This window comes from Chenopodium album, chromosome 1, assembly GCF_948465745.1.
Source record: "Chenopodium album chromosome 1, dcCheAlbu1.1, whole genome shotgun sequence".
NCBI lineage: Eukaryota > Viridiplantae > Streptophyta > Magnoliopsida > Caryophyllales > Amaranthaceae > Chenopodium > Chenopodium album.
Genome location: NC_137834.1, coordinates 2,167,042 through 2,228,043, shown reverse-complemented (window position 1 = coordinate 2,228,043; position 61,002 = coordinate 2,167,042). Strand labels below are relative to the sequence as shown.

Genomic DNA, 61,002 nt, shown 5'->3' with positions numbered 1-61,002 from the left:
GAATTTAGAAAACACAAATTTTACTCATATGCAATGGCAATTAGCCAATAACATACGAGTACATTAATTAATAAACACTCAAAAGGTCAATAGTACTGTATTAATCCAATGACAAAGCTCTATGCAACCCAAGACTACATATAAAGAAGCTGAAAAAAAAAACAGACATTAAACGTAGGAATCATTTATCATATCACACTGATTTATGCGTGAATTGTCAATAAAGTCACAACTTAATCTTTTGAGGTTATGGCTTGGGACAGTCATCCCAAAAAGCGCAATAGCAACCACCATCTTCAGTGCAATATCCCCAGTATACAAAGTTTCCAGGAAATGCTATTCCTTGGCAAACAAAAGTACATAGTTGAGTATCAGGGCAAATTTTACCGTAATCATCAGGCAGCCTTATCGAAGCGCAATCTTGCATCCAAAAAATAAAAATTGTCAATATTATCAGCTTTTGGTTGTCGCATCATCCTTCTCAAACTACATTAATTTAAGTTACAAGCTACCACCTATTTTAATTTAGTAGATTCCACATGTCATATAACTATCATAATAATTTTTTTTAATAAAATAAGAAAATAAATGTAAAAAAATAATCACAAATAATTTAATTATAGAGGATGCCCCAATTTGTCATGGTGAGAAACAAATTTTGATTAAACAAATTTAATTATACATGGTATTTTCGTAAATAAACCAACAACTTTATTCAACTTTATTCAATTGTGGAGCCCACAATAATGAAAAAGTTGTTGATTTATTCACGAAAATGCCATTATGAGAAACAAATTTGTTTCTCACCTTGAGAAACAGGGAATTTCCCTTAATTATATTATCCATAATAGATAACACATAATTTAGGTGCTGTAAAATTAGGTTAATTTTTAAATTACCACCCAAAAATATAATCATTTTTGAACTAACCACCCGTTTAATTTTTTATTTTAAATTACCACCCCTTAAATTAAATAAATGCTTAGATTACCACCCATTTCAAAAATCCAATTGAGTTTCCGTCTGTAGGCCCCACCTAACACTTTTTTTGACCCTATTGACTGATTTTTTTCCCCGATTTTTCTAGTTTAAAAATGCTCTCTAAACTTTAATTCACATTTCCTTCACCAAATTCTATCAAATTTTAAAGAGAAAAATGTGAATTGAAGTTAGAAGAACGTTTTTAAAGAAAAAAATCGGGGAAAAAATCAGTCAAAAGGGTCAAAATAAGCGTTAGGTCGGGCCCACAGACCGAAAATCCACCGGATTTTTAAAACGGGTGGTAATATGAGCATTTATTTAATTTAAGGGGTGGTAATTTAAAATAAAAAATTAAACGGGTGGTTAGTTCGAAAGTGGTTACATTTTTGGGTGGTAATTTAAAAATTTTGCGTAAATTATGTATGGAATAGTTTTCTGCAAATCTACCATACTAAGCTACCACCGTTGTAACTCCATAGGGTGAGCTATTAATTTTAACTATTTAAAAATTACAAGCTAGACCTCTCCACAATCATTGTGGATGCTTATAGGGCCGTAGCTGGGGCGGGGCAGGTGGGGCAACCGCCCAGGGCCCAAGATTGTAAAGCCCAAATTTCGTTTAAAACAGGGCCTCAAATTATCCAAGAAAAAAAATCTATAATTACTTGAGCATTTACCTCTGATGTAGTTGAGTAGTTCGACAATTTCCTAAGCAAAGTAAGCATTTAACTCCCTTGATTTTCGCATTGTATATACAGTTTTTGCCTAGATGAATCCCTTTATTTCTAAAATTAAATTATCTCTTTCAACCTTTTCAAATTTCACCGAGATCCCATTTTCCAATATAATCAATTGAAGATGAAAATAATTTTTAACACTGAAATAACTCTTTTATTTTGTTTTTGATGAAAATTCTCTGTAACTTGTATCTTCTTTTTTTTTTTTTATCTTACATAATCTACATAATTACTTGATTATTGAGTGGTTAGTAATCTGAACATGGACAAAACTTTTTCAATATTCACTCTGTCTCCAAATCGCTCTTGCTACGACGTTGTATAATATTTTTGCAAGGTTTGTGTTCAACCTTCTACAATTTCTTTCATTTGAATGTTTTTATCTTTATTTATTTTATTTTATTGTGAAAAAATTGATAAATTGTGTTCAGCAATCTAAGTTTTAATTTGATAGATTAATGTGATGCAATGGGCACTTGTGTATAAATTAATTGGATAAAGTAAGATTTTTTTTATAAAAAAATAAATAAATAAATTAAATAATAATAATTATGTGGCTTGTCATTTTTCCTCAAAAAAAATTAAAAATTATTTGGCTTGTAATTTCATACTTACGGAGGAGCAGGAGTACATTACTGTGTAGTTTTGTTTTGTTTTGTTTTGTACTTTTGTTTTTTTTTTTTTTTTTTCCAACCTGTTGGGAAAATGAATGGAAACAAATGCAATGGCTTAAACTAATTAGACAAGCGATTTGACTATTTTTACCAAATAGGCAAATATTACTCAGTAGTGAATAAAATCATTTTTGTTTCGAGATTTTGTTACTCCGTAGTTCCGTACTAATTAACATATAACAACATTTAGCTAGTAAGCTTTCATTGTCTTTTAGAGTAGTTTTGATATGAATTTGGAATTGAAATCGAGGAGGTTAATCTTTCATTTTGCATACCCTTCCAAGTTAAAAAATAAAAATAAAAATCATATGTATATACCTTGTACTTCGTACATAATATATTGGGTGTTAATTAATTAGGGCCCCAATTTATATGTTCGCCCTAGGCCACCAAAGTCTCAGAAACGGGCCTAGATGCTTATTATACTATTAACAAGACAATAAATTTTGGAAAAGTAGGGGTATTATATATAGCGAAAAATGGTTATTAATACCAGGCCACATTTTCAAGTATAACCAAAAGTCCAAAAACATCTAGTTACTTTTGAGAATTAAAACTAAATTTGACTACCATTGAGAAAAATACAAAATACAAAATATAGGATTACCACATAAAAAAGATCCCAACCATTTCCTCTCTATTTTTTTATCTCTATGGTTTAATTCTTCAAACGTTTAAAGTAAGTGTTTTACAGGCCGTACATAGCTAAATTTCTCTAGATAATTGGCTATTTCCGACCCTTTCACCTTAGTTTTATGTTTTTGATAATAAATTCAATAAAATTATACTCTTTGATGGCAGTAAGTAGCCCTATAGTGGGTTTTGAGTGTAGTAACTGGCCCTATGGTGGGTTTTGATTGTTACAGTTTTGTATTTTGAGTATGGTATGAGTTGTTTCATGGGTAAAGTTTTGTGCTGTATTGAAAAAATGGTTAATCCTTAAAGTTTTCTTCATAACTACAACATATGGATAGATCCCTTGTCGTAGAAGGCTGTAAATCATAGCGTTATAAAAAAGAGTATGAAAAATGTAAGATTTGCAACAACGATCGTAACTCTGAAGGTTGTTTTTATTTGATTCAATTGTCATGTTTTTTATTAGATTTAAATCACTTTATATATGTCGTATGACTTTTTATTTATGAATTAATTTTTATTCAAAACAATAAAAAATAATAATAATAATAATAAAAATCATGCAGGTAAGCTGTTCATATTATTACCTTGAGCAAGAACGTTGGATACCATAACTGCTATCATCATAATAGATAAAATCCTTCCGGATAAAGTTGCAGGAAAGAACATGGCCGTTTTCATCTTTTCGGGGGAGCAAACTCAACGAATGTGAAGCTATTTATGTATAATACTGAATTCTTGGAGTAACATGGTGACTTCCATATTTATAGCCATCCTTAGCTGCAAGTACGTAACGTGCATGCAAGGTTACTTCATTCCATATTTATAGCCATCCTGAGCTGCAAGTAACATGGTTAGCACGATCATATTGATTTAAGGATGATTAAGTAACATGGTTAGCACATTTTTTTTTTTTTTTTTATTATTATTATTATGAATCGGCGATTCAGTTTGTGTTGTTAAACCGACCCTAATGCTTTGTTTTCCCGTCCCATTTACTTAATATTATAGGCACTTGGTGTCCTTTTCAGCTCGTTTATATGTTTGCCGGAATTTGTTTGTTCGTCGTCCTCTAGTACATTCTCCAAGTTCAAAGGAAAAGGCAAATTATTCAAGCCAACAAGATCAAGTAGGGAAGAATTTTAGGGGTCGTTTGGTTGGGGTTAATCATCAAAGGGAATGGGAATCAACTGCCCCCATTCCCTTTGTTGTTGATTGTTAGCCCATTTTTCCCATTCCCTTTACCCCCTTCATTCCCCCAAATCCCTCTAACTTCATTCCCCACCCCCCAGGTATTTCCATTCCATTCCCTACCCACCTTCACATCACCACATCACCACCTTCACACCACCACCGGAAAAGTAGCTCAGACCACCGTCGCCCCTACCCTTACCACCGCCGCCCCTCCTCCGACCACCGTCGACCCTCCCCCGCTAGGGCTTCGAGGGTGGTGGGAGGGCTGGGCGGCGGATTTCGGGGTCAAGGGAGATCGGGGTTAGGGTTTTTCGGGGCTTGGGGAGGTTTTTTCGGGGGAGGAGAGGTCAAGGCAGTGCGGCAAGGGGTGGTAGTGGCGCGGCGAAGGGGGGGAGTTGTGGAGGAGGTGCGGCGAGTGGGTGGAGTGCCTAGGTGGTGGCCAAAAATGGTTGAAAGTGAAGGAGAGTGGTGGTGGTGTGGTGGTTGGACTGGTGGCCTTCCATTCATTTCATTCCTTTGTTATTCAAAACAAACAACACTCCAAAATTGGGGGATTTTCGTTCCATTCCATGTCTTTCCCTTTGTTCATTCCATTCCGATTCCCTTGTGCGAACCAAACGACCCCTTAGTTTTATGTATTCTCCTTGTATTAGGAGAGCTAGTAAGGTTTGTAGTTTGTAATACTTTTATATTTATTTAAACCGTTGTAAAAAAAAAAAAAAAAAAAAAGAGTTAACCGAATTAAAAGAAATTAGTGGGGATCGAGATACAATCTGAGCCCTACCCCTCTAGGTATAGCGAATCCGATCCCGCTGAAAATGTGATCAGTTACACGAGCACCAATATCCCGAGTTTAGCAAACGCTTGAGCCCGTTTCAGCAAAGCAAGAGCCTCCTTCTCTGATTCCCCAATGAAAAAAAGGAGAAAGGAAGAAAACTATAGCCAATATAATAGTCCCGCAACACGCACCATACTTGTCCCGCTTCCACTAAGCCGCAAACGACAGAACACGACCAGGTACAAAGTCAGACATCTCACAGTGTGTTAAAGAATAAGACATCGTCAAGACAACACACACATGAAGGCCTCTGTCTCGGGAATAAAGTATCACATTTGCACGTCGAAGAGTCCCGTCGTGCTCTCTAGTCAACCCAACGTCAACCTCCTTTCTTGCAGAATCCGGAGCGAAAATATAAAATCAACCAGATATGAAGACATACACCCAACACCAAATTGAAGACCATCAAAATAGCATCTCGGTCCAACAAAAACAACACCAACGCCTTTGAAACCAAATGCCACCAAACAGTACCCCACAGCTGTAGGCGTCGTTTGAAGCGCGCCTACGTAAGCATGTGTGAATATGCTTGGAACTCATATGAAGTGGGAATTGACATATATGATTAGGGACAAGGAAAGCAGGAGCCGCCAACAAGTTTTTAAGGAGCTTGTAAACCGTTCACATATCATTTAAGGCAACCACGAATAAGGGACAATGATAGGCAACAACGATTGACCCGTGAAGGTTACAACTCATTCATAATCCATGAGATTACTAACTCCATATGGTTCAAAACCACAAAAGGAGGATCGGGGATGATGGTACGAAGTGAGTCATGAAGTCACATTCGCCCGTATTGGCCTCTACTCGATTCTTATAGAATTATAGCGAAAAGTATTCTTGCGATCTCAAAGGCATGCAAACAAAGATTCAATTCGCTCCATACTATATGCTAAATTGGTTGAATATTAATGCACACATATTGTTATGGGTAAAAATCTGTAAGTATAAAGTCAACAATAGTCATCAAGTAAAGTCAACGTCGAAGACTCCTCTTGACGAAGGCAGAAATGTGACGAAGCATCTTCAGCAGCAACGGAAGACGAAGTCAAGTAACGGCCTCCTATTTTCTAGGAAAAGATAGACATAAACAACCGAGTCCAAGCTCAACCTATCCTTCGTGGAGAATCAAAACAGAAAAGATATTTTATGCAACTGCAGACCGAAAATCATGGGAACTACCCTATCTCCTTGTAACGGCTAGAATCTAACCTAGAAATGATCTATATAAATGGGAAAGCATCGACGAACAAAGGATACATCAAGCTTAGCAATATTCTTACAAAAAACCACCTTGTAAACTGTCATTCTTGATATTTTCTTCATAGTGAAAGTTTGGTAGATCTTCATTCTACCCGCGGTTTTTACCTTCATTGGGTTTTCCGCGTCACCAATCCCTCGTCTCATTTAATTGCTTTCATTCTATTTTGTCCTTGATTTTATTTAGTTGATTCGTAGCCTAGATTTTGATATTCAATCCCACTTAACAAAAATTAGCATAAACACATATAATTCTAAAATATTTGTGATCACTTAATTAAATAACAAGATTAAAAAGGAACCTAAATCGGTTGTCCAAATTATCTTATTAGTTGTGATTTTCAATTACATATTCCCTTTAAACATGCAATATGGCAATCAATAAATTTACTCCCTCCGTGTTTTTTTAAGTGTTACACTTCCCATTTCCTGCTGTGTTTTTTTAAGTGTTACACTTCCTATTTTGGCAAAAAGCTACATTACAATATTATATCTCTCTCCTCTCATGGTCCCCACCCAATCTCACAACTACTTTTTAAATTTATTATATATTTCCTCTCACATTCATTACTTTTCAATAAACTATTAACCTCACTATCTTTCTTTTACAATTTTTTAATACTCTAACTACCCCACTTACCTCTTATTTTGTTTAAGTCAATTAAATTGCCTAAAATTATGTGTCGGTCAAACTGTAACACTTAAAAAAAACACGGAGGGAGTAATAAAATCAACATTAATATTGGAACCAATTCAACAATAATCAAACAATTAATATATGACAAATTAAACATAATAAAAATTGATAGAAAAATAATAGAAATAAAAGGAACATGATTCCTTACTTTGATTTTGTTTGTTTGCAACTACAAAATATTAAACGCGTTAGTAACTTTAAGGAAATTAATAAAACAATAATTTAAATTAAATTAAATAAAGTTGATTTGAGGTCAAACCCTCAAACAATTCTACCTTTCAGGCCTTAGTTTAAGGATGAAATCTCGGGTAAAGTATGGACTCCTTGAAGTGCTTGGGGGAAGTATTGTGAGAGATTAAGGTAGGCTAGTGTTTATGCTAGAGCATAGAAGAGAGAATAGAGAATTATTTGATGCCCCGAACTGCAGAAAGGAAGGGGGTATTTATAGAGGAAATGAATATGGGGATGCACGGAACCCTAGAGCTGCAGATAAACCTTAATTAAGGCGCCGTGACATGGTGTGTCTGTCATGACACGGTCACAAGGCACTGTGTCACGGTATTATCTACCGTGGCGCGGCACAAAGTTTTGCCCTAAATACAGCTAAATTGATAAAACGTGTACGTGGAGCTGTACACGGAGAGTACGCAGAAAAATCCAATGTCACGGTATGTGTACCGTGACACAGCAAAGGACATTGTGACACGACACTGTCCACCGTGGCATGGTATAACACACCGTGTCACGGTGTACAATTTTCTAGAAATGCGTGCAGGTTCATAAGCACGTGAGAAAAAAACGCGGAAAAGGCACGGAAAATCATCGTGACACGGTGAAAATTACTGTGTCATAGCACCAGGCACCATGCCACGTCATATTTTATGGCCACAAAATCAGATTAGCTCGGTTTCGTGATGTGGACACAAAAAGAGGAAAACAAGTTATGGTGTGGGGAAATATGCTAATATGGATTAAGCACTCCAAATATTAGATACTCAACCCGACCAATAATCCATAAGGTGTTGAGCTCGTAAATCAACCCTACGACATGATGTGCCATACGGAATACTCATAATCCCAAAAACTAAGCAATGAGATGATGAAGATCAATAAGTATATCAGGCAAAGATAGAGTTTACGAAAAAGCGTGTTTTGACTGTAAATATACGTAAGAGTGACATCATTATAAGGAGCAATGCCAGAATAAGAGAGAATCCAAACGCAAAAGTATAATGACCATCACAAATATTTCTCTTACACTGCTTGATTATACATTCATCCAAATCAACGTCCTCACCATCAACCTCCAACAAAGAAGGAAAACTCTCCGCCAAAGTTTCCCCTCACAAGCTACAAACTACCACCCAACGCACCCCAAGAACAAATAGCATGAGAAATACTATACCCATTTCTTGATGATGACGCTTTATTGTAGACTTATACTCAAGGCTACTCCGCGGGGGAAAGGTTTTAAAGGTGCAAAGAGGTAACACAGACAAAGAAACCCATCCAAAAATGTATTAGGCTTAAAAAATCACCTTATTATTAAGAACACCTTTCAAGGCCTCATAAAACCCCAAACAACTAACACTTGATAGGGATAGATTTCACAGTGTGAAACCCCTTAGAGAACAAAAGACCGAGGAGAGCCACATTAAAATTAAACCATCCACACGTCCTAGCTGAGCAAGAGAAGAAGAAGCTTGCGACTTGGAAAAATCATGAAGCACAAAGCGAACAACACCCACCATCTCCTTCATCGGGGGTGACACAACCTCAACCCTACTACCATGACGACACTTAGAACGAAGTGTCTGTGTTTAGTAGCAAACCCCACATAACCAAATTCCCATACACGTAAAAGTAACTTCTTCCTCATTTTAAACAGCCAAATTATAAGAATGAAAGATAATGTTGTGTGATATCTCGCGCACCAATGTAGTAATGAAAATCACAAAGATGAGTGATAAAAGAGCTTTTAGTAAGCCCTTTACCACCACTATCTTCTAAGACCCACAAGAGGACAATAAAATCTCACAACGGCAGTCGACATGGTTACACCCCACCACCACAAAAATACTATCACTGAAACCAGCCTCACCTGCACAACTAACTGATAAGTCGTGTATAATACATGTTTTTAGAGTTTATTTAGGCAGTTTTCGAGTCTATATTAGTTGTTCATAGCTTATTTTGTCTTGATTTGGTTTAGTTGTGATCATACGATGCTTTTATGGGTAGATTCGTTGTTTTTTATGTATTTCAGGATTTAACGAAGATTTTTGGAAGTTTTACGGAGTTGCGGTTCGTGATCATAGCTTACAATTCACCTAGAAAGCCCCAAAGTTCAAAGTTGAATTCACTTAAGGGTATTTCCAGCCAGACACACCCATGTCACTCAGAGACATGGGCATGTCAGTGTGTTTTGAGAAGGCAGCAAGTTGGAAGTTGAAGTTTCATATGAGGCACGCCCATGTTCATTTGAGGCACGCCCACGTCGAGTCGAGTGTTTTGAGCTAGCAGCTACGTGCTAAGGGAAGCATGACCATGCTGAATGCGGGCATGCCCATGCCTCGTCGAGTGAAGTTGGCCCAGCGAGACACGCCCATGTCAGAATTTGACATGCCCATGTCTCGCTAGAGATTGAATAAAAATTGAATCTGACTTTTGACATGGGCATGTCCTGTGTGACACGCCCATGCCTGAACGAATTTGGTCCGTTTTAATCCGATTTCTTTCCTTATTCTATCCTATCTTTTTATCCTTATTATAAATACTCTTTAGCATTGTAATTTCATTATCTATCATCTTAGAACCCTAGTTTTCTCTCTAGACTTTATTTTCATTGTAATTCAAGATTATGTACTCAAGTTTCTTCATTTATCTCTCATAATTCAAGATTTGGTATTTTCTTATTCTCTTTAATTTCTTTTTATTATTAATTATGTTTTCTTTAATTCTTGTTATTGTTTTTATTAATATGAGTGAGTAGTTTCCTTATTCCAAGATCTAGCGGAACCCGAATATGATTGATGCATGATTTAATTCTTTAAATTCTCTAATGATAATTGCAATTAATATGCTTAATTGATTGTGCTCATGCCAATACTAGATTAGGGATAATTAGTATTGTTATTAATCCATTGTTTTAATCGCAACGGGAGTTGGGTTCTAACGGGTTTGAATAAATCAATTAAGGATTTGAAGTTCATCACGGGAGTAGTTGAATGGATGATTAGGAAGTTAGAGTAATGTGCTCAAAGTCTTTAATTTACATGATTCCACGGAAGTAGGCTTGATTGTGATTAGGGAAGCCATTGATAACTCGGGAGAGACCATTGATACTATATAGGGATTACGTACTTTTTCTCATTAATCAATTGAATTATATGTTAGGGGTAGAACGACTATTGCATTAATTGTATTCGTGGTGATGCTTGATCTTGGATGTTTTTAGCATTGATTTGTCATATTACTTAGATTTAATCGTTTTAATTAGTTCCTTAGGGTTTGTTTTGCATCATTGTGGTTTTCTGTTTTTTGGTTTTTTGTTTTTTTAAATCATATGATATATATCATGTAATGAATAAAAAATTAGTCAAATTTATTAAAATTATGATAATTTTGAAAACTGACAACCAAAAAGTGGAAACACCTTTTTCTTGTTTTCTGTTTTTGGTTTTTAGTTTTCAAACAAACAGAAAACTGAAAACAAAAAACAATGCCAAACAAGCCCTTAGTTATTAATTCTCACTTATTTGATTTGGTTACTTGCTTAGTAGTTACTTGAGTCTAGTTAATTAGTTGAACCATAGTCTCTTGGGATCCGACCCTTACTTGCCCGTCTACATAGTAGTGGTCTTGTTAGGTTATTTTTGTTAGGTACGCGACAAGCCTATCACTAACACCCACAAAACTGATACGTGTACGCAACAAAGACAAATTTAAAAGGCGTGAACTGAATATTTTATAAGAGAAAGAAATTAGAAGCTGAACTGAACAGAACTTATTATAGCTAAACTGAACATAACTTATTAGAGCTAAATTGAAAATAATCGTATGAGAACAGGCCCTAATTAGAAGCGACATGTAACATACTTAACTTATTAAATCAATTATCAAGAATCGATTTAGGAAGATAGATGCAAAAGGTTGAATTATTAAAAAAAAAAGTTATATATACCCGAGTTTTTTTTTAATTATTTTTTGCTCATTTAAAATCTTAGAATATCATAAACAAATTGTACAAAAAAAAAAAAACCTTCCGTGTGTCGGAAAGTCGACCCCCGAATGGTCCTGATGGAAGGTCCCCCTCTAACAGGTCACTATTACTCGTAGTATGTATGAATGCGGTAGTGCCAAAACCACGCAATAAGCTCACAAAGGAAAAATGCCGTTCTAGCTTTCGTTGTTATCTGTTGTCTCTATCCCATTCTATTTGATATTCTCCCATTTCTTTTCTGTGTACTCCGTACTTTCTTCTTTTTCTGTTATTATCTCACTGCATATTATCCGCTTTTCGTTTTTCCTAGGTTTTCTCTCTCTCTCAATTCCATCATCAAGGTACTCAGCTTCGATTCCCTCTTTCTATCTCTTTTTCATTGCAATCTAATTTATCTTTCATTTTCTTCAATTTTTTTTTGTTTAATTACTTCAATTTAGGGTTTTATATTGTCTGAATTTGTGATTTTTTTTTTAGAAATTTTCGAATCACTCAAATTTCGCTTTACACTAAGAATTTCTATTGAATTTCGAAATATAGCAAGTAATTATGAATTGTTGATCATTTGAATCTGTAAGTGCTCGAGAATAATGCGCACTTTGAATAATCCAGGAAATCCAGCAATTATGATGTATACTTCTTGTGTATTTTAATTGGAAGACGTGTTCCAATAAATGTTATCATAATTGATATTTTGACTATTATTAGTTAAAAATTTGGATATTTGTTGATTTCTTGTAATGTGTTTGAATTTTCGTATGAGTTGTAAGTGGTCCTTATCGTGCTTTCCTAGGAATGTGTATGCAAGTTGGCATCGTTTTTTAACAAGATAAAATATTTGTTTATGTACTGTGGATTGTTATATAGGGTGGTGTGTTTATACTTGTTGAGTCGTGTGTTCGATTCGTTGTGCAGAAGGAACCATCTATCTGTCTGAGTGTTGTATTCTTGTTTCGTTGGTGGGTTTGTATCGTTGTACGGGAGGAACCATCTATCTGTTTGAGTATCGTGAGTCGTTTCGTTGTGCAATTGTTGCTTCATTGGTATTTGCTATTGTTGATCCTGGTATTAACATTTCTAATGATTATTTTGTAGTTAGTAAATTTTGCTGAATTTTGTTAATATGAGTGACATCATGTTGTGTTTGTAGCTGATTTTTGTGTAATAAAACAAATTTCGTTTACTAGAGTGACCATCATGTTATGTTTGTACTTTGTAGCTGATTTTTGGGCAATGAAACTATTTGCAAGTCAAATATAGCACGATACAAATGTGATCATTAGACATAATATTTGTCCATATCAGTTCAGTTTGCAAGTCTTGTGGATTGGGGCGGGAATTTAGATTGTCTGGTTCAACCTAGGGATGGGATAGCTAAAGGCTAAAGAAAGAGGGACATGTTTGACTATTGCTCTTCGCTGTGTTACCATATATACAGGGACTGTATCTAGATACAACTGATCTAGGATCAACAATAAACCAAGTATAGAAAGAATTGGCTAAGATGCCTTTACTATCCTATTAATGAGATCATAAGCAATGTCTATCTAGTATGTATAATATATCAATGGAATTAAATGGCTTCCTTAAAGTTCTGTATGCTCCTAGCCAAGCTTTTTGAAGATTGGAACAGATTAGACATTCTTCTTAATTATTCTTTTCATTGTTATATGTGTTAGCTCTGGGAAATATGATATGCTTCTAGTAATAGCTTCTCAATATTTTTGTGTGCTTCATGATTTCCTTTTCTTTTCTGTATTATATTATTTGGTGTGGGAAGATAAGAGGAATTTGTGCACTTCTTTGTACCTAGGACCCTAATAGCTTTCTAAGCCTTGTGGAAGACTTTTGGCAATTCTTGATGCTTACATGTTGTCGTGCTGTGTGCAGAACTAAACTATGGGACAAGTTTTGGGATGCGTTCAAGTGGCTCAGTCGACTGTAGCTATTAGTGAAAGATTTGGAAAATTTGAAGATGTGCTTGATCCTGGATGTCACTGTGTTCCATGGTGCTTTGGTAGCCAGATAGCTGGTCAACTCACCTTGCGAGTTCAGCAACTTGATGTTCGCTGTGAAACTAAAACTAAGGTTTGAAATCATTTTTATAAATCTAATCAGCATCATTTGCTACTTTATTACTTTGTATTCTGATAGTCTTTGAACTAAGATTAAGAACTCAATGTCTCTTTTGAAAATGAATTGTTGATTCAGAGTGGCATGCCAATAACTTGTTCTTCAATGTGTTTCACAAAAAAATACAATCTTTTCAAAAAGTAATCAATGTGCTTTGATGCATGGATGCATTTCAAATTAGTATATAAAAGATACATGAGAATTGAGAAGTGAATAAACCTTGAGTTTATAATCTGAGGGAACAAACAAAAGAACGAACATTACATGTCAATAACAAATTGATATTCAGTATTTACATTTGCATTTGATAATTTACTTTCTTTCAATGAAGACGAGAACACATTAAGCTTTGCACATTTATGATATTGTATAAATTGTGCTTATTTCCAAGTTTAATTTTCATCTTATTTTGTTTGCTCATTTCTCCTGCAATTTGTAATTACTTACTCTTGGATCTCTACCATCTCTTTCTCTTTTTTTTTCCCCTTATTGGTATCTGCTTAATATATAACCTCTCCTCTTTGATATCTTCAGGATAACGTGTTTGTCACCGTGGTTGCATCTGTGCAATACCGAGCTGTGTCAGAAAAGGCTGAAGATGCTTTCTATAAGCTCACTAATACCAGGGAACAGATCCAAGCATATGTTTTTGATGGTATGTGTATAATATTGATTGAAGGGATATGGTTATTGCTTGGGCTTCAGGTGGCTGAAAACAGACTAGCATTGCTTGTTCATTGTAGATTAATACTTTAAATAAATAACATGTTATTTTGCTTTTGTAATAAAAAGGGGATTTTTATTATTTTTGGCATTTTGATTGGGCTTGTCTAGTGATCTAGAGCTGTTAAATTACTCCCAAGTGACATGTTTTGATGCTTTTGTTAAAGTTTAAATTGGTGCTGACTGCTGAGGCTTGGAATATCTGTGGACTTGCTACCAATATGCTTAGAGCCTGGGCTTCGGGTGGTATTTTAACTCTCTATCTTATAACTGTGCTAATCTGCACCATTCAATTTGACAGTTATTCGTGCTAGTGTGCCCAAATTGTACCTTGATGCTGTTTTTGAGCAGAAGAATGATATTGCAAAATCTGTTGAACAAGAGCTAGAGAAGGTAATCCTGTTTTATATAGGCTGTTTGTGAAGGCAAAATTGTTCAACAATGTAATATGTTTTTTTCCTTATGTTCATGGATTCATGCAGGCAATGTCAGCCTATGGGTACGAGATAGTTCAAACTCTTATTGTGGACATTGAACCTGATGTGAATGTCAAGAGAGCAATGAACGAGATCAATGCAGGTAATGTACCTTGGTTTTTACCTCACTTCCTTATTCCCATCATTGTCTTTTGTGGTATTGCTATTTTCAAGAGCGTTGTTTCTCTCTTCCAACTGAATGAAAAAATGAGGTCAACTTAATTGTGGCTTTCCATTCATAATAGCTGCTCGAATGAGACTGGCGGCAAATGAGAAGGCTGAAGCAGAAAAAATACTGCAAATAAAGAAAGCTGAAGGAGAGGCAGAATCCAAATACTTGGCAGGGCTGGGTGTAGCTCGGCAGCGTCAAGCTATTGTTGATGGGCTGAGAGACAGTGTGCTCAACTTCTCTGAGAATGTACCTGGCACATCTGCCAAGGATATCATGGACATGGTATTGATAACTCAGTACTTTGACACAATGAAAGACATTGGTGCCTCATCAAAGTCATCCTCTGTGTTCATCCCTCATGGCCCAGGTGCTGTTAGGGACATTGCGACTCAAATCAGAGATGGCCTCCTCCAGGCACAAACAATGGAGAAGTAGGATCAGTAGGATTGTTGCTTTTATCAAGTTTGTGTATATACTATATAGGTCCAGTATGAACTTCAATGGAGTAAATAATGTTCAGTATTGCTTGGTGTAGTATAGAAATCATAGATGGTTTAATTTGGCATTATAATGTTTATAGCTTTGATTAAGTAACCAACATAACTTACTAGTTTGCCAACATAACTTACTAGTTTGCCACACATTCTGGTAAGTGGTGTTGGTAATGTTTGTGGTAATGAAATTTATATATTTTGCGGCTTTTTCAAAGTTCATTTTCTCATTGTTGCTTGTATTACGCGGCTTTTTTAAAGTTCATTTCTCATTGCTGCTCCATACGAAGTATTAAGTCGTCATCTATGAAACTCTTGAGATTCCTTCTGTTGCACCCACTTCACAACTTTTGAGCTTAGTATGAGCCTTTAAAACGGGATGATAGTTTAATCCCACACACACAATTGGCTAAAATCCTTAATCAATGGCAATTCTGTGTATACCTTTAGAGAAAAGTGAATAAATGGCAATTTGCAATTTTGAAGGGTGAATTTGACACTGCTGAGGGGTTTAAGTGTGAGTTTGACACAATTAATCACATTCGAAATCAACATTATTTCTCTGGCGTAGATGACTTTCGGGTAATTTCAGGTTGTACGCCGTTTGATCTACTTACACGCAATGCATCAAAACTGTCTTCTTTACCAACATTTTAAGCTTAAACACTCCGCTAATAATAATATACCTTCCAAGTTTAAAAGTAGCCACCAATGACATCAGTTTGGTCAAGCTATCAAACAATTAGATACAATGTAGGCCATTTTTCAAAGTTATTTGTAGCACAGCTGGACTCTTATTCTCAAATGCTCAGAAAATAATTGATACAGAACAAGCAGATGAAGAGAAGATATGGGATGGAAATTAAAATAGGTAAAGAAATAATACAGGGGGGAAAAAGTCATATACTTGCAAAAAAAAATCTCATCAGTGAAACTTGGCTCATAAAATCTCATCGAGTCGAGATTAAAGAATCCATAGACCAAGGGCTGGAAACAAAAGGCAACTGGTACGCCACCAGCTAGAATTATTTTTTACAATTGACCACCAAAATGACGCAAGTCAACAAACCCATGAATACATTCCAAACAAAAAGTTCACTACAAGTCTTCGCCTAATTATTTTCCCAAACAGAAACCATCAAGATCATCTCAACTGAAACTATCAAGATCATCAGGCACTTTTCAAGGCTTCAAAACCAAGCCCAATCCAAGTTTAGCACTCTTTTCAATGGCACTTGTGTCGACCTCACCAGAGAGAGTGACAATTGATCTGGGGCGCCATTCGTGCTGGATAAGGGCACTTGCCTTTCCATAGTTGTTAACACGAGCCTTGACTGAAGTCAATGGGTCCAATGCATGTTGAGTACCAATGGTGAGTGTATTTTCATTACTTGAGAAACTGTGGTTCAGCTCTGCACCAACAGCTGTGTTGGTCAATGGACTAACAGTATGATAGTATGAAGCATTCAAGATGTCCAGTTTGTCATTCCTGCAGAAACCCAAAAGTAACAAGGTTCAAAAGCAAATCCCCAGCTATCATATGAATCCAAGATTATTCCCAAGATCAAGGCATACTGTAATAATGACAATGGGCAAACAATATGACATTATTAATGCATATGAGCTAACAATGTGACATTAATGAATGAGTATGAGCTAACAATGTGACATTAGTAACAATATGGCAATTATTAGATCAAGACAGCTGTTGCACTTCTTTTATTTCTTTCATCTCTAAACAGCTAATAGTGCACGTGGATAAAGCAAATTATAATTGTATTACAGAAGCTACTTACAAGTTCACGGATGCAATGAGATCTTCATTGGTAAAGCTCACTCCAGCATTGCACTTGGTGAAATTTCCAGAAGCAGTGTCAAATGAAAGGTCAGTACCCAAAGAAAGAGTACTGTTTCCAATAACACCCGAAAAGTTAACAATGGGGTTTGCTGTCAAACCAAGGCTCGTGCTGATACCAGCATACTCATGCAAATACTGGAGTTCAACCTGTTACCATAATGTATAATCTAAGCATTAGAATAGCCATCCGGTATCTTGAACTTTACTACTAGCTTTGTTGGGGGGGGGGGGGGGGGTGTTAAAAACAAAAGGTATTTTTACCTTGCCAGATCTCTGATCAGGAACACGAAAGCTGAAAATAGCCTTCAAGCCAGGGGCAGGCTCATCAACAGTAACTGTGGTGAAAAGCTAAAATCAAAAGCGAAAGACAAAGACAAAAGAAGTTAGAAGTCCAGTTTACCAGAGAATCCAAACTTTTACAAGTAAATAATCTAAAACCAACAAGGCTATCTCCACCAAAATTTGATAATTAGCAGCCATAATACCTATGTAATCATGATTCCAGAATCAATTGGTAACACAAATATACATATAGCACTCACATTGGAGTTGGTATCAACTTTCACGTCTGTGGTAATATTTTTGTTTACCAGCTTGGTGCTCACATCAGCCAAAAACAACTCACCCTTCTTTGTCCCAGTAGAAGTAATAGCCTGAAAGAAACAAACTAAAACATTAAAATTGAAACAAGCCATGCATTCTGATTAACCATTTCTCTACAATATAAAACAATAATTCAGCAATAACCTGCACTGCAAACATACATTTTAATTTGATTTCTCTCATCCTAACTCACAACCCTAAGAAATACAATGCTCTTCTAAGAAATGCAATGCAATTTCTGATCATATTACATTCTTTTTGCAATCCAACAAAAAGGGCAAGCAGAGTTTACTCAGTAATGTCAATTATTCAGACCAAAATTCATGAAACCTTCCATTTCATAACAAGTGCAGAATAAGAGACGATATAATAATCCGAAAAGGGATAACAAAGTAAAAAGAGTCTAAATCCCATAACATTAGTAGAGAATACAGAAGTCAACGACTACATTCGAACACGCATAAAACACACTCAAACAAATTTTCACCATCTTTATAATCATACATAACCCTCAATTGACTACTTAGAACTTATCCGTCATTACTCATTTGACAAGCATTAAACAGCTGAAACCCGAAAGCCATAACTAATCTCAAATTGAACCCTAATTAGAAATTACTGCGTACCCATCAAATTTCCCCACCTCAAGATTTTGCCCAATTACATAAACAGTCCCATCAATCCAAGATATGAATAATTTAAAACCTAGAAGCATCATTTAAACAAACCCTAAAACCCATTATCATCCAGCTCAAATTTATTTAATTATTCATCATAAACCTAATCATTTCCCCCAAATAATATAAATAAGCACAAACTAATACACAATCAAAAGCATCAAATTCAAGAACCCAGAAAAATTGAAGGGAGAAAGAAATAAAAATGGCGAAACTTACAACTCCATTGGCGGTGTAAGTGGTGAGTGTGAACTTATGGTCACTCTGATAATCCCTGTACAGAAGATCTACAACAGCAAACAAAAATTCAAAAAAATAAAAACCCCATCAAAAATTAACAAGAAATTAAACCCAAAAAAAAAAAACAAAATCAGAAAAAGGAAAAAGGAAAAATGAAGAAAAAGAAATGAAACCTCTAGCTTTTTTGCCGATGTCAGAGTAAAGTCCAGGACCCTTCACCATATTTGAAGATTGTCAAAGCTTAGAAGAGAGAGAAAATGAGGGTTTTGGGGTGGAAGAGAGAGAAATGGAAAATGAGGAAGAAATGAAAAATGAGAGAATCAAAGAATATTATGAATGCGTTACCTCTATGTGGTGATGATGTGTAGTTGTGGCTGAATTTTGAATTACAAAAATAAATTAAATTGGAAATTGAAAACCCTAATGCAATCTTGACCGTCTGATAAAGTGGGTGTACCATTGTTGTGATACATCTAGCTGTCTATTCTCTGTGATCATATTCATGGCTGTATTGTGGGTCTTATGCCCTTATTGCCCTTATTTATGCCAAAAAAAAAAAAATTATAAAAAAGAAAAGGTGTATGCAAGTATGCAACTCTACAAGCCTACAACCACACACATTACACATTTTTGTAATGCATAACTAAGGGTATGTTCTCATACGTTGAAATTCAGTTCAGATCAGCTCCTAATTTTCTTCTCTTATAAAATATTTAGTTCAGTTCAGCTCAGTTCAGTCAATGAGAACAAGCCCTTTAAATGAATATTTTATAAGAGAAGGAAATTAGGAGCTGAACTGAACTAAACTGAGCTGAACTGAACTGAACTGAATTTCAACGTATGAGAACAGGACCTAAGAGTCTGTCCTGATTGACTGGACTGAACTAATTGGAACTGAACTAATTGGAGCTGAACTGAACTGGATATTTTATGAGAGAAGGAAATTAAGAACTGAACTAAACTTATTGGAACTGAACTGAACTTGTTAGAACTGAACTGAAAATAATCTGAAAAGAACAAGCCCTACCTCCATATTTTATTACAGACTACTTTCACCTAAAACTCCGCGTATAGAGAAATGGAGCAAGTATTTAAAAGCGGAGGGTGTATTGAGTTGCTTCTAACTTTTTAAGTACTAAAAGGTAGGAGTAAAATGGTAATATACTAAGAAGTGCTTTTTTAATTAGCTTTAATTCAAATATTTTAAGGTTATGTTTGGAAACATGATATTCATTTCAAATGTTGGAATTGAATTTCAGAATTTAAAATCTCGATATTCAATTTCAGTATTGGGTGTTTGGGAAATATCATAATTAGTTGAGCAAATTAAATTTTAGCCATTTTTAATAGGGTACACTCTAATGGTCGAGTAAGAAATTCGAATCTCACTCCAATGGGCGAGAGAATTTGTGTATGATTCAATGGTGAAGAACCCCTAGGAGAGAGAAAAAATTGAGGAAAGGATGAAACTCTTGTACGACATATGAGAGAAAGAGAGTTGGGCTTTTTTGATGAATATTTTTAGAAATTAAAATTGACAGATTTAGGATTGAAATTTCAATATATCAAAATGGCAAATTTTAAGATGCACTATGGTGCACCTATTTCTAGGTGCACCACGCCTATACTTTTGAACAATTAGTAAAAAAATCTGAACAATTGCAAAATTTGAACATGTAGTAAAAACATCTGAACATCGCAAATTTTGAACATTTAGTTAAAAAAATCTGAACAATTGCAATGCATCATGCCTATACTTTTGAACATTTAGTAAAAGAAATCTGAACAATCAAGAATTTTGAACATTTAGTTAAAAAATCTGAACATCACAATTTTGAACATTTAGTAAAAAAATCTGAACAATCGCAATGCACCACGCCTAAAATTTTGAACTTTTAGTAAAAAAATATGAACAATAAATTTTTTTGAACATTTAGTAAAAAAATCTGAACAATCGCAAATTTTGAATTATTACGAGTCAGACAAATTTTGAACTGACTCGTAATAATTCAATAGTTTTGTAATATAAACTGAACATTTAATGTATACAAAATGAACATTTCTTGATAAAATATGAACATAAAAATTACATGTTTATGTTCAATTTTTATGACGTGTTCATATTCTTTTTGTAAAATGTTCATTTTTTTGTAAAATGTTCAATTTTTTTTTACTAAATGTTCAAAAGTATAGTTGTGGTGCACCTAATACTAATTGTATCAAAATACACTCATGTCTTTTTAATCTTGGATTTGGGCCAATTCCAATTCCCAAATTCTAAGCATATACAAACAACATAATTGGGCCAAATTCAGAATTTCAAATGAAATCACTATTTATCAAACATTTATAGACTCATAGTCTTATATACAATAGCTAGTACAATCAACAAGTCAAAATTAGCTAATATGATCAATTTCAACTTTTAGAATTTAGTTTTTTTTCACCAAACATGACCTATAAATAAAGTACTTTATTTTCTTTTAAATTTTTTTTACATAATAATAGAGCACTTTATTCATTCCATTCTTTACGATAAAACAAATACAGTTTAATTATTGGACATTTACATAGGAACAATGGACATGCCATATTTAGGTCTTTGCATAAATCTAATAAACTTGAAAAAAAAAAAAAAAAAAAAAAAAAAAAATCTACTAATGAATTGAACAAAAAAAATAGAATCTAGATTAAGTTTCCTAGATCTTGTAAAGTAAAATTTGATGATAACCCTTTTATTTATTTTTTTTTTGTTAACTGAGCCTGAAAGATAATAACCTTAGTAGCTATGTAAAAAGTTTTATTTTTTATATGGCTATATCTCTTTCACTCTCATTGTTATATATTCACCTTGGATTTAGGAATTATTCTATAACTAATGCTAGACTAACTTTTACTTCAACTTGTATGCGTCCATGAAACTTTTGTACCACTGTGTTACATGTACATGAGAGTACCTTAATTGTTTAACAAATCTCAAAACTAGTTTAAACCCTGAATAATGAACAAGTTCTCTATAATTTAATATAAGATGAAAATTCAATTTTTAAATTTAGTTTTCTTATTTTAAGTGTATAAGGCAGTACTTTGGTGCTATTACTGTTATATATTATTCAATATTTTTTTAATTAGGTTTGTTGAGGTGGGGTTGGGCGGGTGGCATGGATTAGGGGTGTCTATAAATTATGATAGTATGATGAGGTAGACAAATTTGGGGTGTAGAATGATGGTAGTATATCAATGAGAAATAACAAGTTGATCTTATTTATCAACAAAAGAAACATATCAAGGAATATTTCGGACAATCTATTTACTAAAAGGGTAAGGATAAGTTTATTGGGAACTAAAGTAGAGTCTTAGAGTCAGAAGATGAGTCTCACTCCAGACTCAGACTCATGTGTTAATGTCATAAAAGAAACATGTGAGACTTGGAGTGAGTTTGGAAGATCAAAACTTATTTCTAAACTTTGCATGGGGAACAAAATGCAAAAACTTTTAATCCCGAGTCAATCAATACTTGTCACCTCACCTAACAATTCTTTTTTTTTTTACAAAAAAAAATCATTAAAGATATTTTTTATAAAAATATAAATATATTTTTGAGAGGATAAGTGAGTCTTGGAATAATGTGTAAATTTGAAAAACTCTTGTATGAATCTGAATAATAAAAAACATTTAAAAGTAAGTGAAAAGGTGATGTGGAAGAGTCTGGAGTATGGGAATAAACTTGCCCTAAGAATGTACTTTTGACATGGTTGATATTTTCTCAAGGTTAACACCGTTTCCTCCATTGAAATACTCCTACCTCCACCTCCTTCCTCATTCGCTTGATCTCCACCATTTCCAATACAATCTTCAATAATAATAAGCTCAATGGCAGCTTCAATGGAGGGCTGGTCAACTCCTGGAGTTGACCATGCCCTTAATTTTACCCTTCATTCATAGGGTTTTTGTTTATTTTGATGGCAAAGTTGCCGATCATTGGTGGAAGTTAAAGATGAGGAAGATGGTGTCGGTGGAAAGTGGACACGATGAAGATGATGGCGTCGGTAATATGGTGGGTGGAGACCGGGTAAGCTTAAATGGAGGAGGCTTCACGATACACCGTCAAGCCAACAAACAGAGTTAACTAGCTGTGCAATTTAGTTAATTAAGCTTCTATCCTCATCACTTTTTATGGTAAGAGTTCGAATACAAACAACACATATCTAATCTGTCTCATACACTATTGCGTTTATTCACATACATAGTTATATGCCACAAGATATAAATCAAAAACATTAATAGGGGCTCCCTATATATTACGAGTAATTCGATTTACTTCGATTCAATTCAAAAGAAATGGGCCCATATTTACCCCAAGTCCTCCCTAACATCATAAATGGCTCTACAAGATCTTCTCTCTTCCAATAAAATAAGTTTCACCTCAAAAAAATTCATGTACTTTTTATGTCGACCAGATAAAAAAAATCTAAAATTAGTGTACCATGAGAGAGAAAGCGTGTGATTGCGAAAAAGTTAAAGAGATGAAGGTCCCATTGAAAAAGATCTATGAACCAAATTGGAAATTATGGGCAACATTATTAAAAGGCATAATTCAACTGAAAAATCCAGGAGATAGCCAATCCAATCCATTCTTCTCTCTTTCTCTCTCTTTTTTAACCTCCTGATCACCTGGAAAACCTGTATTTAATATGCCTACTGTTGCAATTGAACCGCTTCTTCATCATTCTATCAGACAACCATGTCCCAGAATTAATCCAATTAATCCTCGGAAATTGCTACCCTTTTCACTCAATTTCAGTTCGAGGGCAGCTAGAATTTGTGGGAGTTATTCTAGCTATGGACGTTCAAAACCCCTTTTTGTTACTGCTTGTTCTGCGACCAGTACTCTTCCTGTTTCCTCACAACCTACTGAAATTGTTTACAGTGAGACATTTGAGCTGCCATTGGTACAAAAGGTCTGAAATTTGATTACCCAATTCTTATTTTTATGTTTGATGAAATGGGTTTTTGTTGTTTGATGGAAATGTCTATTATTTTTGCCTAAATTGGTGTGATCATAATTTTGCTTATGGGTATCTTATATTTTGGTTTTTGTGAAATGAGTTATTCTTGTTCGATGATTTTTTCTTTTAAATTTTTTCATGCATTTTGTTGAGTTGAGGTTGATGATATTGTTGAATTATATATATGTTTTAAAAAGTTGGGTTGTTTAGTTTTTGGTAAAATGTTTATTAGTAAAGATTTTGATTGATTTGGAATTGTAAAGGTGGAGGGCAAGATATGCATTAGCCTGGATCAAGGGAAGGATGGAGATAGTTGGATATTGAAAGTTGGGTGCACTCTTCCAGGGAAATGGGTTCTGCACTGGGGTGTGAATTATGTGGGTGACGTCGGAAGGTAATTTCTTTCCATCTATTGTTTGTGTTTGACATGTTTGAATGTTAAGGGTTTCTTAGTACGAGTTTGGTTATTATGATCTTTGTTTATACTTGTATTTGGTTAATTTGGATTTTCTTTGAGAATTGCAATGTGTGCTATTTAGACTCTTTATTTGAACCCGTAATAATTTGTCTGACCCTCTGATTCATGAATTGAGCTGGTCTTGTAGTTGATGTCTTGATTCACACCCATACTCTTTTTCTTGTTTCCTATTTATTTGGTAGGTTGATTTATTCATTTGTTTTATTATTTAAATGGATGTTCAGGGAGTGGGATCAACCTCCAAATGAAATGAGGCCTCCAGGTTCTGTTGCTGTTAAGGTATTCATGATTTTAGTTTTAGAGCTCGTAATATCTTGGAGCTACTGTTTTGTGTGTATATAGTTTAAGGCTATTTGTAAAATTTCAGGACTATGCTATAGAGACACCATTGACACAATCATCCTCCTCTGAGGGCTGTCTTCATGAAGTGACCATTGATTTCAATTGCCACAGTAAAATTGCGGCTATCAATTTTGTGTTGAAGGTCATTCTTTCAACTTTTAGAGCTTGTGTATTTATACCCTTATGCTTTGGCTGTATCTTAGTTTGCCTTCATGTTCACCATTTAAACAGGATGAAGAAACTGGATCATGGTATCAGCATAAAGGGATGGATTTTGTGGTCCCTCTTGTTGATTATCTCTGTGATGATGAGAATGTTGTTGGAATGAAGAAGGAATTTGATTCATGGCCAGGTGGAATATATCATGATGCCAATTTTTTCACTGAGGTTTATTGTTTGGCTTTGAACAGTCTGTTGTCTGTTGACTCTATTCATTCCATGACTAATACATGAACGATATCAATATTACCTTTAACTCTTTAAGAAATACAATATTTATTACACTTCTCTATGATGTTGTTGCTTACTGGTTCTCACTTACAGCATATAATTGTCAGATACTCCCACTATCCCACTAAGATGCCCCAATTTCCTTTTATGGTTTTCCTATTGTGTCCCATACTCTTTTTGGAGTAGAGAGATAGACGTAAAAGCTTGGAAAAGGACAAAGTAAGAATCCCACATGCCAAACTTCAACGAAATTTTAAAAAAGTGAATTCCCCCCTATGGGGCACTCAGTTAGATTTATATTCTATCAGTGGGATCACATTGCTTTTCTTGGTTTAGAATTTTTTGAGTTACTAAAAATCTAAAATAACTTCTTCCATTGGGTATTTGGGTATTATATGAAGCATGCTCTTCACAGTTATCTTTGTACTTACTGAAGTTATTGTATTGTGCACTTTATGATTTGTATGTCGACAATTCTATATTATATAGTTAAAAAGATGGTCAATTTAGTTTGTAAATTTTTAATACTGCAGAACCTTCTTCTATACCAGATTAAGCAACTGATAGCATAAAATAGCCAGTACATAATCTGGGTTTGGAAAGTTCTAATGAGTGAAATTTAGATTGTTGCTTTTCTTTGAATTTTCTGTTATTTTCACACTGCAATGTCTGTTGGGATTATAATAGCTGTTCATTTGGTATTGGCATGACTAATTTGGCCTCCTAAGTTGATTTTCTGAATGAGTGGCTTTAATATAGATAAACAGTTCTTGTAAAACAAAATTTTAAGAACATGATTGCTCTCTTTATGCTTTAAAAACAGATGTATAATGGAGAGGGCTCTTATGAACAATTTCCTGTGATCTTGCTTGATGTAGGAACTTTTGGACAGTTGTCTAATATGCTTCTTGAAAGCGATGGACCTCTGTGTAATGTTGAAGGCATTGATGAAGCGTCTCCTGAGCTTGCTTTAGCCAATCGAATACTTGAAGGGTTTTATGAAGAGCAGCCTATAGTAAAAGAAGTTCCTGTTAGCAATTCACTGTTTGTCTCTGCGAGAAAATGCTCAGAAACGGATAAGAATATCGTCTCTTTGGAAACTGATTTGTCAGGGGATGTTGTAGTTCATTGGGGAGTATGCAGAGACAATCCCATGAAATGGGAAGTACCAGAAGCACCACATCCACCAAATACCGAAGTATTTAAGGACAAGGCGTTGCGCACAAAACTGCAGGTATGAAAAGAAGTACAGAAGGGTATATCTGGTTAAATTTAATATAGTGCTATATCGCCTATATGTATACATACTGTTGATTAGTCTTCTGGTCCATACCTCAGTGTCCTTTTCATTCCATCTAAAATATAGGTAATGTTACATTGCCAATAATTATAATCTGCATTTATATTCTTTGTTTCCTATCTCCTCTCTGCTGGTTAATTTCAAAATAATTTTCTGCCCCTACTACCTTACAAATTTACCATTAGCGCGTAATTTTCTATGCTCTTGTTGTTACTAACTGTCCACTTTATTGGCTTGCGATCACAAGGGTGCTAAATATATAGATATCTGAAGCTAAGCTGTCTATGGTATAGGACCGAGTTAGTAAATCATACGGTTTTTTTTTAATTACATCAGGACAATGTTTGTTTTGATCCATTCTTTATGATACCATTTCTTTTTTAATGAATTGTCTAATCTCCAGCCTCATTCTTGTCTTTTGCAGACTAAAGGAGACGGATTTGGAGCTAATGGACTTTTTACTCTAGATAAAGAAATTACCGGATTTCCTTTTGTCCTGAAGGTGAATGATCAAGTGTGGTTAAACAATAGAGGAAATGATTTTTTTATCCCTCTTTCCAGGGCCCAAAGTGTGGGTAGTCCATCTGATGAAATAGATAAGAAGGTATCTTCAGAGTCATTCTCTGGATCTGTGACAAAGGATGAAGACCCACCAATAGAAAATCAAGAAATTCTTCAAACTACTTTTACAGATGGAATCATCAAAGAGATACGGAAACTAGGTACTGACATCACTTCTGACACGAAATGGAAAAGAAAAAGTAAAGAAGCACAGGAAACTATTCTGCAAGAGATCGAGAAGTTGGCTGCAGAAGCATATAGTATCTACAGAAGCTCTACTACAACCTTTCCTGTAGAAGCTGATTTAGAAACTGAAGAGTTAGAAATTCCAACTGAAATTTGCTCTGGGACAGGGAGTGGTTTTGAAATTCTATGCCAGGGGTTCAATTGGGAGTCCCATAAATCTGGAAGATGGTACATGGAGCTCCTCGAAAAAGCTTCTGAATTGTCATCACTTGGGTTTACTGTAATTTGGTTGCCACCTCCCACTGAATCTGTATCACCTGAAGGTTATATGCCAAAAGACCTTTACAACTTAAATTCGAGGTTAGCTTTGTCACCTATTAGTATTTTGGCTATAAGTGAAATATTTTTCAGCTCTCTAGCTTATTATTTTTCTATATTAGAAAGCATGCATTTTACTCTCCAGTAAAGATGGAAACTTAGTTCATTAATGTGCTTTTGACATGCAAAGTTTAGACGAGTTCATGACTACATTTCTTTTTCTGGCTGTCACTACTTTGGGAAATAGATATGGTACAATTGATGAGCTGAAGACTGTTATCAAGGCATTTCATAAAGTTGGTATTAAAGTTCTTGGAGATGCTGTTATAAATCATCGTTGTGCACACTTCAAAAACCAAAATGGTATTTGGAATATTTTTGGAGGCCGCCTTAATTGGGATGATCGCGCAGTTGTTGCTGATGATCCTCATTTCCAGGTTTCTACAATTTTTATTTATTTTTTGTATTAAAGTGCATTATCCATATACATATTCTTTCTCCTTTACATCCAGTCATTGGTTGGACTTTCCAAAGTAAGATAATGTGGCAGAACTTTTACCTAATTGCAAGATTAATTGAGTAACCATTGTAATTAGAATTTACCTGCTGTGTTTCCTAACTGATGGAAATAATTATAAATACCTCAAGGTTGACTTAAACATTTGATGGGAAACTTAAGAAACATAGTGACAAAGTAATAAATGGTTTTATAAAAGGGATTTCTATAAGGTTTTGGACTTTTGATTGCAACTAGCTTGCCCCTTCTAAGCAGTTTCTTGTTTATTAGTCGAGATTTGCGCCCCGTGAACCCATATATATACCCGTTGCTAATAAACATTCAATTATGTATCAATATTCTATCTGACAGCTATGTGTACTGGCATCAATTAAGGATGCAACTTTTATGGTTTTTTGACACTTTGGTGGTACCTATTAAGTTTGCGTAGTGGATTTCTCTAGTATCCAAAATACTATGTGCATTTTATGTTTGCATTTCAAACTTGAATTTGTGTAATAAATTGCATAGTGTACTCCAGACTCCCAGAGACTTGCAACATGACAATTATGTCATATTATCAATAGATTTCTCGATCTAAATCCCCTTTTTATTTTTTATTTTTATTATTATTATTATTATTATTATTATTCTTATTGTTATTGGTTACCATGATTTGAGCACAGATATGTTCCTATATGACTAAGATTTTGGTTGTGCTATCTAGGGTAGAGGCAATAAGAGCAGTGGAGATAACTTTCATGCTGCACCGAACATTGATCATTCACAAGATTTTGTAAGAAATGATCTTAAAGAATGGCTACGCTGGCTGAGGTTAGTCATTCACTTGCTCGGTGTTAATTTATTATCAAATTGTTCTATATCTTGGGTTTATACTGAAGCTACAAGACTAATTTAGCAAATAATAGATATTTAATATTAGTGGTTTTCTAGGAATATCATTTATGATCTGCATGCTTTGTGCTATGAAATTACTCTTATTTTTCTGGTAACATAAAATGCAGGAAAGATATCGGCTATGATGGCTGGAGGCTTGATTTTGTGCGTGGATTTTGGGGTGGTTATGTTAAGGACTACATCGATTCTAGTGAGCCCTACTTTGCTGTTGGGGAGTACTGGGATTCACTTAGCTATACGTATGGAGAGATGGATTACGATCAAGATGCTCATAGGCAGAGAATCATTGACTGGATTAATGCTACTGGTGGAACTGCGGGTGCTTTTGATGTCACCACAAAAGGGATTCTCCATTCTGTATGTATCTACTACCTCCGTTACATATTAGTTGCAACTTTTGTCAAAACGGGGTGCTACACATTAGTTGCAACTTTCTATTTTTTTCCTATTTTAGTAAGTTTTTTTAACAAAAAAATACAAAAATACCCTTACTAAAAAAACTTATAAACATAACTAACTATCTAAATCAGATTTCATTAAATTCCTAATCTAACTTATTAACATAATATTTTCACCTAATTTAACTCATCTAACACATAAATTAAAAAAACAATTCAATTCCAAAAATCATTCAACTCAATCAACTCCCAAGAATTATCTGAACACGACCTTCACAACCTCGTCGCTGCCGCATCTAACCACCATTGTTACCGTTGCCGCCGCATCCACCACCACCGTCAACGCCGTCGTTGCTCATCACCATATTCAAAGTCGCCGCCTACTCCTTCAGTGTTCCTTTCTCACTCCTTTTCTCTCTCTCTCTTTTTTAATAGTGTAGATCTGATGGTTTGAGGGGTAATTGGGCTAGTTTAGGGTTGTTTATGGATGGTTTAGTGTGATTCAAGGTGAGGAAGGGTAGTTTTGGGTTGGTTTAGGGTAAGTGTGGGTTATCTTGCGGCTGAATGAGGGTGGTGGTTTTGGGGTGGTTTATGGCGAGTGTTGGTTGCTTTAGGGAGGTTCGGCTGTGAGAAGTTGGTGTCGGTGTGGTTAGAGTTGAGAGGGGGTGGTTTCGAGTCGTTTGGGTTGAGAGGGGGTAATTTTGGGGTTGTTCGCGCTGCGGGGGGTGGTTTTAGGGTTGTGAGATGGGTGGTCGGCCTGATATGGGTGGTTTCAGGCTGAGAGGTGATGATTTTGGGGTTGCTCGGGGTAATAGGTGGTGGTCTTAGCGTTGTTCGGAATGCGTGTGGGTGGTTTCTGAGTGGTTCGGCCTGAGAGCAGGTGGTTTCAGGCTGTGAAATGGGTGGTCTAAAGGTGGCTGATGTTGAATGTTGGTGTGGTGTGGTTGTTGTTGTTGGTGGTGGTCATCTTTTTAATTACCTCCACTTTCTCTCTCCTACCCTTAATTTACTATACTTTAATTCATTAATCAACCATTATGAAATTTGTCTTAGAATCCGTGTCAAGCTCAAAGTTGCAACTAACTTGAAACGGAGGTAGTATTCAAGTTCTAGAAAAGTAGAAGATAACATTTAATATATCTTATCAGTCTCATAGAGGGTTATGCTACATTGCTATCCTGTTATCTCATTTTATTTCTAATTCTATAATACTTTGGATTGCTATGCCTGCCAAGCTTCAGATAAACAAAGTATGTCTTTGGTTTATATTCTGCCACATTTATTATTTTCCCTTGGCAATCAGCACTTGAATTCATTAATGTATCTGATGTATAGATGATTTGTTCACATGTATGGCATTTAGGATGGAGGGTATTAGGGCGAATAAGTGATGGGAAGAGTTTAGAAAATCTTAGGTTGCATTTTGGGTAATTATTTAGGACTGCAATTTATTTCTTTAGTATTAGGGGGAGATGCATATTCTACCTTCCCTTGGGCAACACTGTAACAATCATCCCCTTTGGACATGCATGACAAGGTGGTTATGCAAGAAGATGGAAACATATTTTAAAAGAATCTTATTAGATCTCCTTTTTTGGCTAGCCTTTTTGACAAGTCAAGTTGATCAGTCGCCACATCTGCCTACTACATATTTACCCAGTGTTTAAGGTACATTGCTTTAGTTCATCCTGTGCCTTTCTCCCCTGCCAAAGTCAGCAATAAGAAATCATAGTCAAGTGTTTTTAACACTGTTAGACCTATGAGTGAGGAAATATTATCTTCTCGGTGAAGTACTCTAATAACTTTATTAATCATTCTCTCATACTTTGCCTCTCCCCTCTTCAAGGTAAGCAAAAACTAGAACCATGCCTTGTTCAAATTGTGAACTTAATGATGTAAAATAGAGTGATATGACAGAGGGAGAGGTGAGTTTCTCAGGAGCCAACATGCATGCCATGTTCAGTATCTCTTGTTATTGTTGGCTTCAAGCATGTTGTGATATTCTTAATTGACTTGCATAGCTTCTTTTCCAGTTCAATCATCATACTTAAGTACAAGAAGATTTTAAATTGTACTCATTAACTGATGTCACTTGCCTCAGGTCCTGGAGAGATGTGAATATTGGCGTCTGTCAGATCCGAAAGGAAAACCGCCTGGGGTTGTTGGCTGGTGGCCTTCTCGTGCTGTCACCTTCATTGAAAATCACGATACTGGTTCTACCCAGGTGCATGCTTCTTTTTCTCTGTTTTTGTCATGTCCATGATCGAGACTCAAGATTGCAAAATTGATTTTCAAGACTGTTTCCTTGTTCAATGTTCTCAAATTTGTGGTCTATTCCTTAAATTGGTGGATAATGCTTTGTTTCCAATTGTGCTCCAGTCTCTTACATCCCCTATATGTTGGCATTTTTTTCTGCATTTATTTTCATTTTTGCTAAATTCAGGATTTTATTCATTTTACGCTTATCTTGTTAATTACTTTGGATTTTTTTTTTTTTTTTTTTTAAATAATCTTTCTTGAAATGTTTGCTAGGGAAGAAAAGATAGGTATTGACGTATTTTATCCTTTGGAACATGCATGTTTTTTCACTTTTTTGGAAGACTTATGGTCGTTATGGATACATGCATGGTAATAAGCAAAATTACCTTAAATGATGGCCTACCTTCGAAAATGATTGATTATGAAAGTTTCGTAGGTAAATTTATCAGAAGATTTCATTGATTTTTCCAAGGTAGCTTCGATTTTTAGAAATGATGCTAATATGTAATGATTTTGCACTTTCTCAATCCAATGGATGTTATGAAGGTTAGTCATTTGTTTTTGGATATTGATTATGTAAGATATCCAAAAGTGGCACATTTATTCCCTGACTTCCCAGGTTCATACCTGATGAATTCTTTTTCTCATTCTGTGTGGTCTATTTCTTACCATTTCTCAACAATAAGGATATCAGAAATGGCCATATCATTTTAGCTATGAAAGTCTCTACTTTATAACATTGCTCTTCCATTTATGTTTGAAAACACGTTATTTTTGTTAGCTAAATTGCAGTTTCTCACTGTCTTTACTTGTATGCTTCTGCGAAGGGTCATTGGAGATTTCCTGGTGGCAAGGAAATGCAAGGTTATGCTTACATCCTGACTCACCCTGGAACACCAGCAGTTTTCTATGACCACATCTTCTCAGACTACAAATCTGAAATATCTGCACTTATCTCTGTCCGAAATAGAAACAAGATCAGCTGCAGGAGCCTTGTAAGTATCTTTTAAGAATCTTAATTATGTGAGATTCTCCGTAAGTTTGGTCATGTTTTTATAATTTATTCAAGTCACAAAAAGATTTTTTTTTAGCTATCTACCATGTCACTGATAAGTTTCATATGGTACTGTAGTTATAGACCTCTAAACTTGACCTTATTATATATGTGGCCTCTGATAAGTGAGAACAATGCTCATTTAAATTGATTTAGTCTGCACTAGTGCTCCCTGTTTCCAATTACAGTGCTATATAGACTTCCAGGACATGGAGAACAAAAGCAGATAGGGATATATACAACTGAAAATTACCTGCTGGATTTTTTCAGGTTAAGATAACCAAAGCAGATAGGGATGTATACGCAGCAGTTATAGATGATAAAGTGGCCATGAAAATTGGACCTGGTCATTACGAGCCACCAAGTGGGCCCCAGCAATGGTCTGTGGCTGTTGAGGGCAGAGATTACAAGGTTTGGGAATCAAAGTGAGAAATCCCTGAATTTTTTAGAATCAAAGTGAGGAGCATATCAGGATGGAATTTCTCAGTGTAGATCATGTAGTAAAGTAACCCTCACAAATACACAGGGTCGATATTTAATTGTACAGGAAAACCAGGAAGGATGATTTGCATTGGCAGAAATTGGCTCTGCTCTGTAGTGTATCTGGCATATTCTTGCAATCTACTGATGATTGAGTATGAACTTGATGTTGCCTTTCAGCGTGTAAGTGTGGTAGTATATATGGTCTGTATCTACATTCTTTAATAAGCAGAGGATGCAAGTTATCCTTGTACTGGCAAAAACTGTAATACCCATTTTTCTACATTACAGCAGGATAATCATGTTTATTCACTCTGATTCTGAATAAATGTATCAGTTATTCTGTCTACTTTTTTGCACTCTATTTAATCATAAACTAGTGTGTATCTCGGGCGATGCACCGAGTTTTACTTTAAATCTCAACAAATATTATTTGACCTATAAAATATAACTACAAGTATATAAATAAAATAAGGGGAGCAATAATAATTATGAAACCAATTAAGTGCTCTCAAATTGATGTTTAATACAAAGTATTTAGTATGTTTTAATTGAATATGAACATAATTAAACGATAGCAAAGATGGTTATAACATTAGTTTATTTCTTATTGGTCTTGTGGATGATGTGGCATATAATACTTGTGAAAGGTGATGTGGCATATATCTAATACACGTGAAGAGTGTCATGTGACACATATTCCGTTTTAGGAACGCTTTTTAATAGATGAGTATGGAGATATAGATTTGTTGGGTACAAATATATGTATCAGGCATGTATTCTGGTTTGTCTTAAATTTCTACACGAACATACTAGGTAGAAAACACATCAACTCAGCATAGTGGGTGGAGATATCATCCATCCACCAGGTTGTTTTTTTGATAATCCTAAAGTACATGGTGTAATTTGATAAACAATGAGCATAACCAGGAGCTTATAAAAGACTGAGCTTCCAAAATCCAAGTATGCAGTCTGCTGTGTTCCTATGTTTCCAATTAACACTAAGCCAAATCAGTCGCTTGGTCTAATGGTAAGGGTTTGGCTTCATGATTAAGGTAATGAGAAATTGAGAAAAATCTTTCTAGGGGCTATTTGGGGGTGGCAATTCTCTTATACTTTCCTCTCTCTCCTCATAACCAGTGACCTGGTCATCCATTGGCCTCACTCTAAGGAAACCCATGTTTTTGTTTTTTTAAAGCAAAGAAACCCATGTTGAATCAATCTAAATTTGGAAAATCTAATACTCCCTCCGTTTTTAAATATTTGCTCCATTTCTCTTGGACACAAATGGTGATGCTAATCTTTGATCACTAATATTTTTAATTGTCAATCCATGCTTGCGCCAAATTCAACTATAGTAATATTCAAAAAATTTATAATCTGATCATCTGATTAAGGATATAAAAGATTAACAGCCGAGCCAATCAACAACTACATTCAGAGTTGTAATATTGTTGCTGCTGCAATGCCTGCAAGAGGGTGTCGCTACTGATTGTAGATTATAGGCTGCCAAATTTATTTTTCATTTATTCAAAATCATATGTATATACGTAGTACTTGTTATACAAGTATATAGAAATTGCAATGAATGTAGATATTTTATGTATATATATATTTCAGTTTCTCTTTTTTTTTTTTTTTTTTTGTATATACATGTGGGGTAGGGGTGGTTAATTGCAGTAACCATGGTAAGTTGGGAGGTAAGGGGTATATGGTAGCATTAGGAATTACAAAAGTTTTACGTATTTCATATTATGGTAGCCATTAGGAATTACAAAAGTTTTAGGGTGTTATTATAATTTGATATTTATTTCTACTCAATTCCCTTCACAACGCAAACAAAAAACTGTCAATATTTTATTGTATTTCCAATTTTATTCTCAATCTTTTAATCCCCAAACCCCTCCTAATCCCACTTACCAAACACCCGTACAAGTAGTAATTATCCCTATAATTAATTTTTTATTATTCCTGTTGAACGTATAATCCTTCAAAAGATAAAAAAATAAAAAAAAATCCTGCTGAAGGTATAATCCCTTAAAAAAATTATATAAAAAGATGATAAGCTTGATATATTTTATTTTTTAAAAAAATAATAAAAGCTTGATATATCTAAACAACCTCTTTATTGAGAGAGAATTGATTTAAACAAGAGGTGAATTATTGGAAAATCAGAAAAGACTCGAACTTTTCCAAAAAAGAAGAAAGGCAAATATTGCAGAATTAGAATGACGAACAGGGATTTGAATTGGGAAGATTGGGATTTATACGATGGAGAATATTTAAAAGATTTATGTTTCAGACTACCATGGTTTGAATTTAAGGAAGACGTCAAGGATTCAGTGAAATTTGTTTCAGGCTGCACCAACAAGATCATCCATGCTCGCGCCAAATTCAAGTTACCTAATGTATAGTAATCTCTGTCTCTTTGATTGTTTATTTGATTGTCTCTTTGATTGTTTATTTGATTTTTACCAATTAATTGATTTTATGATTTATGATCTGTTGATGTTATTTGTTTTAGTGCTACTGTACAAATAATTCTCTTTGATTTGATAGGGTCAACTCTTGATTGTACCAATTTTATGAGAAATTAGTGACACTTGCAACATCAAGTATTAGTATAGCCTCTAATCAAATAAAATAAGGGGTGTCAAGTTTATCTCCTTGATAAACAAACGTACTACCCACCCGTATAAGAGTAACAATAAGACACGGTTCTAAAGTAGTACTCCGTAATAATATTAATATTGCTTTAGATTCGAATAATTGAAAACACTTAATTAACATGGAAGGCTGATTTGAATTTGATTTTTCATGAATTTGCAGGTGTCCAAGATTATGAGGAGAATGAAGTTGAGAAGAAGCTACTATGTACCACTTGATAATGAAGCAAGTAATCATGCGCATTCTAAAGGAAAGGAGATTGATGATATGAACAAGAACAAGGATAGTCGTGTACGCGAGTTCGAGATCATCAAAATTGGAAAGCATATTGTTTGCTTAACTGTGACGACCAAGGTCAAGAGAGACTAGTGTAGACTTTAGATGCAAGTCAAAGTTACTCAAATTAAAGACTAGTGTTTGACTAGCAAATAGAAATACTACTTTGTGTGTGTGTGGAGATATAACAATTGAATATTTGTGCTTCCTAAATATCAAACTTGCGTTGTTAGGATTATTGTACAAATTGGATGTTTTCTTCGATTAATTCTATAACATGTTTATGATGCAGAGCTTTCTATATGTCTTCGTTGTATCTAATTTTCTACTTCTTCTTTGATCTACGACATCTTTTAGTCGTATGTCTTCGTTCAACATGTAACATGTCCATACCTGAGGATTAGTTACCTGCTATAAGGCAGTTGCAGCTTTCCCTCTTTGTGGAGGGTCATGTATAAAATTCTAATTACTTGAATGATCTAGGCTATACCTTTTACATTAATGGCAATGGTACTCCTTTACAATTCTTTGATTTGGTTTACTTGTTCTTGGTTTTTGACAAGTTCTTTTATAATAGCCCTTCTCACCGCATAACCCACTACATTTGAATCACCTTTCAGGCTTACAAATTGAACTAAAATAATAAATTATGCAGATCACATTATCACAAGCTGCAAAAACAACCAGAGCCAAATATCTAAGTGTTCCTTTATTACTCAGGGAAAATGGAAAACAGCATTAAATATGGAAAAGCATCTGTAGTCTACATGATAAAATCTGTAGAGCTCTTCAATTTGTGTATTCAGATTAGAGTTTTGATAGCCACCTACAACTATCTAATCTAAGATCTAAACATCTTCTTCACAAAAGCCAGATATAAGATAAAGAAGGGAATAGAAAAGACGGCTACAATAATTCCTGGAACAAGTGGAAAGATCCATGGCCGTCAGCTTTTGAACATTGCGAGCACACACGTCAACTCTACCATTTGTTATAAGCGAAGGCAGATTGTTTTGTCGAGACATTGACAGATGAAGGGGAGTATTTCCCTCGAGATCTCTCTGATTAACCAAACTCTGGTTCACCTTCAATGTTAGCAGATACTCCAAAACTTTGTTTTGACCGTAGAAAGCGGCAATGTGAAGAGCATTCCTGTTTAATGCATCTACAGATTGGCCACAATCCGGAGCATGATGAAAAAATAACTTAACCAAATCAACATAGCCCAAGGATACTGCCACAGTTAATGGAGTAAATCCCCTGTTATCTTTCATATAAATCAGACCTCGATCATACTCGATTAATTTCTTCGCCATCTTCAAATTCCTTTGAATGGAGGCATAGTGTAGAGCTGCCCATCCTTGCACATCTTTCCAGTATAACAAGTCTGTCTTATACTGCACAAGTTCAGCCACCATATCTACAACAAAAAGAAAAAAAAAACACCCACTTAATGATGTAATAATACTTTTTAAAGTGTTATGTAAATATATGTAATGAAAATAAACATGTTATTCACCTTGCATATCATACATAACCGCAATGTGCAGCACACAACTTCCCCCAGGACCTCTAAAATCCACTGTACTTAGTTTCTCCATGATCTTCTTTGCCACCTCAAAATAGCCCCTCTCAATTGCCAAGAACAGTGGGCACTCTTCAAATGCATTGCATGAATAGTTGGCTAGAGGCTCGAGTTCAATCAAATATTCAACCACTTCTAAGTGATTTCCAATAACGGCCTCATGTAGAGAAGTATTCCCTTGCTTATTTTGCATCTTCAACAGCCTTTCATAAGGTTGAGCACTTTGCCCTTCTTCTTCAACCGCATTAGAGACCTTTCTCTTCACCTCTTCAATTAAATCTTCGACAAAAGCAAGATTACCCTCCCTTGAAGCTATTGAAAGGGCAGTATCATCGTTGCCATCTTTCTTCATCAGTATTTCACTTGGAACCATCCGGCATATAACAAACGCTCCATAGTAAGCTGCTAAGTGCAAAATGGTACCACCATTGGGCGTAAAACATTGGGTTACATCCAATGTTTTATCATCAAGAGCCTCAGTAATCTCAACAGATTTGCCCATCTCAAATGCTTTGTATATATTAGATGGCATAAGACCTACATGTATACAAATTGAAAATAAACATTTAAAAGCCAATTGATTGAGCAACCATAGGAATTATATGATACATTATACTAGGAAACACAATAGTAACATGCTAAAGTTAAGGGATCAATATATAATACACGTACGGTCTCAAGAATACCTATTTTTTTTTTTTTTTTTTGAAAACTCAAGAATACTAATTTAGACAAACTAGAAAATAGAAACCATGAAAAATATCCTATCAAAATACAATATTCTCCTAAATATATAATATTCCCAAAAGATATCATAAATGTATTTAATACATGATTTGAAATACTCTTGTACATTTTTTTTGAGAATCTGTTCCTCAAGGTTTAATATCACGATATGAGGTCTTTTACGTCAGGGAATTAACACTATAGAGTTGAGTGAAGATTAAAGATTCAATCTTTTTAGTGTTTAGTAATGACTTATTACACAAAAATAAGATTAAACCTTTCAAGAAGACCAGCTGAATTAGTTAAGTGAAGATTAAAGATTCAATCTTTAGTACGTGTTAGTAATGACTTATTACACAAAAATAAAGATTAAATCTTTAAGAAGACCAGCTGAGTTGAGTGAAGATTAAAGACTCATAGTGACTTGTTACACAAAAATAAAGATTAAATCTTTCAAGAAGACTAGCTGAGTTGGGTGAAGATTAAAGATTCATAGTGACTTATTACACAAAAATAAAGATTAAATCTTTCAAGAATACTAGCTGATAAAAACTTGGCAACCACAAAAATAAAATCTTTCTATTCATTCATATATCCATTTCCATTTACCTTGTGAGGATTCTGCCAAGTTAAGATGCTCCTCCTTAGACTTCATCTTGAGAGAAAACTTCATGTTCTTTGCTGGTATGAGCTCAAGTCAAGGGTGACTTTACTACAGCGAGTATACTTGTATTTTGGACGAATAAGTTAGGCAAATAAGAAATGAGTAAAAAAAAGAAACCATTTTGAAAAAATTAGGGTTTTGAACCCGACGTGAATCGAATACGCAACCTTTTGATCTGGAGTCAGACGCACTACCATTGGGCCACGGATCCCCTTTAAATGTTACTTGAAACAATTATGGAATAATATAAATTTTTAGTGTAGAATTTTGCTCCTTAAGAGAGCACTAAGAAGAGTGGTGGCTTGGGACTGAATTTAATTAATACAAGGGTACTTTTTGTATTGGTGAAGCAATAGAACAGTAGATGTTTGTGAACTTTTGTATGAAACATTTGAATTCAGAGCTACTTGTAGAGGGTTATAGCCTCATGCTTTCTTTTTTTTTTTTAACAATTGTAATCGAATAAAATAAGGGGTGCCTAAGTTTATCTCCTTGATAAACAAACGTACTACTCACCCGTATATGAGTAACAATAAGACACGGCTCTAAAGTAGTACTCCGTAATAATATTAATATTGCTTTAGATTCGAATAATTGAAAACACTTAATTAACATGGAAGGCTGATTTGAATTTGATTTTTCATGAAATTGCAGTTGTCCAAGATTCTGAGGAGAATGAAGTTGAGAAGAAGCTACTATGTACCACTTGATAATGAAGCAAGTAATCAGATTGATGATATGAACAAGAACAAGGATAGTATAGCAAATCAACGTGTACGCGAGTTCGAGTTCAAAATTGGAAAGCATATTGTTTGCTTAACTGTGACCACCAAGGTCAAGAGAGACTAGTGTAGAGTGTAGATGCAAATCAAAGTTACTCAAAGACTAGTGTTTGAATAACAAACAGAACTAATACTTTGTGTGTGTGTGTGTTTGTAGAGATATAACAGTTGAATATTTGTGCTTCATAAAAATCAAACTTGCATTGTTAGGATTGTTGTACAAATTGGCTGTTTTCTTCGATTAATCCTATAACATGTTTATGATGCAGAGCTTTCTATCTGTCTTCGTTGTATCTAATTTTCTACTTCTTCTTTGAGCAAATAATATTGATTTCCAGGAGCAACAAGTGACATTGGCGCTGAAACTGCCCGTGTGCTCGTGTTGCTCTTGTTATATAATAAATTTCTAGCTTCTCTCTTTTTCTTATTTATTTTAGTTTAGCATTTCATTTCCAAAAGATAATTACGCCTGTTGAACGTATATAAAAAGTAATTCATCTTGGGTGGATCCGGTCCACAATAAACTTATTGTGGACCCAAAGTCTCACGTGCCCAAACCACCAAATAGAAGACAGTAAAAAGTCTCCAGCCCAGTCCACTAACCCTTAAACCCATAAAACCCCAAACAATTCATGCATCTTCTTCAGAGCTCGAAGTTTTTTCTCTCTCCTTCTAATCAATCTAGGGTTTATAATTCTCTAATAATCAATTAATTTCTCCGAAAATCATGGCAAATTCTTCTATACATTCAGTTGAAATTGTTCTAAATCAAAATATACAGGACAATGTAGAAAATTTTGATATCAACGTAATCAATTTCGATCTGAGCGATGATGCTCAAATCGAATGCTACTACGAAGGTAAGAATTATAAAAATGACTGATTATCTATTTGATTTTGATCAAACTGTGCAAATTTAATTTATTGATCATTGTTTAATTTATTGATCAATTCGGACCTGAATAAGAAGATGAAGTTGTTGAAGATGTAGAACAAGCAATTATTGATGCTGAGGATGAGAATGATCAACATGTAATACAAGTTCAAGGTATTAGAATTATGCGAATTATGCGATTTAGAGTATATGCAAATTATGCAATTGGTTTTAGAATTCGATAATGTGAATGAATCAATTATGCAATTGCTGCAATTTCATAATGTTAAATAGGATTCATAAAATGTAAGTCAATTATTCTCCAATATCTACATGTATCAATTCATGCAACACTTGTTTGACACTTTAAATGTAAGTCAGAAGTTTTATAAAATGATAAGTATAATCACTTTAATTATGATATAGTCACTTTAAATGTAATATAATCAATTTTATAAAATTTCTGCAAAATAATAATCTTACATTTGGTGTACGGTATAAAAATTATTTCAATAATCATTTATGTGATATAATTCTATTTTATACTCTATAATCTTCTTTTTCGCATTATAATCATGTGTAATGCAGAGAAGGGGAGGGAGTTGTGTGCTGCATGTAGGCAGGGGAGGGGTACGGTTGTGAGAGTTTGATTGATTCGTATGTGGTGATTTAATGTATTTAGTGTATTTTGCACTGCTGCACTAGGCATTGTCTTATGGTGCTGTAACATTTTCAGTGGCCTCTTGTTTTTGTTGTAACAACTTGAACAAAGGGGGTGCTTGGAGGGGGGAGACATAGCTGAAAATAGTCTGGTTTATAATAATATAATCTGATTTATCATAATATAATCTGATTTATAATGATATAATCAATTTTATCTTGGCTATTATATTTTCACTTGCAGACAATACAATTTAGTTTTGAAGAGCCATAAATAGCAAAAGCAAGAAAATTTCTTGAAGAAAATTTCAAAAAGACCAACATTATTGTTGACAAAATAATCAAGGAAGATGAACAAAGAAGAGCAGCTGAAGAAGCAAAAGCAGCTGAAAAGGCAAAAGCAGCAGCACAACAAGCAAAAGCAACAACAACTGATGGAAGTCATCAAGCATTGTCATCGTCAGGACTAACTATATTGGATCCCGATAGAGCAACTACCAAAGGGAAAGATAACAAGAGAATCAAGGGGCATTATGATTTATACAAAAGCCAACAAAAAGAGGGAAAAAAAGACATAAAGAATTTGGTTCCACAACTCCAAAAGTTCATTTGTTTTAGAATTTTTGGTTTATTAACTTTTCTATCTCATATACAACATAATCAATTTTGATTTGGCATAATCAGTTTGTATTTGACATAATCAGTTTTGTATTGGTATTTGATTGGGTATAATCAGATTTCAATTTTTATATAGTGACCAAAATAGGAGTCAATATTTCATACAAACTTGACCATAGAACAAATCTTCTCATGCAAAAGTAAATCAAATATATCTGCCAGCCATGTACTTAATTATGTAACCCAAAAGAGGAGGTGTTGTGAATATGTTAGCTTTTCATCTTATATACTCATATTTGGTATACTCATAATCACATATAATCTTATATAATCATATATAAGTTGTTAAACACTTGAATACTACTATTATGTAACCCAAAAGAGGAGGATGTTATGAATCTGTTAGCTTTTCATCTTATATACTCATATTTGGTATACTCATAATCACATATAATATTATATAATCATATATAAGCTGTTAAACACTAGAATACTATTATGAACTTGATTAATTGATTTATATAGATGTCATTACATTGTTACTTGTTAGACATTGTTAGACATTACACGTGTAAATGTCATTACATACCAAAAATATTAATCCATATTATCTACTTTTAGAACTCTACAACTATTTCTTCTTCTTAGTTGCTACAATTTTTTGTTTTTTGGCTTCGGGTTTCTTCATCTTTTCTACTTTTCGGGCCTTTTTCCTTCTGTTCTCTTCAATTGTCTGCAAAGTCTTTGACCTTTTATCTTTGAATGCAATCACATTATCCAACAACTGAGATCTCACTTTATTCATGTCTGATAATACAAGGCTTGCACATATACAAGCTCTGCATATCTTTCTATCATTCTCCTGAAAATTAATAATCATATAAAACATTATTCCTTACCTAAACTCTTAACTTTTTTCTAGCATACACAAAATGATATAAAGTAATAGAACTTACAGTATTCAAAAAAGGGCATTCAAACACATTTGAACCGTCAAACAACAACATATTGGTCAACACGAAAGCAACACAATCCAAATCCAAAAACAGCATATTGGTCTTCCACCTCCCTTCGATCTCTTTTATTTTAAAGAGTCCAATATCACAAACGATATTTAAGTGGATTAACTCGAAGAAATTTCCAATTAAATCAGCCTACAATAAAAAATAAAAAAAATAAAAATAAATTATAATTAGTATTTTTAAAATAAGAATAAAATACAAATATGAAAACCTGAAAAACTGTAGAACAAAAGTGAAGTATGAAATACCAATACTAATCCAATTTCTTCAACTTTTTTCTTATAAGAAGGATCAACCAATAGCTTGTTGTCAAGATATTGAATATTCTGCTCTTTAATATTCAGCACAAACAGAAAATAATGATGCTCAAATAAGACTGGAAAAAATACCTGAAATATTCAGCACAAACATCATTATATGATATTAAACATCATTATATATACACAAACATCATTATATGATATTAAACGTCATTATATGATATTAAACATCATTATATATACACAAACATCATTATATGAAAGATGTGATATAATCACAACTGATATCTTATAATCATATTTATATTGATATAGTCACTTTTATATTGATATAATCACAATTGATATCTTATAATCATATTTATATTGATATAATTACAATTGAAATCTTATAATCATTTTTATATTGATATAATCTAATTTTTAATCATATTTATATTCATATAGTCACTTTTATATTGATATAATCATCACAATTGAAACTTATAATCATATTTATATTGATATAATCACAATTGATATCTTATAATTATATTAATATTTCGTCCAGTAATTGTTTTCTTATATTTGCACGCATAAACACACATTCTGCAATTTCTAAAGCTTTTCGACTAAAATCAATACACTAAAACTACGAACAACGAACACAGGAGAGAGGAAAACCAGTAGAATTAAGCTATTGTAAAAACTAATCCCTAAAAATCAAATCAAATACTAAAATACCTCTTAAAAATGAAATTTAAACACTAAAATTGAAAATCTAAAGTTAAATTAAACAGAATCGGACGATTTACACAAAAATTGAACTAATTAATCGAAAACCTAATTAAATACCTTTGCAAGGCCGCCCAACTGATGATCGTAATCCTCTTCGTTTACTCCAATAAGGGGTGCCTAAGTTTATCTCCTTGATAAACAAACGTACTACTCACCCGTATATGAGTAACAATAAGACACGGCTCTAAAGTAGTACTCCGTAATAATATTAATATTGCTTTAGATTCGAATAATTGAAAACACTTAATTAACATGGAAGGCTGATTTGAATTTGATTTTTCATGAAATTGCAGTTGTCTAAGATTCTGAGGAGAATGAAGTTGAGAAGAAGCTACTATGTACCACTTGATAATGAAGCAAGTAATCAGATTGATGATATGAACAAGAACAAGGATAGTATAGCAAATCAACGTGTACGCGAGTTCGAGTTCAAAATTGGAAAGCATATTGTTTGCTTAACTGTGACCACCAAGGTCAAGAGAGACTAGTGTAGAGTGTAGATGCAAATCAAAGTTACTCAAAGACTAGTGTTTGATTAACAAACAGAACTACTACTTGGTGTGTGTGTGTGTTTGTAGAGATATAACAGTTGAATATTTGTGCTTCATAAAAATCAAAGTTGCATTGTTAGGATTGTTGTACAAATTGGCTGTTTACTTCGATTAATTTAATTCTATAACATGTTTATGATGCAGAGCTTTCTATCTGTCTTCGTTGTATCTAATTTTCTACTTCTTCTTTGAGCAAATAATATTGATTTCCAGGAGCAACAAGTGACATTGGCGCTGAAACTGCTCGTGTTGCTCTCAGGATGTGAAAGAATCAATGACAAGAGATATTCCTGTCTTCAAAATTTGATAATATGAAACTAGACCTCAGCTAAATAGCCTAGTAGTTTAGCTCCTTGAATATAACAAATACTTCGTCAGTCTATATGGTAGTAGTGAAATTTTTTCCATAGAGGCGGATGCACAATGCTCCATGTATTCGTTTTTTTCTTTCTAAAAAGGCGGAATGAACATTTAGTTGTTCAGTAACGAACATACAGTTATTTTATAAAGAACATATAGCTATTTTATAAAGAACATATAACTATTTTATAAAGAACATCACATATGGTTGTATTGTAATGAACATATAATTGTTTTATGGAAAATTTGTTAGAAACTACCTTATAAATGACTGTTTTTGTCAGAAACTACCTTATAAATTTTTTTTTGTGAGAACATACCATTTTAACAACATTTTTTGCAAGGACATACCAGTCACCGGATTTTCAAGTTTGACCTCAAAAACACGGCGTTGACCAGTCCTGTGCCGGGCACGTGACTTCATTAAACCCATTTCTTTTCTCTTTTCCTATTCTTTTCCCTAATCTTTCTCACGACTTACCCCTTTATGATATCCAATTTCTTCTCTCTCCTCAATTTATCTCTCCTCTTAATAAAGCATTCACCTTAAACTTTCTTCCAGAAATTGTATCTTTGTAGAAATTACAAACAACAAGTCTAAATATCAGGTTATTCGAGTATGTATGTTACTTTGGTTTTTGAAAATGTAAGTGTAGTGGTTGGTTGATAAATGTGTAACTAATTAACTATATTAGGGTCTAATTGGGGATTTCTGTATGTTAATACTTGTGGCCAATTCGCACAGGTGAACAAGGCTTTGTGAGGAAATTGAGAAGATTGAAGAAGAAAAGAAAATATGGGGGAACCAAGCATCTCCTTACATTGGGGTCCAAAATATCAGTGGCTGCTTTTTCGTGGTTGTATTGTATTGTCTGTTGTAGTTAATTTCACTCTTGTTAAACTGTTGATTAGATCTTGAATTGTTAGAAACTTTGAGTCCTTGTTTAATTAGTTTATTCAAACTTGAAAATCCGGTGACTGGTATGTCCTTGCAAAAAATTTTGTTAAAATGGTATGTTCTCACAAAAAAAAATTTATAAGGTAGTTTCTGACAAAAAATGTCATTTATAAGGTAGTTTCTAACAAATTTTCCTTGTTTTATAAAGAACATGTAGCTATTTTGTAAAAAAAAAAAAAAAAAAAAAAAAATAAAAAAAAAAATAAAAAAAAAATCAAACTTTATGCTCTTTACATATATCTAAAGAACATCCGTAATAATAATAAAGAACATGATAATTAGAGGTGGTCAACTTCAGCCCGACCCGAACCGAAAATAAGGCAGGTTTGGAAAAGCCTAAAAATGCATTTTTAGTTAAAAATAAAAACCCAACCTGAAAAAAGCCGGAAAAGCCCGCTATGTTTTCCGAGTTTGGGGACGAGATATTATATTAAGGCTCGGCCTGACCCGAAATTTTGATCACCTATAATGATATTATAATGTAATGAACATTTTTTTTATTTTACCACCATAATCTAAAGACAAAATTCAAAGAACATTTCAACATAAACAATTAACATTATGTCACAAATAAAAGTACATTATACTGACAATCAAAGAACATGAAGATAAAGAACATTATTTAACATTATATAACATGTTGTTTTCACTTAAACTGAATGTTCTTTAAATTTCTATACGATGTTCTTTACAATTTTATAATATGTTCTTTTCACTTTAACTAAATGTTTTTTATATTTTTCTCTCAAAAAAAAAATGTTCTTTATATTTCTATACAATGTTCTTTCCGTTTTTTTTTTTTTTGGCAAGGGATGCACCATGTGGATCGTTCATCCGCCTGCAGGAAGCCAGGAACCATGCATTGTTGAATGTTATTGGGATCCACAGCCATATTGTGTTTCTATTTTGGAATTGTGATAGTTTTTAAGGATAATCCAAAATAGTATACATGACTATCAATTTCAGAGAGAGGGATTAGTAAACAACTACAAAATGTTCTCTTTCGATTTCAGGCCATCCCCATGTCAAGTAGAGATCAAATAAATAGATGAAGCGGAGCAATGAATCACATCAAACACAGAGAGTAATATAATGCACAAAGCATTCACTATAACAGAGAGTTCAGGAGAAGGAAATTACTTAGATTAAAAAAGTATCCAGAGCCATCTGAAAGGGGCTCTACTTTTAAATCGAAATTCATACATAAAAATTATGAACAAAAAAACACGAAGAACTAAATTTACAAAAAAAATTCATACATAATAAATCGAAATTGATCGACGCTAACCCAAAAATAAAAAAAAATAAATAAAAAATAAAATAAAATAAAAACAATTGAAACTAACATAAAAAAACTAATTACAAATCAACAAAACAAAACACTAATCTGCATTGACGATCTCTTTGGGAATAACAACTAAGGGCCTGTTCTCTTCCGTTGAAATTCAGTTCAGTTTAGTTCAGTTCAGCTCTTAATTTATGTCTAATGATATTGCTAATGATATAAAACCAAATTTCATTCTTTTAAGCTCTTATTACAACGACGACGACGACAACAACAACAACAACAAAAACAACAACAACAACAACAACAACAACAACAACAACAACAACAACAATAATAATAATAATAATAATGCTTCCTCCGTTCTTTTATTATTGCACCACTTGCCTTTTAAGGAAATTTCACAAATATTGCACCATTTCCATTTAAAGAAACAAAATATGTGTGTTCACACTGTAAATATCCAATATACCCTTACTTTTAACACTTGATTCTTTACTTTATGTTTACATCACATGGCCTTATTTGTACTTTTACCCTTCTCTCTCCTCATTTTTCCCACTACCAAAAAATGTGAGCCCAACATGTATGGTGCAATAATAAAAAAAAATGGAGGAAGTAGTAATAATAATAATAATAATAATAATAATAATAATAATAATAATAATAATAATAATAATAATAATAATAATAATAATAATAATAATAATCAATAAGTAATTAACAATAATAATAATAATAATAATAATAATAATAATCAATAAATAGTAATAATAATAATAATAATAATAATAATAATAATAATAATAATAATAACAATAATAATTGAAATAATAATACTAATAATAATAATCAATAAATAATAATAATAATCATCAATAAATAATAATAATAATAATAATAATACTAATAATAATAATCAATAAATAATAATAATAATAATAATAATAATAATCAATAATTAATAATAATAATTTAATAATATGTACATTTGTATATACACATATGTATCGTAATAAATAATCAAAGATCACTAATCCGTAGTTAAAAATCACTAATAAATAAGTTCAGTTCAGTTCATCAGTTCAGTTCAGTCAATCGGAATAGGCCCTATTTCCATGTTGCAAGAAACAAATTCAATCAAAAAAGTGAAATAAAAGTGAAAAATAATAAATAAAAAAAACAGAGGAGAGAGAAAATGAAAAGGAAAAAATAGAGGAAAAGAAAATTATATTGAAGAATTTGATGATAATTTGGATCAAAATTATTATAAGAAAGAAAACAGAAGAGAGAGAATTTGAAAGAAGGAAACAAAAAATTTAAAAAAGGAAACAAAGAGTTGTGTTGATTGATTTGAGTTTGGGCTGGTGTTGCACCTATTCTACATGCATGAGAATAGTGGCGGATCTTGAAAAAAATTCTTGAGGGGGCCGATCACAACTAAATCTATGCGATACTTATAAATACAATTATGCAATTGAAGTAATAAAAACAAATGAGATTAATATTGCCAAAATTTATTACAAATGAAATTAAACTATATTCATTACTTTAAATATAAAAATCATACAGCTCTTTGTTTCCTTTTTTAAATTTTTTGTTTCCTTCTTTCAAATTCCCTCTCTTTTGTTTTCTTTCTTATAATAATTTTGATCCAAATTATCATCAAATTCTTCAATATAATTTTCTTTTCCTCTATTTTTTCCTTTTCATTTTCTCTCTCCTCTGTTTTTTTTTTATTTTTATTTATTATTTTTCACTTTTAATTCACTTTTTTGATTGAATTTGTTTATTACAACATGGAATTAGGGCCTGTTCCGATTGACTGAACTGAACTGAACTGAAAATTATATTCATTAGTCAAAATAATTTTTTTTGAAAAGAATATTACTCAAAATATCACTATAGAGTATAGAATACCAATACATTTATTGAACAAAAATAGTACGTAGTAAAAAAAATAAAATAAAAGACATCATAATATGTATAAATCTAAACATTGTCCTATATCTATATCCTAAGGTTTGGAAACAAATAGCACTACAGAATTATTGGGGAAATAAGGCAGGTAGAAGGACAAATTCTCAAAAGTGGGTCTTGGGCTTTAGTTGTGTAGTTGTAGAAATATTAGAAAGTTGGGCCTAATCCTACATATATCTTATTACAAGGCAAACATCCTAATGTTTTTTGGGCTTGAACCAGGGGCCAGGCCCCTAATGGCCCCCTGGATGGTCCGCCACTGCATGAGGATGCATGTAAGAATATGCCTTACTTCACACTACTTGCTCCACAATAGGCTTTTTAGCCTTAGCCCAAAAGGGTAACCCAAAGTTGTACAGTACTTCAAGTTAAGGCCGTGTATATGGCGCACCTATAATATACCAAGAACAGGTGGATCACACCTATGGTATGAGCATTTAGTATTAAAATATGAACACGTCACAAAAAATGAACCTTTAGTAAAAAAAAAAAATATGAACATATCATAATATAAAAATATATATTGAACGGGAAATGAAGTCATATTGGCCTAAGAATTTGGCGTATTTTGTTGGTCCAAGTAAGCAAGTTAAAGCCCAAAAGAACATAAACTCATGATTTCATGAATACATTATACATACTTCGTATGTTTTTTTTTTTTGACATAATACATACTTCGTATGATACAAACCTTGTATTACAAAGATAATACCGGGTAAATGCTTGAATTACATAGCCTTACTATGATTTCAGGCTTCTACAAAATATTTTTACATACATATGATCTTACTACATGGTTGAAAGAAGTAAACTCACTTTTATACATCTGGTATTACTACTTGCTAGTCTACTACAGACTACAATGTACAATGTGGTGTTTATTAAGTAGCCTCATGAGGCACTTCTTTAAAAGAGCCGAGTAGGATAGATTGTGATTGAGGGCGCAAAGGGCAATACAACGGGTGTAGATGGTGACATGATAGGAGTGGTGTAACATGGTAGACGACACGACATTGGTGTGACTGGAACCTGACTATGAGACATTGGTTGGATTTGAACACCACCACCAAAACCACCTTGTCCAAGTATAGGATTAACTGTTGGATATCCAGTTTGGTTAGTTACTTGAGGCCCCCAAAGCCATGGTCCGGATCCAATTCCATGGAGCATCCTAGGCCATGGCTGCTGCGTCATCATTTGGGTTGCATTTGGAGCTTGAAATTGCCCTTGTTCACTTCTTGATCTTGAAATCGCCTGCAATTTGTAAGTCCAAGTGTTATAAACTCATACTACTTGTAATATCCTTATATGCAACTGTGTATTATCTTATGAGTTATGGCTTTACATACGAAGCAATTGACTAAATTAGTTGACATTCACGTGTATAATAAGTACAAGTGTTATAAACTCATATTTGTAATTAATAATTATAGTTACATGCAATGATGTACTATCTATTATAATGTCACATACCAGGTAATTGACTAAATTACTCGAAACTCATGTATATTTATTATGTACCTATTGTGTGTATTTATTGTTGTTTAATCAATTATAGTCAATTGTGGTCTAAAACCAATAATGTGCAAAAAGAGAGATGCAAAGCAAATAAGGTGAATGGCTTTCTAATCCCTTAAAAATGATGTTGGTGAATGGCTTTCTGATCCCAACAGAATCCATGACCACATTGTTTTTTATTTTAGCTCTCTCTTTTCCTCTAATCCCATCTCTTTACCTGCCAGCCCTTCTTCCTCTAACTCAATCTCCTGCTCTTCCTTACCTTATATCTCTGAAGTTAGGGAGGCTGTTGGGTGCTCTAAAAGCACCTGGAGAGGAAGGTTTCCATGCCCTTTTCTTTCAACATTTTTGGGATTATGTAAAGGAGGATTGTTTGCAGTTCTTATCCTCCATTTTCTTAAGCAAATCTGTCCCCCCCCCCCCCCCCCCCCCCCCTTAATAAACAAGACAATCATTTGCTTGATCCCAAAGATTGATAACCCCACCAAAATAATCAGCTTTCGACCAATTAGCCTTGTCAACTCCTGCTACAAATTTCTCTCAAAAATTCTGGTGAATAGAATTAGGCCAAAGATTGACTCATTCATATCCCCCAATCAAAATAACTTCTTACCAGGGAGAGAGACTGATATAAATTAAACTTCATCATTGCTTCTGAAATCATTCATTCTTTGGAGAGAAAGAAAAAGGGTAGGAAAGGAGAGTGTTTGATTTGAAAATCAATTTGGAGAAGGCTTATGATGATAGAATGGAGTGGCCCTTCATTCGTCACCGCCTTCTGTATTTCAATTTTGATGACCAGGATTCCGTTGATCGTATCATGAGTTGTATCTCTTCTGCTTCCTCTTTCATCCTCATAAATGGGAAACTACCCTTTTCTTTTACCTTTCCCTTCACCGCATTGATAAGTGACTTTTATGTCACTTTTAGGGTATTTTTATGCTTACTTTCCGGTTTAGTTTCTAATAATATCCCTTGTTTTATGCTTTATTTTTCTCTTTTTCTTATTTTCCTTATTTGATCTTTATTTTATGTATTTTAGTAGTTGTTAATAGTTTTTAGCTTATTTTCTTAATTTATTTAAATTCTCTTATTTTCTATGTTTATATTTTAAGTTTTTAGTTCTTGTTATATAATAAATTTCTAGCTTCTCTCTTTTTCTTATTTATTTTAGTTTAGCATTTTATTTTACTTCGTTTTATTTTATTATATTTTGTTCTACCCTCGTGTTGGTTTTTGGTTGTAGGTGTGTTCGGGTCGATGCTCAATTTTCATGCTCAAATCAAGTTCGAAATTCCGGGTTCGAGTCAAATGTGACAAACAACAAGCTTCCAAGCATCAAGTTGCTGCCACTCTTACCATACACCACTCCATCTCCGTATCCTACACCACACTCCCCTGCTCCCTCAATTCACCCAAAACACTTCCCCTGCTTTCCTCAACAACATCAACACCAACAGCAACAACAACAAACACAACTCCACTAGCCACCGCAACTCACAGCCACGCATCCCAAAAATCCCTCACCTCTATTTCAACACTAATCAACCACTGACCAACCCGCAACTCAATTGCTCCCTCACAGCCGCATTTGAGCTGCCACCACAATACACCTCTCCGCCGCAACCAATACACCACCACACAGCGCCAACAACAACAACAGCGGCAACCTCTCCAATTACCAATTCGCGGAATAATCTCCAACGGGAAGCAAAATAATCTCCCTTCTCTAGGCTAATTTCTTAGCTAGGGGAAGGGGGTGTTCGCAGTGCGGTTTGTAATTTTTTTCAAACCACACTTTTAAAAAAACAGCACCAAACCGCACCGCAAGATGCGATGCGGTTTGCGGTTTAACCGTATTTTATTAAAATTGTAATTATTCTTTTTAAAACAAAACTTTTATTTTATATTATAATATTAGTTGATAATTTAAATATTAAACTCTTTTCATTAACCTTTAATTGACTAATAGTAAAAAATTAGCTCATATATTTTAGTTCTTTTATATAATTTTAATGAAAATATAGTATAAAAATTACAAACCGCATTAAAGTGCAGTTTGCGGTGTAGTTTGGTCTCAAAAATTTTAGAAACAACACCAAACTGCAAACTGCGGTTTGGTCATTTTAAAAAACCGCACCGCAATTTTCAAACCGCAAACCGCACTCTGTACAGCCCTATTGATATTGGATGAATGATGATGGTTAGATTGAACCCATGTCGTAAATTGATGAAAGATATGATTTTTGATAGCTTGAGATAATGATGTTCTCTAGTTTAAATGCATGAAAGTGATTTGAATTAGATTAAGATCATCTCTATTTTAATGATTGCATGAGAATGAGTTGTTAAAGTAGAGTTTTATGGATTGTGCATCTTTAATCTCTTGCTTTGATTGTAACTAATAGGATGCATGGGAATGATCCTAATTAGTAAAGACCTATTTCATTGATTTGCCTAGACTATTGCATGAGAATGAATTGTTTAGGTAGAATCTAGTGTTCTTTGGCATGTTCATCATGATAACCATTGTTGTTCCCCTCTATTTAATCGTGTTTGACACCCTCGTATCCCTAGCGTCGTTTTCTCTTGATTTAATCTATTTTATCTTTCTTTCTTTGTAGTTTTAGTGCCTTCAATTAAAAAAATCAACAAAATTATCCTTTCCTTGACTCTTGCTTAGTGAATTTGATGTTTAACTTGCATGCTTCCTTTTGGGTTCGACCCTATGCTTACCCCTATACTTGTATTAAGGTAGTCTAGGTTTATAAATGATTAATTTGATAAGGGAAGTAGTTTAACGACCTACCTTACCCCGATCAAATTTTGGCGCCATTGCCGGGGAAGCGGCTTGTTTAAATTTATTTTTGCTATTGTTAGAGTCATTTTATTTGCTTTCCTTTTTTTATTTTGCTTGTTTAATCCTGCTAGCAGCCAGCCAAGTGTTGTTGTCCAGCCCGCAGGCTGGGACAGCAGCTAGCTGCAGCAACACTTTGATCCAGCTGCTGCTAGTTTCGGTCAGTCACAACCTAGCCACGTGCAGCAGCCTTGCACGATGGCTGGTGTGAAGGAGTGTAGGGAATAATTTCAAGCCTTTAAAATCCCACTAGCTTGAACCCCACTGTGATTATACACTAAAGTACGGTGGCGTCCAAAAGGGAAGAAGATAGAGCAAAAGAGTCGCCAACAAGTTTTTAAGGAACTTGTAAACCATTCACGAGGTGAAGGTTACACCCCTTAACGATCCAAGAGATCGTCAACTCCATAAGGTCATGAACCAAATAAGGGTCCGGGGATGAAGGTACAAATCCAACCTAAAAGAGATTGAACCTGCCCTAATAATAGGCCTCTACTTTATTCTGCTCGTATTCATGTGCGCTTTCTGACTAACATGCAATCAATAGGTTAACCCTAAACCTGTTTAATCTATGTTGGTTGAATTTAATGCACAAATAAACTATTATTGGCGATCACTTGAAATTATAATCAAAATTAACCTAACAAGATTATTAATTATTTTATTAAGCGTGATTGCAAGTACAAATTCCCTTTAACATGTATAAAAGGTGATCAAGCAATAAAGAATAAGCATCAAGCAACGTAATCAATAATCAACATCATGAATAATAATTATAAATCATCATAAATAAAATAATCATCATCATAATAATAAATTATAACAATAATATTCATGACCATGTTCATGTTAATATTAAAGCATAATAAAAATAGCAAGATCCTAGGCATGATACTAACAAGATTAATAACAAACCCTAGCATGTCACTAAGCAATAAAAATCAAATCTTTAACCCTAACATGATACTAACAATCATAAATATTAGGAAGAGAATAAAAGGCATCATAGCAATCATATTTAATATTAAAAATACCCTAGACATGATACTAGGAATATCAATAACAATATAGACATGATATCTACATCGCATAATATCAATAAATCAATTAAAGTACTTACTTGGATGCCTCGTACCTCTTTCTAATTACAAAATACACACGTTAGTAACTTCAAGGAAAAAAATAAACAAACAATTAAATTAAATAATTGAAGGAGAGATTTGGGACCAAACCCTCAGAAATTAAAACCTTTCACGTCTAGGGCGAAGGCAACTTCGAATATGGCTAGGTGTTTCTAGATCTTGTGAATGCGGAATTTTGTATGAAAAAAGCAAGAAAGAATTGAATGCTAAAGAATACTTGAGAATGAGAGAATTGAAAGATGTAGATGATGAATGAATTGTAGATGAAGATTGTAGGTGAATGATCGTGAGAATTGGTGAATGAAAACGGAGTTTTTGATACGATATTTATAGAGAAAATCAGCCAAAAAAGATAATTTAACAAAACAGAGTCTGAAGATCGCAAAACAGGATTGGCGCCAACCCTGGCTAGCTGGCGCCAGGCACCAGTGGCTAGCGCCAGGCGCCAATGGCTAGTGCCTGGCGCCAAGGCCTGGGGTTGGACGCCAGTCTTGATTCTAACGTGTTTTCGAAAATCCGATAAGTTTACCGTTGGAAGATAAAATAATATAATTTCTTCGAAAATGCTATTTGATCTTGATTAAAACTCTGAAAAGTCAACAAAGTCAACTTATCAATGCTAATTGAATTAGGAATGAAAAGAACCTTCTAGAAGAATCTAGAAGACTAAAACCATTCCTAATTGCATTAGGAATGATAAATCATATTAGGCCCTCCCCTAGATCATTGGGCCGTACATAAAGCTCAAACCGGACCCAGTTTAGTAAATTGGCCATAACTTCCTCAATATTCATCGGAGTTGGGCTTATAATATATCGTTGAAAAGGTCTTTGCAAGCCCCATCCAACTACACCACTATTGGACCCATATCTGAACCAACCAAACTGGATTGGCTGTTTTCTTAAAATAAAGTTTTCCAAAACAGGGAGAAGAGAAAAGAAATAAAACTTTCCGCAACACTAGACCTTTCCACACTTTCGTTTCATTCGATTATGATTCGATGTGAAAGGTACTCATCACCGGGCTTGGTTTTTCGGGAGACACAAATGGGTGTCTACAAGGAGTTATGTCTTCGATAAGTGCAATTACTAGATATATCAAGGATCACTATTATGGAGATAATAAGTTCATTCTATAGGGTCGTCAATGTTTGGTGCTAGATATGACAATTGATCTTTGGGCTAGCTTAATAGCCCAAAGCCTTATAGAATGGATCCTACAAGGTCATACATAAGAGTATTGGGTTAAACAAGTTAGAGGCCCATTATTGGGCCTCATGAGTTCATGACATACCATATTGATAATTGGGCTTAGATAGTTAGAAGAGTCTGATGGGTTTTGGACTTGACATGGTTTTATTTCTAGATATGATCTATAAATATAAACCATGCCTAGGGTTGCATGACATAACAATTGACATACAGTGAATTGTCACACAAGCAACCAGGTTTCCCAAAAACCCTAACTCTCTCTCTCTCTACTTGCCCCTCTCTCTCTCCTCCCTGTCCATACGGCCCTCCTCCCCGGGTGGCGCGTGTGGTGGCGCGTGGGTGGTGTTGTGGTGTGTTCGTGGCTCAAATCTCCGTTGAAGGTTGATTGAAGTGTTCAGTCACAACTAACTAGCATTAGTGGAGGTTTAATCCATGCTCGTGGACTAAGTAGAGGAATCACGCTTGGGGTTCTTTATCTCCCATTGTTCTTGCTCGATCGCACGTGGAACCACGCTTCAAAGGTACGATTATATGTTCTTTATGTGTTATGCATTAGATCTTGGGATTAGGTACTGTATGAATATGATTCATGTTATTTCCGCTGCGTAGTACCTATAATTCCCTACAGTGGTATCAGAGCCTATTGCATTTACGCATATTGACTATAATTCTTTGATAGTCCACAATTTTAATTCAATTAAGAGGGAGATTAATTTAATTATGGTTCAATTATTATATTTAATGTGATTAAACTTTTGGAATCGATTAAATGTGATTTAATTATGCTCAAAATAGCCATGAAGAGACCGAATTTTAGCCCTAATATGTTCGAAAATTTCGAACCCCCTAACCCTATTTTTCGAATTTTTCGAAATTCCTAGCCCTAAAATATGATTTTTGTGCTTGATTTTGATTTAATTCGATTTATTTTATGATTCATAATTTTAATCGGATTGATTTATGCATAAAAATGTTTTATGTATGATGATCAATTTAATTTTAAAGTATTTTTGTAATTTTATTTCATTTTATTTAAGTAGTAGATAGAATAGAGTAAAATTACAGGTTGCAGTTAATCCAAGAAGCCCATGAAGTGAAGGCCCAAAGGAGCAAGGTGGATGAGATCCATGAAGGTTCAAGTGGGAGTTTTTGCTTTATTAGTTTCTTAGGATTAGGGGACATGCTATGTCTTGTTTATGCATTCAGTTTATTATGCATGTTAGATTTTATTGATGTTTTGTGATGATGCGCTAGAGTTCACTATTTAATCACAACATAATGAATCTAGGTCCCAGAAATATTGAGGTAGCTTTTCCAATCAAAAACCCGATGAAACCTTCGATATTTATGATGGGTCATGCCAAAGCAGGGTGTCATATTATATCTTAGGGGAGTGGGGGTAAAACAAATTTTACACTTTTGATTGGTTATACTCAACAAGGTTACCTAAAGAGTTTAGAACCTTGAAGCTAAGGGTAATAATTAAACATGTGATGGTTAATTATTCAACCAAGAATTACAAAGAGTTGTAATCAGTAAAGAGTTTACTCACCTTGAAAATGTAATGGTTGATGGTAGGGCCAAAGTCCGGTCAATCATTGCACAAATAAAGGATCTTGGAATCATTTTATTCAATGGGGATCAATTAAAATTGAATAAATGCTTTAAAGTTGCCAATTTAATTCGCTTATGGCACTTTAAATTTTTATTAAACATAATTGAATTTTGCGTTTACTTACAAGTAACATGTCGTTCTAATTTTATTATTAAATATAATCTCCACGATTGAAAATAAAGTTGAGAAACGTTCTCAAAAGGTTAAAAGATAATCCATAAACCTATATTCCAATTTTTCTAAGATGGTTCTAAAAGGCAAGTTTTAGAAATCCATGTCACATGTCTAAGGTTGGTTTTATTCAAAATGTTTGAGTAAAATGCCAACACATCTTCATTTTGAAAAGTGTTTCAAGGGATATAATGAGATGGGAGGTACAAACCCTCTAACAGACAAGTATAGAAGTCCAATAAAATCTCTTATCTTCAATATGATTGAATATAAGAAAGTGATTGGAAATTTCTATGATCAAAAGTTGATCAAATGACGCTATTCTTCATCCATTTTATGTAAGAGTTAAATAGTTGATTAAACTCTAATATGAATGATGATTGAATAGACTTAGCAAAATCATGAAAAGTGCTTAAAGTAGTTAAGCAAAGTATCATTTTGAACCTGAGAGAAGTGTTCTAAGTGGCTCAAATGGGAAAGGTTTAGGAATATATGAGGATCGCATTAAGAAGTTATAGGCCAAGAAATGAAAACAAGTTGCTACTTCTCAAACCTAGAACTACTTACATGCTAAAAGTTGTTATGAACAGCAAATGTTTCAAATTAAATGGACCAATTCCAATTGATTAGAAACTACCTCATATATTTGGAAGGTAAAAGAATGGAAATGTTCCAATTTAAGAAGTATATTATAGAAATTGATTTAGCACATTGATACTTCTTGGACATATGATGTCTTGTTTAGATCACTCATTGCACAATGTGGTTGAACTAAAGGAAGAAGTTATGGCTAAAGGAGAAATAAATCTACAAGTTTAGAAGCAAACGTTGCTACTTCACAAGTAGAATCTACGAGTCTGGAAGCAAAAGTTGCAACTTTACAAGTAGAACCTATATTTCACCTTACCTTGTTATTGGCTAGAATTAAATAAATGTTATTCATTCTTGCCATTATCAAAACACCATTCAATGTTAGTAATGACTAAGAATCGAAGATTAAAAAATGTGGAATAAATGTTATTCTATGCTTCATTGAGTCATAATGTGTTTTGAGATGCTAAATAGGTTCAAAGTTCTATATGATAGAAATAATTGAACCATTTCTATAAATGAATTGTCTCTAAAATGTCAAATAATTCGAACAAAAATGAACATTGCATGCGAAAGATCCAAAGGTATGGACTTTCAATATCATTAGATTATGAATCCATTGATATATGTAATTATCATTCTAATTTGAAATTTTGACAAAAATCACCATTTAGAGAAATGATGATGTGAACTTAAGGTCGAATACATATTGATGTAAGAAAACCAAAGGTTCAAAGACTAGAGACGCACAATGAAACTTCATTTGTGATATGATCACATGTGCTTAGTTGAAGCATAAGTATGAAAATTTTGAAAATGTTCAAAATGTTCAGTATGAAGTTCAGTATCAACTTGACAAGATAATGATTACATTACAATATGATTGTAATTGTGAAAATTTAAGTCAAGACATATACTTGGCAACACATTCAAAGTATTGCGATATGATCGTAATAATGAGAATTTTAAGTCAAGACCTTGATGAACATCCAAGAGTTGTGAAATCGTTGTGAAATCGTTTTACAACAAACTCCGAAAGAAAACCTTGTGAAGTGTTTATGAAGGGAGCTATCAATCTATATAAGATATATTTTGATAATAGATGAAAATTACCTATCTTCCAACCATTGTTCGAGGGATATACTTTTAAGATAAGCTACAAAACTAAACAAAGCTACATAGGTCAAATCAAAATGTAGCAAAGGCTTCATATGTGATATGGATAAGAAAAGTACTTATTAAGTCTTTCTACAAAGCAAGGAATATAATGTATTAAATTGTTTAATGCACGATCAGTTCCTATACAGAGCACATGGTACTACTACACAAATCATACTTAGCACAAAATGTTTGTTGCTCAAGTAGGTGCCCTTATGGAAATTGTTCCAAAAGGTCAAGTGGGAGTAGTATAAATCTCAAAAGAGTTCGAGAAAAGCAACAAACAAACATGGTTAAAACCATGGTTGGTTCACCCTATGCTAAAAGTGCCTCCTCAAAAAGGCAAGTGGGAGTATAAGAATCTCGAAAAGTTCGAGAGCCTTGAAAGAGTTCAAGAAAAGTGATTTCGAAAATCTTGAAGAAATTTGAGAAGTAATCGAATCAAAGCAACAATATGAGCATGATTCACCTCATGTTACAAGTGACAACGCATGGTCTCATTAAGTGTAATGGGAATAATAACCATGTGTCGAAGGTAGTACATTCCAAGTGCACATCCTCAATTGTCGTTTCTCATTAAAACTAAACAAAGTTGTTGTATAAGTTTCAATTGTTGCATCAAAACCCACAATGATGACTAGCATATGTAAAACTTAGCCAAAGAAATATGATTTCATATTGACTAAGAGTTCTAAAATATTCATTTTGGAACATGATGATAATGCAAGTAATAAATATGATTTGACAAGTTATGACTCCAAGTGGTTTAAAAACCAGGAAATCTGAAATAGATTCTAAGTCTGTAAGCAAGTGTATGACACTTGAATAATTTGCCTAATTGGGTGAGACCCATTATAAGCAAATAAGACAAGAAAGAAATTTTTTTTCTAACTAAAGCAAAGACTTATTAAAGGATTCAACTAATTCATAGTATGACTATGATTACGATGAAACCTTTACATTAGTCACGTTGCAAAGATCTATTAAAGATGTTTCAGTGATTACTACCTTATAAGATTTGGTAGATGGACTTCAGAACACTTTATTGAAATTTTTCATGAAAGAAGATTTGTATATGATACAATCAAAAGTTTGAAGATCCAATAATCCTAGGGATGCATAGCATCATGGAGTTAGTGTTCTTAATTTTGTGAGTAAATCAAATCGTTTGATGTTCTCGTAAAATGAAGAAAAGGTCTTGTGTGTACAAGATGTTTAGTGGGAGATATGAAGTCTTCTTGGTCTAGTATAGAGAGAAATTGTTCATTTCTTGAAGGGTCAAGTGATGACTAATGCATTTTGTATGAAAATCTTGAAGAAGAATGATGAGTACATTTGGGATTCAAAATCTATAGAGATAGGTTGTGATGGATGTTTGAGCTTGGTTAAGAAACTTATATTGATAAGATTCTTATAAATTTCAACGTTATATTGAAAGGAGTTTCAATCCCATGTAACATGGCACATTGCTTATGATTCAATACTTTGAGAAAGGTTGATGAAATTAAGGTCTTTAGTGATGATCCTTATGCAGTTTGCAAAGGATGCATCATGCATGTCATGGACTATACTCGTCTATTTGATTCACATGTTTTAAGAACAAGTGATGATAGATTTCAATTGAAATCCAATGTTACGTTGGAATACAAATTAGAAACTTCTAAGTTCCTTGTGAAAGGACGAAGGAAAATTCTTAGTGTATGGAGATGAAAATGATTATAAGATTTAGAAATTGCAAAATTCATGTTTATGAGAATGTCTCATGAACTCTACTTACTAAACCCCTTCCATTTCCAAAGCATGAGAAACATGCTAATGAAACTGGATTGT

At 33.8% G+C, this 61,002-nt stretch overlaps 4 protein-coding genes and 2 long non-coding RNA genes across 8 annotated transcripts; 3 read left to right on the top strand and 3 right to left on the bottom strand.

Annotated features, from left to right (window-relative positions):
• Positions 1-11,428: 11,428 nt before the first annotated feature.
• On the top strand, positions 11,429-15,467 carry LOC145639786 (hypersensitive-induced response protein 1-like). Of its 3 annotated transcripts, none has more exons than XM_081691114.1 (6): positions 11,429-11,583; positions 13,133-13,330; positions 13,910-14,030; positions 14,400-14,491; positions 14,581-14,677; positions 14,820-15,467. In XM_081691114.1, the coding sequence occupies exons 2-6, from the start codon at positions 13,142-13,144 to the stop codon at positions 15,179-15,181; spliced, it is 861 nt and encodes a 286-aa protein (XP_081547240.1). In that variant the 5' UTR covers positions 11,429-11,583; positions 13,133-13,141; the 3' UTR covers positions 15,182-15,467. The 3 variants fall into 3 exon arrangements, with proteins under 3 accessions (XP_081547240.1, XP_081547257.1, XP_081547248.1); XM_081691131.1 differs by lacking the exon at positions 11,429-11,583 and adding an exon at positions 12,139-12,250; XM_081691122.1 differs by lacking the exon at positions 11,429-11,583 and adding an exon at positions 12,159-12,307.
• A 674-nt stretch (positions 15,468-16,141) lies between these two features.
• On the bottom strand, positions 16,142-18,950 carry LOC145639776 (mitochondrial outer membrane protein porin of 36 kDa-like). Its single transcript, XM_081691102.1, has 6 exons — positions 18,789-18,950; positions 18,595-18,662; positions 17,638-17,748; positions 17,357-17,443; positions 17,034-17,242; positions 16,142-16,726 (listed from the first exon to the last, which is right to left on the bottom strand). Exons 1-6 carry the CDS (start codon positions 18,835-18,837, stop codon positions 16,420-16,422), a joined length of 831 nt encoding a protein of 276 aa, XP_081547228.1. The 5' UTR covers positions 18,838-18,950; the 3' UTR covers positions 16,142-16,419.
• Positions 18,951-23,155: 4,205 nt separating this feature from the next.
• On the top strand, positions 23,156-33,213 carry LOC145639766 (alpha-amylase 3, chloroplastic-like). The gene is made up of 13 exons (XM_081691093.1): positions 23,156-23,576; positions 23,888-24,018; positions 24,327-24,381; positions 24,470-24,586; positions 24,676-24,796; positions 25,773-26,128; positions 26,619-27,301; positions 27,507-27,696; positions 28,483-28,589; positions 28,781-29,030; positions 31,173-31,295; positions 32,158-32,325; positions 32,655-33,213. The coding sequence occupies exons 1-13, from the start codon at positions 23,310-23,312 to the stop codon at positions 32,811-32,813; spliced, it is 2,727 nt and encodes a 908-aa protein (XP_081547219.1). The 5' UTR covers positions 23,156-23,309; the 3' UTR covers positions 32,814-33,213.
• A 3,442-nt stretch (positions 33,214-36,655) lies between these two features.
• On the bottom strand, positions 36,656-38,791 carry LOC145564072 (uncharacterized). The gene is made up of 3 exons (XM_081624427.1): positions 38,728-38,791; positions 37,327-37,929; positions 36,656-37,227 (listed from the first exon to the last, which is right to left on the bottom strand). Exons 1-3 carry the CDS (start codon positions 38,789-38,791, stop codon positions 36,656-36,658), a joined length of 1,239 nt encoding a protein of 412 aa, XP_081480553.1.
• A 1,400-nt stretch (positions 38,792-40,191) lies between these two features.
• On the top strand, positions 40,192-41,509 carry LOC145627439 (uncharacterized). The gene is made up of 3 exons (XR_014111396.1): positions 40,192-40,424; positions 40,535-40,612; positions 41,343-41,509. It is a non-coding gene; the product is annotated as an uncharacterized LOC145627439 (long non-coding RNA).
• Positions 41,510-42,207: 698 nt separating this feature from the next.
• LOC145627370 (uncharacterized) lies at positions 42,208-43,871 on the bottom strand. The gene is made up of 3 exons (XR_014111387.1): positions 43,833-43,871; positions 42,987-43,127; positions 42,208-42,870 (listed from the first exon to the last, which is right to left on the bottom strand). It is a non-coding gene; the product is annotated as an uncharacterized LOC145627370 (long non-coding RNA).
• Positions 43,872-61,002: the final 17,131 nt, after the last annotated feature.

Bases quoted from the DNA above. Each gene is read 5' to 3' on its own strand.
- LOC145639786 (XM_081691114.1), top strand. From the start codon at position 13,142: ATGGGACAAGTTTTGGGATGCGTTCAAGTGGCTCAGTCGACTGTAGCT. The intron at 14,031-14,399 runs GTATGTGTATAA...TCAATTTGACAG, and splicing joins CCAAGCATATGTTTTTGATG to TTATTCGTGCTAGTGTGCCC. The intron at 14,492-14,580 runs GTAATCCTGTTT...GGATTCATGCAG, and splicing joins TTGAACAAGAGCTAGAGAAG to GCAATGTCAGCCTATGGGTA.
- LOC145639776 (XM_081691102.1), bottom strand. From the start codon at position 18,837: ATGGTGAAGGGTCCTGGACTTTACTCTGACATCGGCAAAAAAGCTAGA. The intron at 18,663-18,788 runs GTTTCATTTCTT...TTGCTGTTGTAG, and splicing joins CATCGGCAAAAAAGCTAGAG to ATCTTCTGTACAGGGATTAT. The intron at 17,749-18,594 runs GTAAGTTTCGCC...TGTTTCTTTCAG, and splicing joins CTTACACCGCCAATGGAGTT to GCTATTACTTCTACTGGGAC.
- LOC145639766 (XM_081691093.1), top strand. From the start codon at position 23,310: ATGCCTACTGTTGCAATTGAACCGCTTCTTCATCATTCTATCAGACAA. The intron at 24,797-25,772 runs GTGGAATATATC...TGCTTGATGTAG, and splicing joins GGAATTTGATTCATGGCCAG to GAACTTTTGGACAGTTGTCT. The intron at 27,302-27,506 runs GTTAGCTTTGTC...TTTGGGAAATAG, and splicing joins CTTTACAACTTAAATTCGAG to ATATGGTACAATTGATGAGC.
- LOC145564072 (XM_081624427.1), bottom strand. From the start codon at position 38,791: ATGAAGTTTTCTCTCAAGATGAAGTCTAAGGAGGAGCATCTTAACTTG. The intron at 37,930-38,727 runs GTAAATGGAAAT...GTATACATGTAG, and splicing joins CTTGGCAGAATCCTCACAAG to GTCTTATGCCATCTAATATA. The intron at 37,228-37,326 runs GTGAATAACATG...TTTTTGTTGTAG, and splicing joins GGTTATGTATGATATGCAAG to ATATGGTGGCTGAACTTGTG.